The 60948-nt window shown below is 42.0% G+C and overlaps 1 protein-coding gene and 1 long non-coding RNA gene across 2 annotated transcripts; one reads left to right on the top strand and one right to left on the bottom strand.

Annotated features, from left to right (window-relative positions):
* Window positions 1-12795: 12795 nt before the first annotated feature.
* FZD8 (frizzled class receptor 8) lies at window positions 12796-16168 on the bottom strand. Its single transcript, XM_010121599.2, has one exon. It carries the CDS (start codon window positions 15462-15464, stop codon window positions 13440-13442), a length of 2025 nt encoding a protein of 674 aa, XP_010119901.2. The 5' UTR covers window positions 15465-16168; the 3' UTR covers window positions 12796-13439.
* A 2470-nt stretch (window positions 16169-18638) lies between these two features.
* Window positions 18639-26533, top strand: LOC147601588 (uncharacterized). Its single transcript, XR_015257906.1, has 3 exons — window positions 18639-20907; window positions 22454-22503; window positions 23807-26533. It is a non-coding gene; the product is annotated as an uncharacterized LOC147601588 (long non-coding RNA).
* The last annotated feature ends 34415 nt before the right edge of the window (window positions 26534-60948 follow it).

The raw sequence follows: 60948 nt of genomic DNA, 5'->3' as shown, positions 1-60948 counted from the left end.
CACGGGATTAGCTCTGAGCAGCTTTCACTGATGAACAATTCACTGAGTGAAGATTACTGCAGTTTCTGAGCTTTTCTTTAAAAACTGAAGTTTATATATGGTGCCCTCAAGAAAGATGGAGGATTTGGGGTCAGCAATCAGAAGTAAGCCCTTTAACTCCTGGCTTTCCTATGTGTGTGACATTTGTTCTGTTTGTGAGGCTTTAAGCACCACACACCAGGGTTCGTTTGGGGGATTTTTCTCTTCCTGAGAAATTTTGGCAAAGAAATAACAATAATGGAAGCAAACAGAAGATTTTTGCCTAGCAGAATGAATCTTTGCATTTTCCTTTGTGATTTGCTGCCTCTTCTTAGTACTGAAGGTGGGCAGTATTTTTTTTCTTAAAGAAAAACAGGTTAAGATGCTTTTAGAGCCCCATTAGGCTTGTTAAGCAATGCCTTCCTTGTCCTGACAAATTAGACACACACTACTTCTGCTCATTTCTCTGGAAGTCAGTGTGAGTGATTCTTACCTCCAACAGACCTTCTACTGTGCGATTAGCTCCTTGCTTAAGGCACCTGTGTTTTCCTAAAGCTCTGTGCTATCTTTGAAGGGCTACAGAAAATATTCAAAGGTAGGCAGATGGACAACTCGTATAATACTTTGGCTAACAAATATAAGCTTTTCTTCTGCTTCAGCAAGCTTCTTCATAAAGCATTTTTCTGAAACATAAACATCTGTAACACAGTTTACCAAATGTGACGCGTTGATAGATACCTGTTTGCACAGGTTCACCAGAGACTTTCATATATGTCTTGTCACACAGTCTGGAGAGGATCCTGACCTTTGAATGACTGGAGAAAACCACATAATTTGCATTGCAGTCCCACTCCTGTCTCCCACCAGTCACTCAGAATTGATCCCATGATGCACAAAATTGTATGAAATTCAAAGACAGCCCTAAACTAAGGAATGACCTAAACACAGATATTTCAGATTATTTTTTTTTTGTAATGAAGGTAGAGGTGGTAGCAATCATCCACCTCATGACCTGGAGTTACATGAAACACACAGCAACTTCAATTTAGAAGAAATCCATCAAAATTTTCAGAGTCTATAGCAACAGAGACCATGTAAACATGCAGATAAATAGGAAATAATTTATCCAAATTACCCATGTCTGAGAGATGTATTTCATGACTTCTGGACAGGAATATTGACAGCCCTTAGAACAGTCTCATGTTTCCTATTTAGTTAGCTTTTTGTACTTCAGCAAAAATCCTTAAGATGGTACCAGTGTGGTTTAAACTTGGCAGCTGACATTTCATTTCTCCTCAGGACAGTACTTCTCCCACACAAAAAAAAAAAAAAAAAAAAAAAAGGAGTTGAAAACATCCAAGCAGTAGTTTTATTCTTACGTGAAATTCCTAAAATATTCCTGAAAGGCTTGGTTCCAGAAACAGTTTGGCTCAGCACACTCAACCTTTTGAGAAGTTCTGCTAGTATTACTCAAAGATTCTACAAATCAAAGATAAAGAGTTTAGCAAAACATTTAGGCTGATCTCTTCTGTTGAAATGCTTGTTGATAACAGTGGGTATCAACAGCCTTCTTGTTGCCAGACCTGGAGTCCAGCCTACTAGTAGCTGGGCACCAGCTCAGTCCCACACTACTTCTGACACCAGATTAGATACAAATTTTGCCCTGTTTTTTTGAGTGTATGCACAGTCGTCATTAGAACAGCTCAGATGGGGCACCAAAAGACAAATTTCAGGATTTTTCCATTCCCTACAGAGCTGCCCACTGCATCCCTGTGGCCCCTGCCAATACAGACTGAAGAACTTAAACATGGAGTACTTCTTCTATTGATTCACAAGAAGTTAGTAGATTAGTTGAAAAGAATCCACGTTGAATGAATTAGTTTGTTGAAATGAATCCAGTGCCACGCAGTTACTGAAGAGGCAGGATCCTGGTATGAAAGATCACCCAGGAATAGGGAAAATGTAGTGATAAACCTGGTCTTTAGCTGCGTACAGAGCATTCCCCCTTTTTCTCCTCTTTGCCTGCCTTGACTCCTTTCCCCGGCATTGCGCTAGCATGCCAGGATGAGGTAAGCGTCTTTGAAGCAAGCAATGGAAGATGTATTCAGGCCCTAGTCACTTCCCAGCTCTTCCAGCCACCTCCAACTTTGTCATAGGCCAGCCTGTCTGTACCCTGGCCTAGCCCCTTGTACACCCAACCCACTGTGAGTCCGTTTCCTAGAAGGGATTTCAGCCCCTTACTTCAGTGTGGCCTTCTCAGTAGCTCCTACACTGGCGACGTTTTCTGTCCATCCAGAGCTGTATTTTAGTGCCCTTTGCATTCACCAGAGCTCAGGTGGTTATTTTGGGGAAGGCAGTTCTCATTCATATCTGGTAACTTGAAGTGAATGCCACCAGGAGGGATGGTAGTGGTGATGAAATGTAGTGTGGGTGACAAAACTGTGAGGACAAGCTGTTCTGCTGGCAGCCATAGGCCTTCTGCAGATCTGGGGTGACTTAAGTTGGCTTAATTGGCCAGGCTTATCTCTGAGAGAAAAACCTTTGCAAAAGGTCAATACAAACTCAAGCGTAGGCCAAAAAGCTTTACTGGCAGAAAATCTTACCGGAGCCAGACTTGCAAACATGAGCATGTTTTTGAAAGCCCTTTTTTACGGGTTTTCCCATTAGGAGTTTTGCTGTTAGGTCTGTGTCAGCTGTGTGAGTGCTTAGGCAGGCAGCTGTCAATCTTGCTTTAGAGACTGGTCTTGAAGCATAGAAGGAGCTTTGTGCTTCTTTTGAAGATTTGGGTATTATTTCGGTCCAAACACATGGTGGTGTTAGTTTGAAGGGGTCTACAGCTGGGAAGACTTCATTACTTTGACTATTTTTATTTTTAAAAGAAAAAAAAATGTGGCTCTCTGTCAGGTGCCAAGTTCCTTTAAACCCTAGTGTACACCAGGAGACAGAGCCCCATCTGCCAAATGCCTACTGATGGCCATGAGGAATGGAGAACTTGTGGGTGTTTTTCAGAAAGTGAGAGTTTCCTCTTGGCTGGCAGTCCTGTGTAAGTAAGGATGGGAAGCTTTACAGCCCACGGATCTGGTGGGCATCCAAGTCTGGTCTCTGGCCCAGGCTGCGACCCCGTTGCCTTCCTTCTCCTGTCTGCCATAAAATCTTGGTGACCTGGGGTTGGGCTCAAGCAGGGTTTTTAGAGAGAATAAGGGGCTGCATCCAAGTGCCAGGACTAGGGCAGTTCTCAGACAATGTTTGAAAATGCCAGACTTGGGTATAGGACCTCCGTTCCTTGCAGTTTTTTGCTCTTTATCAGTACTTAGCTAGCACAGTTAAGATTGCGAGTGTTTCAAGGAACACTGGGTTGAATCATATTACTATTTTATTTGAACATATTTGCTGCTCTCTAGAGGAACTGATGGAACTTGCACTGTTTCAAGATACTCTGTTATACACTTCAAGCCAACCTAAAGTCTGGATAAATTAAGAAAAGTGAAGAAAGGAAACAAACCAAAGTAAACAACAGCTTCCCTAAAAATGTTGCCAGGAAATGAGGCAGCAGCAAAACAAATTTTAAAGTAAAGAACAGAGAATTTAATACACTGCAAAGAGGCAGAAGAAAGTACACGGATATGATTATAGATGAGAGAGGGAATTGCAAAAGTTGTGATGCCAAAATAACACCTTTTTGATAAATCATGATTATACCAGATAAGTTGTGATTATACCAATCAAAGGTATCGCCAAGAATGACCCCTCCCAAATCTTTAGGAGACAATGTGCAGAGTGCTTTTAAGAGGGTCAAAGAGGCCAGACCGGTGGCTAAGAAACTACCTCTCTATTGAAACATCAAAACTATCAATTGTACCAGCTTGTACAAAGACATGATAGAGCCCAGCAAAAAGTGTAAAATTTGAGGAAGCAGCAATTAAAGAATCCACCACCGAGAAAATACTGAAATCTTGCAGAGATGTGACCGATGATAAAAAGAATCACCAGATTCTCTTGGCAGGGTTCAGGTCAAGATTAAGTTACCTACATTCTGCTGCATATCTGTGAGGTAGGTGTCTGAACTCCCATTACTCTCCAAGGAGGTCTGGTCAAATCCAGATCTGGGCTACAATGAGTTGCCCACAAAAGGTATGTTATTAGAGTTGCCAGAGGGTAACTGAGATACTCACCTGGGGCTTTCAGACATGACAAAAAAAAATTGGAGACCCATGGTCATTTGGAGAGGCTGGAAGAAACTGGATAGGAATCTCTAGGACCACCTGGAACCTATGTCTGAACAACTGAATTAAGGCCCACAAGTTTACTTTAGAGGGAACTGACTCATCTGCCAGGACTCACTGACTGTATTAACACTCTATTGACTGCAACAGGAGTTTATGTAATAGCTTACCTTTAAAAAAAACATATTTAGATACCTACCTGCATTTAGATGTCTTAGTCTTGAGCTGAACCTCAGCCTTCACCTAAACATCGCAGTTGCAAGGGGCGGGGGGGGCGGAGAGTGGGAGAAGAAAGAAAAAAATGGAAGTATGAAAATATTGAGACATATTTAAGCAATGAACACAGCTGGAGAAGTACTACTATAAAGGATATTACCTTTCACCAGATGTGGTGGGTTTTTTCCTCAACAAAAGAGACAGAGAAAACAAAGTCAGGAGAATAGTATTGCTGTTGACCTGGAATATCATACGACGTCAAACATTTTCACAGTATAATTATTTAAGAAGAGAGCAGGAAAAACAAAACCGCACCGGTCATACTTATCATAGATTTTAGAAAGACATCTTGCAAGTCACTGCTGCAACACTCTGAAATCTTCTAAAATGCCAAAATAAAAATTGACACTAAAGTCTAACTTTCAAAAGTACAGTCAATAAGGCCACAGCTGTAGACTGAGCTCTTTTAATTTTCGTGTGTATATTTGCTAATGACTTGAGAGAAGTGCATACAAAGAAGTGCTGTAGTTCCACAGGAATATGCTAGGAGATGTAAACACATGGCTAGACCAATGCTTCAGCAGAAACTAAAAGATTGTCCAGTGTTGACAGAGATGTATGATCTCTTATTATACGAAAGCACAGCACATCAGAACCTGCCAGCTCAGTCCTTGCTTCAAAAGACAAGATACTCAGAGGTGGACACACTGCATTTTAGGAGATGTTAAATAAAAGTATGTTCTGCCCAGTGTTCATGACAACTGACTGGAAAAGAAAAATGGCAGGAGCTTCTTAAAAGCAATTATCTTACTTTTCTCAAAGACAGAATATAATATCACTCAATGTAAAATGACATATCTCTTTTATTTGAAGAGGCTGCCATTGTCTCTATAATACCTTATATTCAAAATCTTTCATAATTTAGTTGGGATGAAATCAGCAAAGGGTCTGTGAAAGTTGCTCTATGAACATTACTCACTTTCAACTTCCAGATTTTTTGCTGTTGACTTTTGGACCTTACAGAAAATTTTACTCTGAATAATTCTACCCAGAATAATTTCCTACTACCTTATTTTAAGATATGCAGAAATGTATTTTTTTTTTATTCTCATCTATCTTATTTTCCCAGAATGAATTATGTTTGAAAGCACTGTGTAAATTCATGAATTAAACCCTAATTTAGAAAAGCACTCTTGTTCAGGAAACATTTACGCATATGCTTACTTTAGGCATCTTATAAAATCTCACTGAAATCAATAGGACTTTGGCATGCACTTAAATAGTCCTTACCACCCTACATGCTTATGATCCACCTCTATTCAAGAAAGCAATCAAGCACAAGTTTCTGAATCAGGATCTAAAGGTATTCTGTGAAAACCATTTCTATTCCAAGCTCTACTAATAAATTAGGGGTTTTTTTGTGATTTTGCTTTTTCTTCATTGAGAATGTATAACATGAATGTGCTTTGCTTCATTTTAAGCTGCAAAGGCCCATTTTATATACTGCTTGTTAAATCAGATTCTAATGATTCTTTCCCTCATGCAAATCTTTCCTCTCATTCATGGATTGTATTTAAATTCCGCTCAGCTTGCATTCATGATGCCTTGTCAGTGATTTGCATTGCTCTGATGCGTTTGCCCTGGTTGCACCCCTCACTCACTTTGGCTTGAGAACATAGAAGCCATAAATAACTCTTTAGCTGCTAAAAACAACACACACAATTCTCGTACACTAATGAGCTAGAGGAGGCAGCAATGAAGCTCCTTGTGGGTATCTGGTTTCCTGATCTGACTGTTCCTAATGCACTGCTCCACATTCTGGAAAACTGATTTTTCAAATTGTTACAGGCAAAATATCGCTTCCCTAGAGTTTTGGGGGGGAAAAAAAAAAAAAGTGACTTCAGCTTAAAGATCACAGCTGTAAATGTGCTTTCTGCCCAGCAGCTTTCGGGAGAGAGAGCAGCGCAGCAGCTCCCTGCCAAGGGGCTGCTCCCCACTCTGCAGCCCTGGGAGGCTGCAGCTCCAGATGGCGCTGAGGTACGGAGCACGCGCCGCCCCAAAGCTGCAGGTTCAGTAGCTGGATGGGACACATTTTCCCTTCCCTTCCAAAAAGTCAGATTTATCTTTATTCCCACCCTACATTTGGATAGAAAGCCAAAGTCAGTCAGTCATTTGTTTCATCAGCCAGATTGCTACGCTTTCTGATCTACACTGAAAGAGGCCATTTAGATTTCAACCACTGAGAAATGACGAGGGTGTCATGTCTAACACACATTTTGAATCAAGTCAGTTCGTAGCATGAAAAATGTTATTTCTAATTTCAGAAGATGTGAAAATGGAATATTCCAGTCGTTGGTTTATTTTCTGGAAAAAAAATCAAGTAGAAAAAATAATAGAGACTAACGCTGCTTGTGGAAAATGTTAGGTATCATTTAGCAATGATAAATGTTTGGAGGAAAGAATGTCTAGCTAATGCATTTAAAATATACATGAAAGCATCTAACAAGCTGCACATAAGGTAAAAATGATTGGAAAGGAACCATTACTTTTCTGCAACATAAAAAAAAAAAATCAGTACCTGAGAGAGAGAGTCCAGCTTTCTCCTTTACAGTACACTCGGTATGACCAGTAACTTGCCTACAAATTTCTGACTGAATTTCTATTTTCTTGGAAAGCTGTGTTTTAACAAAGGGCACCACAGCTCTGTGTTTTTCTGGGCTGGTTCCGGTGGCAGTCGCCTCTGCCCGCGGGGTCACAGCAACACCCGTCTGCACGGGCCCACGGCAACGGCGGCATCGCCCACGCCACGCGCGGAGAAGGAGGAGAGATCGCGAAACAGCTTGCCAACGGCAGGCACGGAGCCCTGCCAGAGCAGGGAGCGGTGGAAGGGCCTCGGGTGACATTCCCAGTCTCTCCCAGCTGAGGGCACTGCCGGATGGCCAGCAGACCGGAGGAACATCACCCACACGACTCGAGTCCCCGCCTCGCCGCCCCAGCGAGGCCTCTTCTGCACAGCAGTTCCTACCGAGTTCCACCGTTTGCCGGGCTTTCTTGCCCGGTGAAACTCCAAAACTGTTGCAAACCCTCTTTTCCACCCCTGCCTTACAGAACGGGAAGAATGAGTCACTTGGCTCCACTCCTTTAAAACCTGGTCTAACTTTAGCCCTTCAGCATACCCAGCCCAAATTTGGCCTGGTAAGCCTAACGTGATGGCCCACACCGGTCTGCTGCTTTTCACCCAAGTCCCTCAAATCTCTTTCACCTTCCTGATGAAGAGGATGGCATCCCTCACCCAGGCCCCACACAAGGGCACCTTCGAAGTTGTAAGGGCAGCAGCGGGATCAGTGTTCCAGCGCCAGCTTTACCGAAAACCAGTGACAGGTTTGGCGCTGTGCCTGGGAAACTGCATACACTCCAGGCGTGCGGGACTATGGCCTTTTGGGGTACGGTTACTGGGGGGAAAATGGTGGGGAGGGCATAGGTGCGAGGATGCGCTTGTAAAATGGAGCGTTAGCGAAAACATAGAGGAGTCAGGAAATCCAGGTGCTTCCCCTAGACTTGCACTTCAGTTTCGTTAGCCCAGGTATTGCTGCAATTTTTGTCTCCCAAGAAGAAATTTGACTATTAATTCACTAGTGAATGTGAAGTGTTCTGAGATCACAGATAAGAGACTTGTAGGAGCAAAAAAAAGTATTATCTCAGCCTTCAAAAAGCTTGGTTCAGCATTTGACCTTAGGTACGAGTTTCTGAAGTCATTTGACTCTCCTTAGTCACCTCAGATTATGGCTCCACATTTTAATACCAGACACTAGTTATTTCCATACCACCATAGCATTTATGGTGTGTGATCCTTTCTGCTGAACTCGTGAAATTCACATATCTGATTACAGTAAGGATGGGCATTTATAAAAGCTTAAATAGAGCTGTCTGAACATTTCTAATTGAGTTCTCATAAAGGCTGTCTAGAACTCATCATGACCACCTGCAGGGAGTCTGTCCTGTTTAATATTTCTACCTTACACGATCATCTGTAAATCACTTTCCTTATTCCTCTTAGGCTCAGCCTGTTTCTTTCAGGGCAGCCTTTGTGGCTCAGCCTCTTTAATTCTAGGAGGAGGTGTGCTATCTTTTCAGTATCACCCAGTTTTGCTACACAGGGCAAAAAGAGAGGGAACATGGCCAGGATGGGCGATGGAGAGAGATTGCTCCTCAGTTGCGTTCCTGTTGGGCCAGAAGCTGGGTAGGCTGCGGCGGGGCAGAATGGAAGAAGTGTGTGCCTGGGGAACGCAGGCTGTGTGGCTCTGGAAATGGGGTGCAGGAGCAGGACGTGCTACGGGCAGGTTGGAACAGGCACTTTGGAAAATGGTTGTGATTTTACAAGCAGGTTTGACTGGCCCACGTTGAGCTTTCCTCCAGCATGATCTTGACTATAGGTGAACTTTTACTCCAGGAGAATCTTTTGTTGTTTCTCAACATTCATTATCACCGGTTTGCTTTTTCCCCATATTAGGTGGCCTGTCTATCCCATATAAAATTCCATGTCTTTATTGGTTAAGAAGTTGCCTTACTGGGCGGGCTAGGCTTGGCTGTTGCACTGCTCGTAATACTTGTGAAAGAAGTATGTTGAGCACAGTCACTGGGATCAAACAGAGATCTTACTCGTATTAAGCTTTTATATTTCAAAGTGGACCTGGGTTTGTCCCAAGGACTCTCGTATTTCTTTCTCAGCTACTGGTTCCTTTTAAAATTTGGACATTCTGCTTTGGCTCCCAGTACTGGTTACCTCTTGTGAAAAACCGCCATTGATTTTTCCTACAAGCCACTTTCAGGTGTCCAGCGAGGTGTCTGCCCGCATGAATCTGGAAAGAGGCTGGGCTCCTAAGCTGGGCTGAAGCGCGCTGTGGGTAGTGTGCACCCAGATACGGCTCCACCTCCAGCTTCCCTACCCCACCTGGGAGACCTTTTAGAACTGATCAAGCACATTTGAAGAGTTCTTTAATGGGTAAGCACCCCAGTACTTTGATTTTAAAATATTGTGTAAGAAAGAAGGAAAAATGAATCCTTGTGTGCCAGTCTTAGCCTTCATAGCCTTCCCAGAAAGCCTGGCTGCGTTCGTATTATTTCACTATATGAGAATTTCCCCATTCCTCCCTGTCTGAAGTCCCTTTCCTTCCATGACTGATTATCAAAGCTCCAGGGAAGCTTCCCCTGCACCAGGGAAAACTTTGGAGCAGGTTGTGGGACACTTCCAGGCAGCCCCCAGTGAGGCAGCAGCAGGGCCCGGGGGGTGCGGTGTCCCTCCCGCGGGCTCTGCAGCACACCGGTGCGGCTCTGCCTTTTTCGAGAAGGCCCGCTGCCAGCTGGGCCAGCTCCTTCGGAGGCTGCGGGATTATTCAGTCATTACAGCAGGAGGAGAATAATCCACAGGATTTCCTTTTGAAACAGGAACACGTAAAGCAGGGAGGGGTCCTGGAAAGAAAAGGAACACTCTAAAGGTATGTTGCTTACTAGAGAAGAAAAAAAAAAATCCTGAACCATGTTTCTGTGCTAGTTTAGTCACTCTCCTGAATGGAGCAGGCAGTTAGACCTTTCTGTGAGCTGCAGGAGGCTGCCATCTATCCAGCTATACAAGTTGTGCGGTGGAGCCACACTGGTGGTAATAAAGCTTTCCCTTCGCCCTCATGAGCTGGTGCGGCTGCCGGGGTGCGTGGGTGCTGCCCCTGCCCGCAGGTGAACTGGGCCAGCTGGGATGCCGGGGGCACTCTTGCTCCGCGGGAAAGGGCTTGGGCCACCGGTCTGCTGAGACTATTTTTAGTAGCTCTCCAGCAAATTTAGGGAGAAAGCAGTTTATCATGAGATCTTGAAAGGTAACATGTAACTCCTACCACCTCACCAATATATTCTGGATCTTCATAGGAAATTTATCTTTAAAGTCTGATAAAGGGTATCATAATAATGGGAAGTTCTGTGTAGCTGGGGATTTTTATTTCATGTGTACCTAAGTGCTTTGCTGTTGGTTTTTCTGATTACTTTTTTTTTTCCCTAGACACAAATTTTATGTTTATTCACAAGAATCTGCACTTGTAAATTAACTTCTCTAGCACCATTTCCCCAGCTTTGTCTTCTAGCTATTTGAATTTTGCCTCATTTTTACTTGTTTAACCTTTGCATTATTACTCAGTCACTTCCAAATGCCAAAGCAGGTATCTTGTTAACCTGACCAGCTCCGAGACTGCTTCCCTGACTAAGTCAGCACCTCTCAGCTCATTCCAGGGTAGGTTAAGCCACAGAGCTACTTCCTATCTTTTGCTAGAAATGCTTTTATCTCAGCACTAGCAACCTGTACCAGCAGTCTGCGAGAGACCTATCTAAGCAAATTCTCACAGAATAGTTGTGGCTGCACCTTCCCTTGGTCTTTCTTGCTAGAACCCACCGGAGGGGAAGGAACACAGATTTTTATCTGAAAAAGGAATTTGGTACGCGGGGCTTCCCCAGCAGGAAGATGACATCTATCTTAGCCTCACTGACAGCAGGGAAAATTGCCACGTTGATTTAGATGTTCCAACAACCATTAAAAAGTGTTTCCAGCAATACAGGAAAATACTATGGCCTTTTCAACTTACAGGTATGTCAATATTCTGATCCTGGTCAATTGGTGTATAAATAGGCACCATGCATACTTCCCAGTGGAGCATCCTTTGCATTTAAGAAGTTAAAATTATTTTTCCCTCCAAGGAGTTAGAGATTGGCATTTTAAATTCCTCCTTTTCATGATCCCGGTAACTTTGTAGAAGTGGAGGAGTCTATTAAGTTACGGGATCTTTGAAAGGGACACCAATAAGCAAGGCAGTGCTCAATGGAACAAGGTTTTTCCCACAAATCATGATTGATATCTGTGTCATTAACAGGGTAGCTGCCCATCTCTTATCGTGATTGACAGGTTAATAAGGGACCTGGGGCTATCTTTTCACTACTAGCACACAACCTAACCAATTGCTTTTAAATGATTGCTAATTTGATAGAATATAAGCAGAAGGCATAAAAAATATCTGGAATGATGTCTAATTCAGCTTTTACTCCTGGTATTCTGAGCAATCCCACTTTGGAAAACTGATTAGAATGTAGTTAACAGATTTTTCAATTTTTTTTTAGACACTCAGTTTTTAAAGAAAATCTTGTAGTTGTTCTTTGGTTCAATTAGGAGCAAAAGAGAAGGGAGTTTTGTAATGCAATTGTCCTGTAAAGGAAAATGTTTTAAATTGGGGAGATTATGTGAGCAGACCACCTGTAGGGCATTCATAGCTCTTTTCTATAATGCTCCAAGCCATGCCTTGCTGCCTGCAGTCTGGCTAACAATGCAGGGAAAAGCTGTTTAAAAGGCTGTTCTCCCTTTTCCCTCTGGTGTTCACTAACTGTTACAAGTCTTCCTCTTAAAATAAAAAAAAAAAAAAAAAAAGTCCCACGTCCCTTTAATTGAAGAACTTTAAGGCTCCACGGTGGCCAATTGGTCTGCAACAAGAGGAACCAGGCAGCAGGGAAAGAAACTTCAGACTATACATCACGTTTGGCGAAGAGAAAAGATCAAAGTTTTCCCAAACTCAAAAGAAACCAAGTTCCCTACAGATTAACCCTATTCATTTAGCTCCTCTTAAAGGAATGATGTTCTGAGCCACTGGGCAGACAGGTAAAAAGTTCAACAATTGCCAAAGCATTCTTCTGTTAATTCAACAGCCTTCTGCTCAAATAAATTAGCTTAGTCCTGACAGAAGAACAATACCTTTTCTCTTGAAAAAGGACCATATTTGATATACAAAAGTTAAGTATGAAAGGTTAAGATGTTAGTTTAATCTGTTAAAGGAGAGACTGATCTAACAAATCTCAACTTGCTGTTCCAGTGCAGTACATGATCTATGAATCCAAAACATTAACCTTTTACACTTCAGTATGCATCCCCAGAAAGAAAGGTGCTTACAGAAGTGTAGGCAACAGATAGGAGAGGTGTGTGTGCACATTCCTAAAATAACACCCATTTTAAAAGGATACTTAACATACCCTGTGAGATGACTCTTTTGCACAGGCTCAGTTTAAAGACACTGTAATCTTTCAAAAAGCAGAGAACCATGGTAAGGCACCTCCCGGTTTTGGCAAACACTTTTTCAGAACAACTTGTTGAATGACTTGTTTTCCTTGTGTCTGCCTATCTCACTGCTTTAACAGAGGCAGCCACCTATTATCCAGTAATGACTCGAGCATGAATGCAGTTTGTAGTTTACGGAACCACCTAAAGACACGGCAGCTGGAATAACCAGGGCAGGAGTAGGGGAAAAGCTTGAAAAAGTCATTTATCAAAAGTCATTTTATTGACAAAATAGAATACTCATATTTGCTCTTACAGGGGTAGGCTCTACACTTTTTTACAAAAAAAAATTTACAGACTGTATAGCTTTGGATATATACATATTTTACACATCTGTACAAGGTAACAAATAATTATATAAATACATCCTTTAACGTAGGAAACCCGTATTTAGCTGGGGTGTATAATTAAGACATGTTTTGATTCAGTCTGTGTTGTAAGGCATTTGCCTGGTCATCAATATCCCAAAAACCTGCAGTCCTAGCAGACTCCCACCTCAGGATAGGGGGGAGGAAGACCCACCCTCCCATGGGGGAAGAGCTGCTGTTAGTCCAGAGCAAATCAGAAGCCGGTGTGCCTTGCCCTCTGCGAGACACGGGTGAGCCTCTACCCTCCTCTGCCAGCAAAATAATAAGCTGGTTCCTTGAAGTACATGCTCCCTGCATATGAATGGAGGGGAAGGAGGAGGGGGCTGGAGCCTGGGGCCTCTGCCAGCTGTATTGTTCTATACAAGCTGTGGCTAATAAGGACCATTAGGGGTTCATTAATGGCACCAAACAGTGAGGGGGCATTTTAGGCAGGCCAATGTCCCTCATTCCCTAACCTTTGGCCTCTTTCCCCCTTCCTCACACTTGAGACAGGGGCATCTGCTTGGGGTAGGAGACAGAGCTGGCGGTGCCTGATCTCCACGTCAGGCCGGTGCTGACATCGCTGTAGAGGGAGCCACCGCCTCCAGCACCAAGTCCTCCTGCCGCAGTGATTGCTGCCTGCCCACCTGCTCCGGCCCCGGTGCCCCCAGCCACAGCAGCACCTTTGCTGGCCCAGCAGCAGCGGGTGCAGAGGGCCCTCCAGGACTCGAGGGTCTTGCCAGACCAGACCCAGACACCAGAGGTGATGCCCACCACCAGGCACATGAAGTACTTGAGCATGAAGACGGCATAGTCAGGGCGACGGGCCTGATCTGGCTGCTGGTCGCGCAGGCAAGGGCAGTTGTGCGTGGCTTCCCAGCGGGGCCGGTTGTGCTGCTCGTAGAAGAGACAGGCAACCACACTGGCAGCTGGCACAGTGTAGAGGACAGTGAAAAGGCCCAGGCGTATCATCAGCTTCTCCAGCTTGTGGGTCTTGGTGGGGCCGCCCTGCTGCTTGATGACACTGCGGATGCGGAAGAGCGAGACGAAGCCGGCGAGCAGGAACATGGAGCCAATGGCCAAGTAGATGAGCAGCGGTGCCAGCACAAAGCCCCGCAAGTTCTCTAGGCTCTGGTTGCCCACGTAGCAGATGCCGGCCACAGGGTCTCCGTCCACAGAGCTGAGCGCCAACACGGCAATGGACTTGACACTGGGGAGTAGCCAGGCGGCCAGGTGGAAATACTGGGCATAGCCAGCGATGGCTTCATTGCCCCACTTCATGCCGGCGGCCAGGAACCAGGTGAGGGAGAGGATGACCCACCAGATGGAGCTGGCCATGCCGAAAAAGTAGACGAGCAGGAAGACCACGGTGCACAGCGCCGGGCCGGTGCTCTCGTACCGCACGTGCTCGGCCACCGCGAGCTCCGGCTGCAGCTCGGCCGCGCCCCCCGCCGCCCCGCGCCCCCCCGCAGCCGCCGCCGCCCCTGCCACTCCCGCCCCGCCGCCGGCCCCCGCCGCCGCCCCGGCCCCTGCGCCGCTCGCCCCCGCTCCGCCGCTGCAGGCCACCTTCTCGTGGCCGGCCACGAGGCGCACCAGGTAGCCGAGAGAGACGAAGAGGTAGCAGGCGGCCAGGAAGATGATGGGGCGCTCGGGGTACTTGAAGCGCTCCATGTCGATGAGGAAGGTGGAGACGGTGGCGAAGGTGGAGAGGAAGCAGAGCACGGACCAGAGCCCGATCCAGAAGGCGGTGAAGGCGCGCTCGTCGGGACTGAAGTAGGGGTTGTGGCAGGGCAGGGCGCAGTTGGCGATCTGCCCCGTCTTGACGCGGTTGTAGAGCGGGTGCCGCTCGCTGGACACCGACACCATGGGCGCCCGGCACTGGCACCCCGGCTCGCAGGGCGGCGGCGGTCGCGGCTTGCGCGGGGCCTCGGCCGGCGGCGGGGGAGCGGCGGCGGCGGGCGCCTTGGCGGGGCCGCCGGGCTTGGCGCCGCGGAGCGGGGGCTTGGCGGGCGGCGGGGCGGCGGTGGTGAGGTCCGTGCGGTTGTAGTCCATGCAGAGCGTGTCCGGGCTGCCCTGCTCGGGAAGGCGGTCGCAACGCATCCTGTCGGGCCAGGCGAAGCCGTACTGGCGCATGAGCGGGGCGCAGCCGGCCTTGGCCCGCTCGCAGACGCTGCGGCAGGGCGGCAGCGGCTTCTTGTAGTCCTCCAGGCAGATGGGGGTGTACATGCTGCAGAGGAAGAAGCGCAGGTCGCTGGAGCACTGGATCTCCACCAGCGGCCAGAACTGGTGCACCTCCAGCCCGGCCTCGTCCTGCGTGTCGTGGTTGAACTGGTTGGGCATGTAGGTGTAGTTGTAGCCGATGCCCTTGCAGAGGGGCACGGTGATCTCCTGGCACGACAGCTCCTTGGCCGAGGAAGAGGAGGAGGCGGCGGCGGCAGCCGAGGCGGCGGCGCAGCCGGCGCGCTGCAGCAGGGACAGGGCGGCGAGCAGCGAGGTGATTTCCAACAGGTAACTCCACTCCATGCTCGGCGGCGGGCGGCGGCGGCGGCCCCGGCTCCTCTCCCGTCCCGCTCGGCAGCCACGGGGAGCACGGCCCGGCAGCTCCCCCCGGCCCCGGCTACCCCTCTGGGGGGCGGAGGGCGGCCCCCTCCGTGCCGGCCGCAGGTGAGAGGGCTCGCAGCCCCCGCGGGGCGGCCCCGCGGGCACCTTGTGAGGGGGAGCCGCCGGAGGAGGAGGGGGTCCGCTCAAGGAAGGCCCCTCAGCCGCCGTCGCATCGCTCCTCGCAGGGCTGGCTGCGCAGGGGGCGGTCGCCGCTTCTCTCGCCGCTGCTCCAGCACCGGCGGGGCACGGAGCGGCGGCGGCACCGAAGTTTCGCCGTCAACCCCCGCGCCGCGCGGTCAAGATGGCTGAGGCGTCCCGGGGACCAGGCGGGGCGCCCCGCGGCGCCGGGCTCCCACCGCCCCGAGCGGGTAGGCAGCGGCGAGGTCGGTGCTGGGGCAGCCGGAGCGGCTCCTCCTGCCGCCCGCTCAAGCGCCCGGTTCTGCAGGCCACCGCCAGCCGGCCAGTCGCTGGCTCTTCGCCTCCTCTTCCTCCGCCGGGGCGAGCCAGGCGCCCCTGGCCGCGATCGCGCCACCTGAGCCGCGCAGCGTGTCCGCGCAACTTCTCGCTCTCCGGCCCCGGTAGCGCCACTCCGGCCGCCGCGCTCTCATGAATATTTATAGCGAGCGCCGCCGGGCCCCGCCTCCCCCACCTCGGCCGCCTATCAGTCGGGTCCGGGTGGGGGACGGGGGGGCGGCCCCCAGCCCTCCTTAAGGTGGAGCCCGCGGCGCGGCGGGCGCTGCTCGGATCCCTCAGCCGCGGGGGACGTGGCGGCGGTTTGTTTTTTTTTTTTTTTTCTGCACTGTGAAACGCTCCCTGCCGGGTGCGTGAGCAGCGGCACGGGTACCTCTGTCCCCTGCGAGGGTTCCTGGTCAAGTCAAGTTCGCTCCGGGAGCGACTGCCCCGGGTCTCCTCGGGAGCGGTTCTCTATAAAACCGCTGGTATCCCGGGAGTTTTCAATCGGTTTGAACATTGCGAACGCCGGTCATCTCCCGGCGAGTGCTGAGCGGCTCGCACCGCGATGCTGGGGCCGCGCTCGGGCCGGTTAGCGGAGGACGTGGTGGGAGCTCGGCGAAGCCCGGGACCTGGTGGCACCGAGTGGTGGCTCGGGGGGCACCTGGCCCGGCCTCCTCGGGATTCCCGCGTCTCCGGAGTCAGCCACCGCGCAACTGTCGGTACACGCGTGTACGACACACGGTGTGAAATACGGTGCTGGTGATCTAGCAGGGGTCACGGCTGAGGGGAGGGCGAGAGCAATGAAGTGGGGACTCCTGGAGCGCAGACAGCTGCGAGGACACGCGCGCCGGCCAGGCAGGGCCGGTCAGTGCGGTACGCACACGTGTACGCGGGGACCGAAGTTCCCCGTGGGACGGCGGGGAGCAGCCCCGCGCCCCGGCAGGTGAACCTTTCCCCGGCAGGGCAGCCCCTGCCGCAGGTGTGCGGGGCCGCTTGGCCCGGGCCGGTGCCCCTCCAGCCGGGGTGAGGGGCTGCGGCGGGCACACACGCAGCCCGCGCCGCCCCCGGCGAGTGACCTGCGGCCCAGCCGGAGCTGCGGGAGGCCGGTTCCAGCCGGGCCGCGGCTCCCCGAGTTTCCGCGTCAGCCCGGCGGCGGAGGCGGCGACCCGCTCAAGGACCGGCCGCGCCCGGTGCTGGGGCCGCGCCGCCGGCAGCCGCGAGGGCCTGCGGGGGCTGAGGCGCCACGCGCGCGCCTGGCTCCCCGCGCAGGCGCCGCCGCCCGACGCCGCGGGCCGCCCCCCTTGGCCCCGCCGCCCTCCGTGGGGCGGCCCTGAGGGGTCTTGCGGCGTTCCCCTGCCCGCTCCGGGGAAGGGCAGGTGGAGGAGGGGGTGGTGTTTCGGCGGCCGGACCACCTTAAGGGGAGCGGCGGCGGGCGCGGGTTCGGTGCGGCGCGGGGCCGTCCCGGGGGGTTGTCGTCCTCCCAGGACGGGGCGTTTGTTCGTTAATTGCCGCGCTGTTGCGCCTCGCGCGCGTGTGGGGCTCCCGCTGGGGCTGTGGTGACTGTCACCCGGGAACGCGCCGCGCGGGGGGGTGTGTGGGGGGCGGTGGCGTGAAACAGTGTGCTTCTCCGGGTTTCACATCGGGAGAAGCGGGACCGGGACCGGGGCTGGGGAGCGGGGACGGGGAACGGGGCCGCCCCGGGAGACGGTGCGGTAGCGGCGGAGGGAAATGAAACGCGTGGGGCAAAACAAACAAAAAAAAGCAATCGCGAGTGTGCTGGCTGTGCTAACAGGATCCGCTCCGCTCCTGTCTGTCGCTCCGGTTAACCGGACACAGGGATTACCCCGCGAGGAGGAAATGGGCGATAATGGGGCCATAAACACGCTCCCCGTGCAGTCACTGCGGGCGTTTGCAGAGCGCCCCCCCCCTTCCCCCGCGCCCACCTGCGGGGCGGTTCGGCGCTCAGGCGTGACACAGAAGTGCTTGCAGGACGTGGCCGTGCCCCTCCGTGTCCCACGTCCTGGGCTCTGGAATCCGTCCCGCTACTACACGTGTAGCGGCATTTCTGGGAAAAATCAGAACTTTTCCGAAAGTAGCAGCTGGTTCTTTTAGTGCTAATTTAATTAATGCCCTACTGAAAAGTGTTAGGAGATTGAACGATGCCCAGGGAAGAAAAGGGAATTAAAAATTTGTCATCTGGCTGACAGAGGTTTAAAAAGTCCCTCTCCAGTCCGGGATGTGATGCTCTATGATAAGAAGTGACTGTTCGGCTGTTGGCTGCTTGCGGAGTACCTTATTTAAAAATCTCTAGAGAATGCAAAATCGAGTGAGCCTGGCCGGGAGAGCGGGGCGAGTCCGTAAATTACGGCTCTGTCAGGATCCCTGTTGCCTGTTACAAAGTACCTTTTTACGCTGAACTTCAGCTCTGCACTACAGAGACAGCAGATGTGAGGTGATGGCTTCCAAAAGCAACACAGATGCTGTAAAATTTCCATTGCAATATTTCAGCAAGGAAACTCAGGAGACATGCTGAATGCTGCAGTTTAGAATTACACTATAACTCTTCTAGAAATAAGAGAATACCAAGTTTCTCAACAGTATGATTGCCTTCATTTTTACTGTCGTTCATACGCTCTTGTTTTCTTACAGCGTGGAAGGAGATGCAGCACAAAGATACTGTGTGTCTTGAAGCTGTTGAGTAATGACAAAATTGGTAATACGGAACTTTATGGCAATTTAGTAATGACTGCATATCCAAATTCCCTCATAAGACCATGGTAATTTTGGAAATTGTCTTTCAGGTATATAAAGCAGCACAGCTGTGGGGAGAATGCTGTACTTCACGTGACTGAAAAGCAGCCTGGATAGCTCAGGGCTGTGGAATCGCAACCCATTGTGTGTTCCTCATATACTGAGACTTCCCTAAAATCAGTGGAAGTACTGAGGTGAAGGAATCAAGGGTCAAGTCTTTAAAATGGTTTGTGTGTTTATTCCAGAAAATACAGCAGCTGCTTTTTCTGAAAAGCTGAGCTTTGCTATACTGATTACTTCACAGCACTTTTTGCAGGGGTTCCAGAACAGATGTCCAGTCATCAAATCATGCAGAAATATAAAGCTGGCAAGAATGTTGCGGATACTACAACCTTTTGCAAAGCTGTGGATTTGCCATCAAGTAGATCATGCTTCTCCAAGTCTTTCTTGATACAGATATTCATGCCTCTTTTATTCAAACAAACATTTAGGTTTGTCGCTGGCCTCTCTAACATAAGCTTAATTTTTGTGTCCATCTAAGACTTTGCTTTTGGATCACACCAAGCCAGGTAATGGTAACTACAGGGCATTTTAGTTCAAGGTTAGTAAATTGACTCTTGATTCTTTTTTTTTTTTTTTCAGTGGAAAGAAAAATACCACATAAAACCTAGGATTTAAAATGGTATTTTGTTTATTTAAAAGTACAGATGTTTAGTTTATAAGATTGAAAATTTGCTTTTTAATTGCCACCTAATGTTCTTCAGCAAATTTTAGTGGCATTTAGTGTGGCATTGTCTGCATTGGATAGGTCAATGAATGCTGCTTTTATAAAAATGTTTGAAAAGAAGAACTCAGTCCATGGAAATTGTTCAAATAATCTTGTTAGAATGAAGCTTTGACTGAAGGCACTAATTTCATGGATTAAACCCAGAAGGGGCTGTTTAGGCTGATCTCCTTCCTATCGCAGGCCACAGACCTTTATCTGGAGACTGTCTGTGCAAATACTGGTTAGCTGCAAGACACAGGGGATTTTGTGTGGCCGGTACATTGAACAGCAGCACGAAACTAGAAACTGGAACTTTTTGAGGACAGGGTAAATGGGAGCAGGAAGAAATAGTATTTTTACAGGCAAATTAGTAGACAGCGTAAGGTAGAGTTGTGGCATCCTACTATGTTCAGCTTTTCCCTAAAAAGTACCAATTAAGAGAAACTGTTTTTTCCAGTCTGTACTTTTCTCTCGCCTGCCACATGTAGTCCAGAACCGAGCAACGTGATGGGCAGTCCAAGTATGGGAAGGAACGCATAGATTTGTACTTCTGCAAGTCTGCAAAGCAGAAATTATGAGTGAAAATCCAGCACTGTGAAATCTGCAAAGAAAGAGGGATGGGAGAGTGCAGTGTGGATATATGACTTAGATTTTGATAGATATTTTTCCTTTCACAAAAAAAAATTAAATGGCATTGATGCATCTTCTGAGGCAGCCTGTATTTTACTGTGATTCATGAGAACTTTTTGTAGACAAGAAGAATAATGTTCTGCTTACATCTTTTCAGGGATGTCAGATCTGATTGTGGATGGGCACAGGACCATGATTCTCCTCTTGGTCAGTGAGAGACGTGAGAGCCTTTAGGCAAAAAGAAAATAGGCTGAATACAATCTGCTGCAGTAGCTACTGCAGGAGTGCAGTGAGCAGGTGGCAGAGAAGGAGGAGAAGCTGCTGGAAGACTACTTTGCTGTCCCTTTACCATCACAGAGGATGACAAAGTGATTGATTAGTTCTGTGTTCTGAGGATTGCTCCAGCAGTGAAGCTGCGGGTTGTGGTCCTGAATGCAGCTGGAGGATTTTCTGCTGAACGTAGAAGCAGGCCATGCTTGGACTCCTTCCTGAGGCTGCTGTGGATGTGTAGGCTTCGCTAGAGAAGCAGCACAAGCAGCAGAAAGAGCGTAAGAAGTCAGTGGGAACGGCAGCTTAGCATGAGGGCAATGTAATATCAATGTGTATCAAAGGTCTTACCTTTATTCTCCCACACTATGCAGCTGATGATCGGGCTGCAATGTTGGCTCACTCAGTGCAATCATATATTGCTTCATTTCTCATTAGTGCAACAATGCAGGAGGAAGGAATGCAAGAAAATACAGATTACAGGGATTATGAAAGAAAGTAAGTGTTCTTGAGGGCAATCTTTTTAATTTTTTTAATGTTGTTTTTTAATTTTTGCCCATACTTAGCGAGCTTTATTTATAATCTACCTGTGCTACAGATTGCAATACCTCATGGTTTGATATTTCACACGTGATAAACCGTGACTTGCAGACAAATTGTCCCAAGTTAAACAGTCCATTGATTCATTGTCACCGTATTTGGAGAATAAAACAACTGATGCAGTTAAATTGCTAACCGTATTAAGTATGTATGGATATAGTGGGAAGTGTTGTCTTCCTCTGATTGCCTGGGTAACCATGAATTTACTTGCTAGCAACTGCTGGAACATTAGTATGTGAATGCACTCTCCAGTCCCGGGAAGGTTATGAAGACTGGCAAGGAGAGGTTTGGTCTCGGGTTAATATGACAGTATATGCATGCACCACTTTCTCCTAAAAGTCAAAGCTTGTCCAGACCTCTGTCATGCCAGTGACTTCTGCGGTATTTGTGATTCTCTCTTCATGCTCCATCAAAATGTTGTTAATGCTCATGTATGCTCAAGTGGCACATGCACCATCGTTACTGCCCACATGGGTCAGGATGTCCATTTGGTCAGTCTTCAGTTTGGGAGACCTCAGTTTTAACAACAGTGACAGTGGACAGGGTACTAGCACAGGTAACTCTTACCAACTCTGAGTATCGATGCTGACGGGGTGTAACGAAGAACCACAAGAGAGGAGCCAAGGGAGTGCAGGGTTCTCTTTCATATACTGTGAATCAGAGTTGGAGCGGCTCAGTCGCCACACTGCGAGGAGCCGTGGGACTTCTGGCAAGAAATCCAGCCCAGCCGCTGCGCAGCTCTCTGCTAGCTGATCTAGCCTGGTGGAAGCAGACATGGAAGAAGAAGACATGAAAAGCTTTGAGCTAAGGATTCCCCATCCGCAGTAGGTTCGTCTGGGCTATCTGAGCTGATGCAGAGACACGATTGGGCAGTGTAGTCCACTTTGACTTGCTAGCTTTTGCATAAACTATAGGAAGACATTAGTTTACATGTATGCCCTCTCACATGCTGTAAATTAAATGAGAAATTAATGAGGTGAGGCACTTATGAGTAAGAAGTGAACTGAAGAAAAAGTGACACTTTGCGTTGAAAGGCGGGATAAGGATAAAACCCGGATATGAGAAAGCGAAACTTTGTATCACTGATTTGAAAAGGAATGTGTGTCCTTAAATCCTTGAGCAATACAAAGTTGTTCATAAATTCTGACACTACTTTTTGCACTCGTAAGTCACTAGTAGCATAATTTAAGGGAATAATATTTTGTGTACATGTTTGAAGTGGACATTTTTTAAGTTTCACTGTTTCCAATCCCAACTTTTGATGGAGGATGCACAGTAGTAGTTTTTTTAAATATTGAATGATAAAAATCTCACTGAGAAATTCTTACTGAAATTACTCACTGCCCTGGAGTTAAAATGGAAATAACAAACCTATCTTTCATCACTCATTTTGAATATTTGTTCTTTGTATTTCACTTACTCTAAACACATTTTTTATCTCTAGGGTTAGATCCTGACTAATCCTTCACTGTGCTCATTTTGCTGGGACAATACGTAAGTGGCTGGTGATTCCAAATATGAATAAGGACAGCAGGCTTGGGCTTGTGCTAATTGTGGTAAATAAATTGGCCTTGAGAATGACAAGTTGTGTTAGCACTTTTCACTTTATAACATTAGACAGTCAAAGATGTTGACTGTGTGCGGGGAATCGGTGTTAGGAACTGCTTACAGAGGGCACTCAGGTGCCCTCAGCTTTTCTGTCTCAGCAGAAACTCACTCTTAAAAACCTTTCTCTATTTTTATTCTAGTAAAAGAAGGGTATGATTGAAAAGCAAAGTGTTGAGAGGAATTCCTCTGAATAGCAAAATGTCCTTCCCTTTGTTTTACCCACTGAGTTTTTAATAAGAATATTCCTTTGCCAGTTCCTTTGAATTTTCTTGGTTCTTAGTTGGTGCTAATGATGGCGGTAATAGTTCTCTGTGTGTGTGGTGGGGGAAAAGAAAATAGTACCCCACTGGTATGAGATTTTTTTGCAGTTGTCTTTTGTTGGCTCACAACAGTGTTACGAAAAATACAGTCTTGACTGATTCCTTGTCTTTTATTTCTTTTATTTATACATTTATTTTGCCTTTAGGGTTGGGGGATGCAATTGTATGGCAGGAAATAGCCACAAGGGAAGAGATGAGTATTAGAAATGTAGTTCTAACATTGTCCCTGATGGTATTAGTTGGGTGCTTCTGTCTTGTCTGGTTAGGGCCTGTTTCTGGGTGGGAGGCTTTCAGTTCTTCCAGTGGATTGTGGGGTTCCAAGAAAAGGGGTGATGACAGCTGTAATGGGATAGCTGTTACTCTCACTTTTTATTGCATTAGCCTTATCAAATTTATTCCTTCTGGTTAATTCACTGAATTAGAGAGCCCTGAAAGGAAATAAAAAATGGAATATCTAATTTTCTTGCCACTTTGCTAATTTTGCTGTACAGATTTTTTATATTACAGATTTCTTACCTAGTAAGTGTAGCCATTGTTTGAATCTTACCTTCATCCTTTGCTTTTGTATGTTAGGCTGGTTGGTCTTTTATAACATTGGGCTCATACACTATCTAACAAGCCCTTATTGTTTTTGTTTGGTTTTAGCTCCTTGGCTTTTGAACAGTCCTGCTAACACGACTGCTGTGTAAAATTTGAAACATTTTACTGCTCTTGAAACTTTTTCTGACTTGTGTATGGATGGATCCAGATGCTAGGTTTGAATCTGCAGGTTAATGAGTGAGACCTTGCTTGACCCATGAAATTACCTGCATGAGTTTTTAATTAAAAATACAAAGCTTTTTTTTTCATTTTTTGTCTTAATTTTCCAGGAAAAACTACATGGTTTGACAGAATTCAGAGGACTGGAAGACTTTGTCGGAAAACTAACATTTCTTGATCTGAAAAATGTTACTGTAGTCCTCCTCTGACGTTATCACCTGGATGCCTACTGGTTCTATTCAGCAAGGCTGAGGCTGCCTACCACCTCTGACACTGTGCCATGATCTTTCCTCTTTGAAGGGAGTGCTGGAAGTAGGGAATCCCTCAAAGTGATCTATTATCGGGGTTGTCATTTAAGTGGTAAGTCTAGGTGATTGAGGAAATCTGCCACATAAAGCAGGTAAGCCACAGATTTAATGAGATGCTACACGAGCAGTTCTTAATAACATTTTTTGTTTTCAATCACAATATTTTGGTTTATAAGTTTGGCCTTTTGGTAAGAAAAGTATATTTGCAGAAGCACATACTTAGACATGCAAAAAAAAAAAATCCAACCAAAAAGTGTTTAGTTGAAAGCCTCGTTTCCCATTAAAAATAGATGCAGTGGAAAATTTTCAAGCAGCCCTATATTTAACCTCCTTGGATCAAAATTCGGTTGTTGGACTGATGGAGGCTCACTGAGGTTTGTTGCTGCTTTTGTTAGGGTGTCTGTTTTTTCACTCATGACATCTGCCTGATTTTCCAGCTATATTCAACCTTCTTATAATTCTTGCTATTGCAGCATTTTACTGTGCTCCCACTGGACTCAACTTGCTGGGATGTGTGCAAACTCAAAGTTTCTTTCAAGGGGTGTCAATCCTGCTTTTTTATTTTGGCTGGGTTTTAGTAAGCAAATATGAGTAGCTGTATCCACTGAACACTGAATACACACAAAACATAGCATCTCTGTGATGCAGTTCTTAGTTCTGTGCCCAAGGTAGCCTTGCTTTGGGATGCGTGGATGCAAACGGCATACGTGAGTTTAAGGGGTAATGGGGTAAGTGCTTTAAAGAGAAGACCCGTTTGGGCAAGCTAAACAGAGCAATCACATCAGTCTCAGGAATTCCTGAGTTATTCTGGGAAAATGCTGTGTGTGATTTCTTTGCTCATGCTCTCTTCTCTTGGCTCTGACTTGTGGCTGCTTTTGGAAGCGGGATACTGAGCTAAACGGACCTTTGATCTAAATTGGCATAGCCATCCTTGGGTAAGGAGAAGTACGCTGATAAATGACTAAGTGTGGGCTTTGGCAATCTGGAATTCAGCAAAATTTATCAGAAATGAAACTTCTTCCTCTAAGAAAAGTGTAAGCCAATCACAGAAGATATGAGCATGGGGATAGAGAATTTCATCTGAATAGGTTGTGATTCTTGAGTCTCAAACTTTCTGTTGATTTTTTTTTTCTTTTGCAGCTTCCATTTCTCTTTGATTTCTTCTCGTAGCAGTAAGAATTTTCTACAACTACGTCTTAAATACAGCTGTGAGCCTCTTTGGGTGTTCTTCCGAAGTTGGTGGGTGGAACATTGGTGTAAGACTCCTGCAGCGTTCACTGGACTTTATATTAAGACAAGAAGAGAAAACAAAGCGAATATTGAAATTCAGGGAGGAAAATTGTTAATGTGACCTACATTAGTTTTAGTATGTGTTATGTTCTGTCATTAGTTCAGTGTTAGAATGCAGTTTGTAGCCAGAATCTATCAGCAACTGGCGACATGTGGTGTTTCTTAAGCAAAAGTTGATTACTATTCTTTATTGCTTGTTTTGCATCTTAGCACTCTTACAGAAATATCATTCCAGATATTTTTAACTTTGTTTTCATGGCAATTTAATTTAGATCGCTTCGTGGCTGCTAAGCAATACTATGCTTTTTTAGCCTTCACAGGCATTAATGATCAAATCTGTAAATGAGCATATGCTTAGTTTTGTAGGGCAGCAGCTAATTTTTTTCTGTATTTTTAATAAACTCTTCAGAAGTTTTACAATTACCTGAAAGTACATGTATGTAGTTACACTCCTGTGTACTTAAGTTTACTTGTTAGTTACATTGACCAATATAGGTGGGATCTCTTTTATTTCATTTCCATCTTTATTTCTTTTTTCCTTCAAATTTCTGTCAGCAGAATTTTATTACAGTACATTGTCACTAGAGGACCAGTAATTTTCCTCTTCTCTGTTATTACTTTAGAATTATTTTAAATAAATGTTTGCAAGAAACGATAATAGCCAGACAATGTTTGAAAGGAAGAAATATTTTGATTATTGTTGAGAAAGAGATTCATCATTCTAGTACCAAAATTGGGGTGGGAAAGAGAACAGAGAAAGGAAAGCACAATATTAAAGTACAAGAGTGAACTCCTCTGGTACCACTTCCCAGCTGTTCATGTGTGGAATCCAAATACTTTTTGAAGCATAGCACTACACAGTCCATTAGCTTTATTTCAAGTAATCATTGTGTAAGGAAGAAATTTTAGTACATTAGAATTCATGAGTTGAAAAAAGTAGCAAAAAAAAATTATATCCATGTTTTCCTAAAAAAGCAGTGAAAGTATGTAAATTCTCTTTAAATGAACTCGGAAATTTTGTGATGTGAAAGGAGAGCTTGTAATCCTGTCTCTAAAGTGTGTCAAGAATAGCACGAATAGTATGACTGCTTGCACATAATTTGTATGCCTTAATCTGAATCGTAATTATAGTGCCAAGAAGTGAGAAGCAAGTAGAGTTGCCAAATCTGTCCACTGTTTTGAAACTGGAAGAATTGTGGGAAGTAACTGGGTGCAAAATAAACATATGTTCACAAGTAATTGGACTGAGACTATTAAATTTCTTTCATTTAAGTAGTAAGCAGTAACTACTTAAACTTCAAGCAAAAGCAAAGATTAGATCCTGCAAAACTTTCTCATGCAAAATAGTCTATCCTCATGTCAGTGATTGTGGACACTTTAACGTGTCTACTTGCTTGAGAGAAGATTTGTCAAATCGGGTCTTTAAATGGGAGAGAGGATTAGGAAACAACAAACAAAATTCAGCTTGCAGTGGGAGTTAACTTTGGGGGTGCGGGGCAGAGAATGAACAGTGAATATCACCATCTTTTCAATGTTCAGTACTATCAAAACTGTTCTTCTTACAGGTAACCCTTTATTAGCAGAAAATTTGTGAAAGAGTCAGTGAAGGAAAATGCTCTGGTAAAATACTTACGCAGACTCTCATGCCAAAACCCAGAGAGATAAGGGATATATTTTCTACAGATTTTCGAAATGATGAGGGTAAATCGAAAAAGTGTTTCTGTGTTTTAAAAGCCCAATTGCCATTGTGTATTTCAGTCTCTTGTTTGTTTTATGTAGCTGTTTGTGTTATCTCACTGGTGGTTTTGAAACAAACAATATTTTTACAAGGGTCACTAATTTGGATTGGGATATAAGAAATAGTTGTTAGTTTTATGGGTAGTAAAGCCGAATATCATAATTTGCACTTTTAAATAAGCTGGTTCATTCTGTATGTAAAACAAAATAACTTAAATATGCTTGGTTTTGTAATTAACAAATGTGAAGTTGATAAAAAATATCTTCCCTAGTATGATGCATGGAGATTAGGTTAGACTGTGTTACAGAATAATGTGATTATAATGATTTCATTAAGAGAGTACAAAAGCAGCATCTAAGTTTCAACTGACATTTATTGACACACAGCATCAGTTGGGAGCCCCATCAAGCTTACTATTTTTTTTTCTGTTTACCACCTCCTGCTTTTATTTACAGCCAGCATATCTGTTAATTAGCCTCAGGTAGAGCCAGTTCTTCTAAGAAGATCTCTTGTCTGCCTGGTGATGGCCCCATGAGGTGACCATGTACACACAGTCTGTGAGTGAATTAATCTTTAACTCATTAATTTCAGTGCCTAATTCTGAAATGTTTAACTGCTGACTTGGTTTCCTACTCAGCAATGTGTATTTGGGGAATTGTGGGCCTGACTCCCATTGACTTCAATGTCATTAACACATCCTGGTGAGCTCTCAGCATCTTGTGGTTACCTCACTGGAAATCGTTTTTTCTTGTAGTTTTTTTGTTTGCTATGGTTGAACAAGAATGCAGATAGCTTGCTGGTGACGTGCAGGTAAATGCTCTGTATCACTGAGGTTATTTACCTAGTTTTCATTGCACTTTTGCAGAATAAAATTGCTCCTCCACTTCCTCAGCTATGCACAATATCCGAGTGCAACACTTTGCAAAAAATCTAATGTAATGGTGCAACACCTGGATCTCACACGGGGGTACTCTGTAGGGAACCATACTATTTTATAGAGTCTCACCTACCACAGTTAGACCCTGTGATGATACAAAGCTGTTTGCAGCCACAGCCTGAATGCTAGAGGTGGTGGTTGCAGTGCATTTCTCTCACAGCATGGCTTGTTTGTTAGAAAAGAAAAAAAGTTGCAGTTATATTTGCAGAAAAAATTTGAGTGTGATCCAGAGATTTCCTGCCTAAGTCTACAAGGTACGCTAGAAGTGCTCTGAGAGGTGTGAGCTGATCTGTGCATCTCACTGGGATGTTAGAAATCTTGTTGTTTCAGTGTTAATGGTTGTGTTTGTTTCATCTGGAATCTAAGAAAAGAAAGACTGAGCCACTTACCTGCAGTCAACTATAGGTAATGTCTTAAAATGATGACCAAGTTCCTCATTTTTGCCAAAATGCCTTGTATTCCTTCTCCATCCTCCAGCTGAGGAATAGCCAAACTCTAAAGACCTAAGCATAGGTTACAGGTGCCATTGAAACCCTTGAAATCCTGCCCAGAGCAAGTGCAAGTATGGAGACCCATAAAGTAGACACTCTGGTACTGTGAGCATTTTCATGATTTAATGAGAGCTTTACTGATAAAAATTCACTGCTTCAGTTTAAAAAAAAAAAAGCAATAATAATAATGAAAAAAAAAACCCCACCCAACCATCAGTATAATCCCTGGAATACATCCAACTTTTATACTGGAAATGTACCTCAATGTAGTATGACTTTCTCTTTTCAGTGTGGAAGTATTTGTGCTGATCTAAAGCATTTTATGCTGGCACAACTGCATCTCAATGTCTAATTTTTGTGGATAAGCAGACCCAGGTGAAGAAACTTAGTTTTAAAGGAATTAGAAACCCTCATTTCTTTAAATCAAATTCCTAAGACAACCAAGTGTCCAGGATGCTGGGAAGAGAGACACAAAAAATAAAAAAAGAGATGGTGAATATTTGCTACTGATGGCTTGTGGCTTTGGAGGGTTAGTGGTGACGCAGTGATGTGACCAAAAAATCAATGAAAAGGTGTCAGTGAAAGTTTCTGCCATCCTTAATTGTACAAAGCCAGTGCTGACTGATCTGTTAATGTTTCATGGGGAAAGTCAACACTGAGGGGAAAAGGTGGATGATATTTCTTCAGAACATGTTAACTGCTTCTATGTATTTTGTGGTTGAAGGACAGAGAGACAAGAGATACTGGAAATGTTTTCTAGAATTCAGTGGCCCTTCATCAGTATTTTATAGGTACTGTTTAAGCCATCTTTGTTAAGGAGGAGCTGCTTTACTATTAGTATGCTTTTGTCTTTCAAATCTCATCAAGGAAGCACCAGGATTTTTTTTTGCACAATTTTCTTTGACATACGGCCTCCGTAAGTATGGAAATTACAACTTAAATCTATTTTTTTTTCTTGCAAAGCAGTGCAGTGCCCAAATTAATTGAATTTCAACTTTTATTTTTTCTTAATGTTGAGAGACAGATATGCAAATTTTACTAACAATATGCGTGGTTAAATTTAGCTGTAAATTCCAGTCAGAGATTTCTGCTTTGTTTATTGTCCAAGACAATATGTCTGTGGAGAAAACCTCCTGCTGTGCAGGAATACATAGTCAGCTACTTGGAAAAGTGGAAAGTTTAATTATGAGAGTTTATTCTGGAAAAAGGTAAAGCAAGTTTTTGGTTTTTTTGTTTTTGTTTTTTTTTTCTTGTGACTTCAGCTAATTTGTTTTGACACTAACTGTTATCAGACAAACCACTTGATTTTTCTTTAGTCTGGTCATCTTTGTAAATGAGGGGTTCTGAAAGAAAGCAGAGGTCATGAATAAATGATGCATTTCTTAAACTTACAAGGTAGATTGTGACATAAATGAAATAAAATCCAAGAGTGAAGAAAAAAAGAGTATAAAAACATGTATTGCTAAGGACATCTTCATTAAAATATAATTTACCCTATGAAGCTACTTGTATCAGGTTACCTTTGTTGATTTCTCATAAGTTATTTTGATTTTTGTGCATGGTAACAATGAGGCATCTTTACATAAGGTTTCTGAGTGGAAGGGTAAATTATTGCTGGAGAATATGTGTTACAAACTATAAACAAACATACTCTCATGTTTATAACAGAAAGCTCTCCAAGATTTTAGTTACTGGAATGGTTCCCATTTCTTCAGTTTTTATGTCATTTACGTGGAATACATTTTATCTAGCTAGCTACATAAAAAAACACACTGTAGGCAAAGAAGGCGTTTCTCCTGCCTAGAGAAACATACCTAGAGTATATGTAATACTGCAACAATCTGTATTCCTCCTTGTCGTTCAATGCGTATTTCTTCTTTCAAAGCCTGTTCAACTGTACTATGAAGAATGTTTTTATGATAATTCTACAATGGATGATAGTAATTAGATTTTCTTTGAGCAAATAACATTTAAAAAATTGTGTTACGGCTAATATTTGGGTTGCGTGACTTTCATCAGATGTGTAGGCATATTCTATTTTTCTTTGCATCTGTGTAGGACTGATCCATGACCTGAGCTTGTAGGTTCTACAGTAATACAAATGGTACATGATAATAGTTTGTGAAGAAAGGCTGGCAGCTCTACAGAGAAAATTTCTGAACCTGTAGGTATGTTCAGGATAAGCAATTGCCTGTAACTTCTCTCCCCCCATACTCTGCATTTTGACAATACAGCTACTCTTCTAATGCTTTTACTGAGTCTCATTGAATGGTCCTACATGTAGGACATTACATGTATTTATGGTAGGGTGGGAGTTTTATTCTGAATCACTGGTGCATCAAGAGTTTCTTCGTAATATTCTTCTGATTGCCTAATACAGTGAGACAGGCCCCAGAGAGTCGTGTACACTGGTGCCTTACAGTAGCGATCCTTGACCCTGAATCCTAAGAGATCTGGAGGTGGCTAATTTCCTGTAGAACTGAGTGCAGTTTAAGTTCCTAAGTAGGATTTAGGAGCCTAAATATCTTGGAATTCTCCATGAATAATGCTTAGTTGCAGTATAGCCCCTTAATTCTCCACACATCCCTGCATTCTTCCATACATGTTCCTTGTTGGCTATTTACTATTAATTGGCAATTTGGATGCTTAATTGTGCTTCTGTTTTGGGATATGTTTCTTCCTAGTCTTATCCTGTATTTCTTTGGACTATCTGTTCCTTTTCAGCTCTTTCCACTCTTACACTTTGAGTACCTACCAAAGGCACTTGTACTCTTGATTTCCAGTGACTAGCTTCCCTCTCACTTTAGCATGTATGAAACATAAGACCTTTGGTATTAATAGAGCTAGCTATCTTGTAAAGATGCTATAAAAGAAATGATTAATGCTCAAAATTGACAGGGATTTGACTATTTTGTCCACTCAGTCTGTTTTTTGACCAATGTATGCCCAATATCCAAGTTGTGTATTAGCCATATTACTTCATTTGACTGACAAAAAGGGTAGGGCTAGGTGTATGTGCCCCAGGTAGTTAAATAATGCAAAACCTTATGTCAGTCTAATGCTTTTGTCACTGAAATGACTCTGCCAGTTGCTCTTCTGAAACTAGTAATAGTAAATCAGGGCATAAATCGGTCTTTCCCCTGGCTGTGTATGATCTGACTTCTCCGTTCTTTAATTCACTACACAGGTTATCTCTAACTGAAGTGCACATGAACCAAGTTTTCCTCAGAACCACAGTGGTTGTTGGCAAGAAGGATCCCTTGCACTGCATCCTGGTAGATGAAACTGACTGGAAGAAAGCAAATAACCTACAGATACTGGCTTCTGCTGCTGCCCAAATGGTGAGCTGGAGAAGCGTCAGTAGCTGCTCTAGGGGATGGTGAGGGAAAGATAAAGCTTCTAGGCCTAGGAGGAACGGGGCAAAGGCCGACGAGTGGAGCTGGGGGGTCCTGATCCTTTCAACAGCTGGTATGATACCACATTTCTTTTTTAAAGGTGAGTAAAATTATACTGGGGGGCAGGAGACGGCAGGGAGTGGTTTCCAGCCCCTGAGTGGGATGACAGCATTGTCTTACCTGTGTGGCTTATGGACTTTGACAGCGAAAGCCTCAGAGCACACGATGCTGAGGGTACACAGGCCACCAACCACACAGGAAAGAGGAAATCGCCCTGTGAAGGACTGGTGTCCAGGGTGACAGGATTTTTGGATGGTGCCGCTAAATGGATGGAAGGAGGTGTTGGAAGGGCAGTGAATAAGGTGAGGATGGGAGGGAGCCTGTGCTCTGTGTGGCTGTTGCTTCACTGCAAAATGTTGCCCTTCAGTGTTGTTTGCAAGAATAAAGCTGATTTATGAGAGTAAATTGGTCTCTGGGCTAATACCAGTGTTATTCTCAGCTAGTGGTATGCAAACAGTTTTCATATAATTGCAGTTTTGCCAGAGCTTTGGCTATGAGTAATCTTAGTGGATTATAAAAAATGCTAAAATAGTAAAAAGTTTTAGGACTAGGATGCAGTTTGCAGTAGTGATTTGAGTGCTTAGATACCACAGACTGCTTTTTGCTTGTGAAACTTATTTTCATTCCGAATATTCAATAAAGGAACATTAATTAAATAAATTAATGTGATTGACTGTTTTTTGTAGCTCAAAGATTCATGCTGCTTGGCTAATCAATGGCCATGAGTGTTGCACGTGTAAGTAGTTAGAAACACTTTGTTTTATTCATGCTGATTTTTATCACAGGGCATCATCTCTTGTACTAAGGAACACCCCAGGTGTACCATGGCCCTTGCACTCTACCTCAGTGAGGAGTGCTTTCAAAAGGCACATTTGTTGCCACATCAGTGCCAGGCCTAAATATATGCCATAAATAATCTCATAGGATCAGAGAGCAACTGAACTGGAGACGATGAGAATATGGTAAACTAGGTTAGGAACAGGTACAGTGTTGGTGATCCTTGAGAGCCACTGCAACTCTGCCTGTGACAGCATGGCTTCTTCCAATCTTCTCTTCAGCTGGGGGGCTGTTGCCTAATGCCATATGCTAGATCTATGTGTTTAATTATGAACCTTGCATTTAAAAGCTATCTAGCTGTTTTCAAACCAGTATTGTTAACTTTCTGCCTAACGATGCTGATTAAAATTAAAGAGGTTTGTACTTGGTACTCTTGTTTCATGATCAGATGCATCTGGGAACCCAACATATATAATCTCTTCTTAGAATCATCTAAATCTTTCTTAATGCCAAATGCAGCCAACTGAAATGTCCAGAGATTAATAGATTTAAAATTATGTGTTTTCTAATCTGAAAATCACAGCACGTTTTCACATGGAAGTGTTGGTGCCTCCCACGCACTGGAATTTTTATGGCTTTGATGTAGTGTAAATAAACATTTTTTAGATGGGAATGCAGAATATAAGTGGCTTGTTGACTGATATGATATTTTCACCTACTCTATATGTGTTAATACAGTACCATATTAGTACTGTATTAATCAGTGCTCATGAGAGATTATGCTGGTGGAAAACATGGTCATGGGCTTTGACCTCCTTGGACGCAAGGGCTTTTCCAGGTCATGAAAGGCCACATATTCAGCTCATGACTAGTGCAGAACTCTTTTTTTCAGTCGTAACTGAAATACTGACACCTGGTTTGCACTTAAAAGTGTTATCAAGGAGGCCTGTCAGAGAGGGATATGAATTTTTTGCTGACATAGCTATGCCAGCAAAAACCCTAGTGCAGAAGCTGTGTAAGAAGTTCTTTTAATGTACATTTTACGTCTCTTGAGGGATAGGTATAAGTTGGTTGGGAAGAGGAGTCTTGTTAGTATAATTTCTATATTAACCTTTCTAGTGTAAATCAACTGTGGTCCTCATGCTGTAGGCATTCATATACAAGTTTATCACTGCACACAGAGATGATATATCATAGCCTATGCTTACATCGCTCTGAAGAACAACCTTTACAGCAACTCTAAGAATGGTATGTGATCTCTGTCTCCTGTTCATCATCTGTCTACAGGCTTGTCTTACAATTGCAAGTTGCATGAATAATGCCTGGCGATACATGAATTTTCATGTTTAGCACCTGTCCTGTTTGTCTTGGAGACAGTTTTGAGGCCACACTTAGGAGACAGTATAGGCATAACCGTTGTTAACTGAACTACCTGCAGGAACAAAGAAGGCTGGATGCAGATACAACAATGAAAAGGAAGGAAGGAGACTCTAGCAGTGAATCTTGTGATGTTCAACGCACAAACTAAAGGATGAGAAGTACAAAAGTGGAAGCTTCCTTGGGTGAATCAGTTCCAGAAAAAAAAATAACCATGTGGTTATTATGGATCAGGATTGTCCTTTGCTGATCCTATATAACGGCACCATAAATCACAAATAGTTTTAAAGAAATTGATAGTGGAACAGGAGAGTAGAAATGGTGTGAGTGAACTCAGATTATAATTTGAAACCTTCCTTTGTCTCTTAAGATGCGGTTCCTGTGTGCCTCTAATTATCTTTCATTTGGATGTTCTACTTTAGTTGGAACTGATGACCTAAAGAGTGGGCTCTTAGTATTTGTCTGCAGGAAGGATTTCCTTTTCTCTTACATAGAGAGATACCCTAACTAGAAATTACAGCTAGCCTCAAGCATATGCGTATTTTGTATTTGTTCAAGTTATTTCATAACATCAGAAATAAAGACTGGACTAGATACTAGAATACATTATTTGCCCTAGCAGAAATAATTTCACATCACACTCTGCAGGAGTTTGGAGTTGTTCTATTTCGGGCCTTGAAACAGAAATAGCTTGAATGAGCTAGGTGATGTTTTATTTGAGACAAAGGTTTCGTTTTTCCTCAAAGGTTTTTTCAAGGGATGCAGAAAGCCCATTTCAAATAATACTGCCAGAGCCAAAGCTGCATATGTAAGCTCTGTGGTCCTGCTCTGAGGTTGATTAATCAGCCAAGGTTAATAGAAATCGGTATTTTCACTTCAAGTCCTAGAGACTTACTTTGGAAATGCATGAAATTGTAGGTTTGCAGTCTCCCTGACAGATTAATCTAGTCCTGAAGATGGTAAGCAGAGATATAACTATGGCATTGGATGCGATCATAATCATAAAAGGGAGATATTTTGAGATACAGAAATTACAAATTCAGTCCCTGCTGTTACCAGTCCAGTCGCAGGGGCCGTTTAACAAAAGATCCCCGACTTAATGATTGCTGTTCTATGACAGGGATATTGGACTTATTATACACTGAACACAAAGGTCTCTGATCCATCTTCGTGCCTTGTTTCCTGCTTGGGATTCAGCACCACATGGTGGTAACTGTCTGCCTCATGCAGGAAAGCATTCTGCTGTGATATCAGTGAGCGATAATATCAGAAGAACATCCATTTTCCATGAATTTAAACTATTACCGCAGTTAGGTGCAATTATTGAGAATCCCTGTAGAGTTGTACAAAAAATGTTGTCTCTGTCCAAAGATGTTGATTCTGGAATGGAGCAGTGCCAGTCTATGACATTCTTAGTTTGGGGTCTCAGTGGCTGCTATAAATTGTACCCTGGAAAATGGTTACCAGGACTATAAAGTGTAGTGCTGCATTTCAAACTCTGTTTTAAGTACCAGTGGTTTTGTCAAACTATATATATGTAATTTAAATCAAATTAATATGGTGAAAATATGTTGAAGAAGAACCAATGGAAGAAGATGACTTCATAACAAAGAATATTGACTTTGCATATTAACTTCATTAACTTAATGCTGTCTCTTGTGTATTGGAAAATTGTTCAAGTGAGAATAATAGCTTTTGAACTACTTACAGGCTAATAGGTAGTGATTGTAGTCACTAAGACTTTGAATAGCTGTGGCTGTTGATTACACAGATTAAATGTGAGTGCAGTTTTCAATATGGCTGATTTTCAAAAAACTCATTTTCTGTCCTTCCTTTTGACTTTCATGGCTAATGACACTGACTTCTAATGCATGTTAAATTCTGGGAGTGGGAAATTAAATTCCTCTTCCTCCATTTCATAGTAGAGACATGAGTGCAGAAGTATGCCACATGCTTATTTTAAATTGTTCAAGGTTGAAGCTATATTAGTCAAAGATAAGATTGCATTAGTGGTAATTCCCGTACAGTGAGACATGCTCTCTTTAAATAGCTGGTTGGTTATAGATGTTTGTAGTATTCATAGCACTAATTTTTCATGCACTCCGTCCCTTATGCTTTTCCTCTCATATCTGAACTGTCTGCCCATCTCTCTGCATCCACTGTGATTTCTCAGTGAATGCTGGTTCCCAAGTTCTTTCTCTATTCTCTCCCTTTTTTTTTTTTTTTTTTTTTTTCTCTCTCCAGGGCCTAATTATGAAACAGCTTCAAATAAATACAATTTTTTAACAAAAAACATTCTGCTTCCTATGAACAATGGGCTGAATTTTTCTCTTTATTCTTGGGGAGTTCTTATTCAGTTGGAGTGCTTTGCAGTTGGCTAGGCCTGAGATTTCTGGGAGCTGTAATTGTGTCTCATTAATTCTTACAGTAATGTAGGGTAACTATAAGGAGCATGCAATTAGTGGTCTGGTCAATGAATAGAGCAGTTAATCAGCAGACAAAGGATGGGGCTCAGGACCTATTAGGCTGAAAGGAAGTGTTACTATTGTCACAGGCAGGAGGAATGCATGCAGACATGCCTTAAAGTTGAACCGTTTAAAGGAACTGTGTATGTCTTTTTGCTAAACCAGTTTTCCTGCCTATTCCACTACTTGAGAGAGATTCATTTAAGGTTGCCTGTAAGAAGTCACAGACCATATCGGAGGTTTCCACAGACTGAACAGACTGCTTAGGGTATCCCCTCATCTCCACAGAGGCAGCCCCAGGGTTTATCAAAAATAAAAAGTGGCCAAAGAGATGTAAGGCATCCTTAGCTGTTCCTCCTCGTCAGAAAAATGGCTGGTGAATGGAGGAGACCGAGAAAGTTTAAATCAGCCGTTGTGTGCATTGTCACTCAGTCATACTCTGCATGTTTGTCTTCATAATGAACCTTGTTTGTTCTGAATGGCTGTGCTTTCAGTGCATGTAAATGTATGCAAATACTCATAACAGTCTAAAAATGGTACCTCTTACTGTAACAAATAACCTTTCCTACTTTTATGAAGCCCTGTCTTTTACTGTATCTAGGGTTTAAAATGCAAAAATTACTCCAGCTCTAGACAGTGTTTTGGGTTTTTTTTATTAGCTCCAGATCAGAACTTCCAGTGCTTTCTGCCTTTGAAAAAAAATGAACCTCATGAATCCTGTGAAATGTTATGACATATGATGATTATAAAGAAAAAGGCTTTATCAATAAAACACTGCCCTTGAGTAACTCTTATTTCTAGTAGGCACTGCTTCAAATAGAAAGTAATTTCTTCTCTTAAGTAAAACAGACACTTGGCATAAAAAAGCAGTAATTAAAATAACTTTTTTTTTTTAGGGGGGAAAAGAAGGGAATTTAACTTTAATAATTAACTTATATCCAGAGCCTAATGTTTTTCTCAAAACTGAAAGTAATTTTTTACTGTAGTCTTTGTATTAACAGGTCTGTAGCTTTATCTCTTCTCATGGTATTCGCATCAGCAGCGAGTAACGTCAGCAGAATAAAGTCTCTCAGGCTTTATATTAAGGATTCAATTATTCTATATAATTAGCCCTGATTTGTTAAATATTTGAAACATTTTCTACTCTTAGGTATGGAACAGCGTACTGGAGTGATCAGAACCACAAATGACTCGTACCTTTACTTAGGAAATGCTTCTTATCAAATAATAAGGAAGATTAAGCCTAAGTCTGTCTCTCTCACTCTCTCTCTCTCTCTTTTTCTGTTTGGATTTTATTCCCACAAGAAATATCAGTTTTGTCCACAATATCTCATGTATTTCTATTCCCTTGAAATACAAAGAGGCAGTGGATTCTGGTATAAATTAGGTACATTTAATGAAATATATGAGTTTTAACTTGTGCCTTGAATATAAAATACTTGAATGAGGCAGAAAGTATTTTGCTGATGCCATCATTGCCACTCATCTGGTTTTTCATTCTTCTGTGCCGGTTTTTGAAGCACTTAGGGGCTGTGGAGTCTTGGAAATAACAGTTTTTGTATGCCATACATAGCAGATCTTTCCAAGGTCACATTTTCCTTTACTGTGTCTTCTTTTGAGGAAGCAGGGCAGACTTAACCTGCAAAATGAGAAAATGGTACTACTTCCACACAGGAGCTGGCTCCTACCTCATATATATGCTACTTTTCTGTTTAATTAGAAAGTGATTGCTCATCTGGTGTCAGACAGCATCAAAAAAGTTGATGCTCAGTATCACTGATAATCGTTACAAGTTTAACAGAAATTACCTCCCCCCACCACCCCCAGTAAAGTTTCTCCTTTTGAAACACAGGTTCAGTTATGGGGGTCTATTAATCTGGAAGGGGTCTTAAATAACTCTAAAGTCACTGAAATATTAGTTGGGGAGGTAGCAAATTAATTGTGGTCTTCCATAAGAGCACAATGTTATGACTGGAATGGCTGTTATGATAATGATAAACACTCCTTAATATGTAAAGATTGATTAAAGGTCTTTAACCTTCTTTTAAATAAACAGAATATCCATCTCTGTATCTCTCTTCACATAGACACACATAGATTTTTACTTAGCAATAAGAACTAGTGTTACTCTGATGTACAGTGTAGGATAAGGTAGATTACACAACTCTATTGCTGTTTTGAGAACTTCTCTTTTCTCTTTCCAGGCATAGTGTGAATCTTACCTGGTGTACCTGGCCTGTTGCACAAGTCTCAACTCTGCAAGAATCCCAGAGCAGAAAAAGTTTATAGATACTAATGAAAAATGTAATGTCATTGTATTTTAAAGTGCATTAGCTTTAAATCCTTCTGCATGTGTCCTGTTTCTTCTAGTGCGAGATGACATTGACTATCATAACATAAACACATGGAGGTTACTCTCTAATTTAAGGTGGTTGTCTGTGAGTCTTATCTGTTGTCGGAACAGAGAGAAAGTATTGCTCTTTGGCCAGTTGTCCCATCTGTTTTAAACTTTGTTAATGAGTATTTTTACTCTTTAAGTGGCAGGTCTGAACTTGTTGAGGTTGCTGCTTAAGCTAGTACTGTCACCAAATCACCCTCCCATTATGAAAGAGTCCCTAGATAATTAATTAAGAAAATACTGGTTTTTAAAAGATGACTGAAATGAAATGAGGTGAATAACTCTATAGAGAAAATCATTCCATTATAACTATTTCATTCATTATTTATAAAGCATTTCTATTCTGAAGACTCATCTTAGGAATTAGACTGTGGTGCACACAACCAGTTAAGTAATTTCCCAATCAGTTGAGGAATACATTTGTAGAGCGTACAATACTGCTGGGAGAAATATCACTAATGTCCCCTCTTTTTTTTTACCTAAAATGAAATTTGGAAGAGTAAGCTATTTAAATCCAAAACTAAGACTGTAAGAGTGGCTCCTTAACTGCAGTCTAGACCTGGAGCACCTAAGCTGCGTGATCAGCTTCACTGCTCCGCAGTGTTTGGCGTGCTGCTGCAGCTGAGGTCCAGAACAGCCCTGTTTCGGCAGAGCTCATTGCCCTGCTCCTTAAGCTTGGCCTGGGTCCAGAGAGCAGATGTTCTGGGATCAGAATTACCTGGGAGAGTTGATCCAGTAAATGTGCCCAGAGCGCACAGTATCCGTGGGCAGCTTCATCTCCTTGTGAAATGCAGTGACAGCTGCTACCGCCGGGAGAAAGCCGGTGCAGCTCCCTTTTACATAACGTCACAGTGGCTAGATAGTAACCCAGGAAATGTCTGAGTGGGCTTGCGCCCATGTTGCGTATTGCCTTCCAGACTTCTCTAGCTCCTAGAGTACAGGCTAGACTGAGCTAGCAAAAGATAATAGTTCTAGTCTTTTAATGGCTTTGCATATGAAGTGGTTTGTCTGGAATTTGAACCAGGATCAATCCAGTGACCCAGAAGAGAATATGGCGTATGGGTGCGTGGCACGCTCTGTGCGATTTGTCACAGCAAACAAGCTGCTGTATAGGCTACTTGCTGCAAGTGTTGTATAACATTTTCTATATACAGTTTCTTTAGGAAGCCTGCCTGACTGTAACAAGAACATGAATGGCTAGGAACAAGAAAAGATAGTCTTTCTGATGGCTGTGCTGAAAGAAAATTTCTTGTGACCGTTGCTCCTCATTTCACTGTAGTCTATACCAAAGTAGGAAATAAAGCCCTTCCTGAGCCATTGTTCCAGCTGTGTTTGAACTGTGATGATTTGGGGCATCTATGTACAACTTAGACATTATGGTTGACATTGTGACATTGTTATTATATTGCAAAATATCTTTGCATATCAGCCTTTGCTCGCAAATGTCTGCTGGAGGGGTAATGGGCATTGTGCTTAGTGAATGTGTTTTGACTTGCATATGAGAAGGACTGATGGCACTGGAAAGATTTGTTTTCTTGCAAGGACCTAGAAAATGCAGTGCAGAAATTGTCCACGTTGGCAATAACATGATGGCAGATACTAATTCACAGAGGAAACAAACTTTTTTTTTCTTTCTTGAAAGAATGAAATACTGAACTGAAGGAGCAGAGGAGGGCAGGGGAAGTGGTTTGACTACAAAGGTGCCCCTTGTCCTAAAGACAAGTCCTGAAATGTAGGAGAACGGTTTTGGACAGTATGAACTTTTACCAGGGCTGAAGTCCATAGTGATTGGAATTTGCCCAGAGCTGACACCCCTCTGTTTGAATCCCCTCACTGTCAGCTGCGATGCCTGCATCAACTTCAAGTTTCATGTGATCCCCCTGAGTTGCACATAACTTTCTTCCTATCCACATTTATGTCTTACTATCACAAAGTAAGAACAGTCATACAGGATCAGACTAAACATCTGTCTAGCCGGGTATCCTGTTTCTGACAGCAGCCTGGGGGAGCGTATAAGAAAATGTCAAGCATGTAATGATCCTTTCTTGGTGTACTTTCCTACCTTCTACTGAATCATGGCTTTGGGACTTCCTGAGCCAGAGATAATACTAACATTTTTCATCCCTCCTCTCAATTCCATTAGTGGTGCAAGCCTTGGAGACTTACTTTCTGTTTTGTTTAAAACCATTTTCTTATTTTCTTACATGCAGTATTTTATGCAAGTGCTCTTTCTTACGCCAAACTGTGAATCTCATACATCTTTCTCCCTGTTTAAATTCCTCTTTGGGATTCACTTCATCCTTGACATCTAAAGGATAAGTTAGTTGCTAACTCATTCCTATTTACTCTGTTAGTCACTCACTCATTAATGTGAGGGGAAGGGTGTGAGGGTCCCTAGGGAAGCTGCTGGCTGTACAGGCCCCAGCAGGATGGCTCCATTTTAGCTGCTGTGCTAGAGAACAGGGAGGAGTTAAGGTGCTCAGTCCAAGACAAAATAATTGAAAACTAACGCTTCCAGGAGCTTTTCAACCTAGCATTTCTGTGCAAGACAAACTTGTTGTGCAGTCCAGATGCCAGTATGACAGGAAGCAAGCCAACTGCCAGTTTTGAATGATGTGGCTAATCAAACAATAAAATCATTTATTTGGCTCCTGATACCCAGCAAGTTGTGGCTGGTTCTTTTCTAAATCAAACCTTGTCTGAAAAGGATAAATGGTGCTACATTACACACTGCCTCCCTCCCCCAGTGTTGCAGCAGGAAGTGAATGCCTGTCTGGAAGAGCTGTGGTGTGAGCAAACAGAGGATTGAGCCAGGAAATGGCTATGCAGGAGCATGTGAAAACCTGACGGAAAATGTAGATCTAAAAAAACACCCATACCCAACAACTATTTCCCCCTCCCCGCCAAATGTAAAGGAGTTTAAAATTATTTGGTATTTTAGTGCACATAGATTTTAATAAAATAAATTCTAGTAGTACTGTAATTCTGAGTTAGATCAGTTCTTTCCAACTTCAGTATTTGCTTATTCTCTTGGAGAACTCGATAGGCCAGTGTTGGTATCGGCAGGAAGAGTGGGTCCATATCCTTTGTAGCTGTAGATGTGTAAGTCTTTAAGCTCCTACATTTGAAAAAAATTGTCCTTATTACTAAACTGTCCAGGACAAATTGTAAAAATTCTGACTACTGAAATTCTTACCTTAATGTTAAATGGAAAGGAATAAGAAGAGAGGAAGTCATCTCTAAAAACTTCATACATAGGAAAGAAGCAAGAAATATTACTGGTCATTCTTTGTCACATAGTTGTGGTCTCCAGCTATGACAAAGAGTTTATAATGTTTTTTCTATTGCTACTTTTACATGCTGATAGGTTTAAGTGAAGTGATTAAGCCAATGGAACACAAGATGCAGCCTGTGTGTCAGCTAATCCAGTGCTGACCCCTGCTTTCTAGTCTCTGCGGGAAAGTTCTCTTCTGCTTCAGCATCTTCAGTTACTTTGAACGCTCTTAATCCTACTCATATTTTGTGGTATAGGCCAGGCCAAAAATATGTCCTCATAATTCAGTCCAGGCAAATTAGAAGATATTAAGGCCTGTGTTGAAAGGGTTTGCCTTCTAGGCAAACTCATGATTTTATTGCTCAGATGTTTCACTGTGAAAGCAATGTCTTGTTCCTCCTCTATATCACAGTGAAAATAGGCTGAAATCACCTGCTTTTCCATTTTCCTCTTCAAGTCCAGCTCTCAATAATTTTTGATGCCATGCAGCTCTCTTTACACACCTCTGTTTTTCAGATCAACCCGCCTCCTCCATCACTTTCCCCTCAGATTTAGAATCCTCCTATTCTCCTTGCCACAGGGCCTCCCTGTTGCCAGCCATCTCTCCAGGTCGGTCAAATGTTGCTGTTCTTATTGACAGACAGATAAAAGAATCTAGTGAGCAACTTGGCTATAATAAATGGAAAAAAAGATCTTTCTATTATAATTATGTTATGCCTTGCTTTTGCATTCTGCTGCTAAACTCTTGCTTATTGAGACCAATTTTCAATGGATTGATCATGGGTTAATTTTACATTTTCTGGATCTGAAATGCTTTGGGGTACAATAGGTTGGAGGCCACTTGTTAGAGGCCTAGCAGCAATGCTAATTATTCTGTTATCTTTTCAGGTTTTTAGTTGTACAGGGTGAAAATACTGGTTAAAAACATATGTTCTAAATTTCAGGGATGAGATTATTTGCTTATGCCTAGGAAAGCTTCCTGTGCTTTAGAACAGAAAACCTGGTAATAAGGGATCTGATTTAGCTGAGAAGTATTGGTGATGGTTGGACTGGATGATCTTTCAGGTTTTTTCCAATCTTGATAATAATTCTGTGAAATTCTGTGAAGCTAGGATTTGGAGGTGATAATTTTTCATATGTAAAATGTTTGTTTTATTATCTTCATGGACTGGACTAATATCCTGTCAACAAAGCAGATGCTATGCTAGTGGCAGGGTCTGAGTTTTAGGCATAATTTTATGAGTTACTATTTTTGGGAAATAAAACCATACACATTCCAGCTTTTGTATGAATGTCTCTGACTTAAACAAACAAACAAACCTACTGCACTCAGATGCAGTACAGTACTCCTTTTAGGCCACTTGTTTTAATTTTGATTTATTTGAATGAAGGTGGGTATTGAGCTAGAGGACACAAACATAGACAATGCACATATGCCAGAACCTGAGTTAGGATTAGAAACTAAAGTTAAAATAAAAATTATAAGTGCATGCAGCTGTGGTTACATGCCAGTTGGCATGTTTTCTCTGCTGCTCTGCCATTAACCGTTAAAAATATTTTTTGTAATAATGACAAAAGTCATATTGGCCTCTAAACGTTGAATCTTTCCCTACATTTCTGGTTTGGAGAACTTGCACTGTGCTTCCTCCTCCTCCTCCTCTTACTACTACTACTTCTACTACTTCTACTTCTGTAATTATTAGTTATAGTCAAGGAGTGTTTAAGACATGCTAACTACTGCAAGAATACACCAACGAGATGGCTCTTGCTTTGGAGAACTTATCCTCTGACACAAGAGACAAACCAAGATACACAGATGGAAACTGCAGTGAAACTCTGTATTTAGTAGCACAGTCTATGGAAGCTGAGCGTATCATTAGTATTATTGTTACTGAGATTTTGAAGGCCTCTACTGAAAGGAGAGGATGAAGGTAGACTTGAAGAATAATGAAGTTACCATGTTGTTATTTATGGGGGTTTTCTGCCTCTGAGGGAGAACATTGCAGAAAGCACCAACACAGTTACTTAAAACCAGAAACAAGTAGGCATGGTAGGTATCATGGGTGAATCACGGCTTAAGTCAGTCTCTTGATACACAAAATAGATATGAGGGTCTACAAGGGAATGGGCTACAAATGCAAAATGAAGATAAGTATCTTATGTTTCATGCAGTAGAGAGGGCTTTGTGACAAGTGATGCCCTGATTGAAGTGAAGGAAGGGCATAGGTCTGGTGAGTCATGGATGAACTAGTCTCTAAGGCTAGGTTCAGTGCTCTTGGGTATTGACTTTCCATGCTGATGGTCTGGAGAGGTGGGGCTGGGTCTTGTAGACATCTAGATTTTGAATCCACTCCTCCACTCCTGCTTTATCTTCTTAAGGTGGAGTGGCTGTTGAAATATGACTTTGTGTGGGTGCTATTCATCATCTGATTCACTATGAAACTGTATCTCTAGCCTTTCAGTAGTGCTATCTGAGCTCATCCCATCCCTGCCATATTGCCAAGACTGCAAAATTTGTATCCAGCCACGGATTAGCTGTTGCTTTGTACAATGTAGTGTTGCTAATGCTGCTAAAGTTGTGGTTGAAGTCCACGTTTTGGAACTGTACAATGATGTTCATGTGTCCATTAGTGGATGCTGCTGATACTCTGGATTGTTGAGGTATTGATGTTCTGCTGTGCCAAACACAGAAATTGAGGAGGCCTCGAGTAGTATAAGCAGGATGGACAGTTGGTACTATACTCCAGAGCACCTTTTAATAGATGCAGAGGCAGGCTGTTGGCAAGGTGTCGTATAGGAATGGCTGAAACTTACCTAATGGGTTCTAAGCAAAATTTAAGAAATTTAAAAACATTTTTAAAAAATAGTCAATTTATCTGCCTGTGTGTTGAGAATTCACTACAGCCTCTCTGTTCATCCCTCTATCAGATTCATTGTGCTGTAACTGCTTCACTCACCATGTTTCCTGCCTTCCAAAGCCAGACTTTGATCCTGTGTACCTCCTCTTCGTCATCCTTCTGCATGAAACTTCCCCTGCCCCTGACATGCATTGCAAGGACTTGGTGATAAGTGTCCTATGTGTTGAATTACAATGGTGATAATGAAAGACTGGGTAATTCAGCCACTTTGCTGTCCTTTTCACTTCAATTATTATGAATTTTAAATCATTTATTCACTGAAATTATATCTATGTTGTAGTTACTGTGTAGTTTGCCATTATTTTCTATATTTTAAAAACTTAATGCCTGCTGTCTTATCCACTATTTTATAGATGTGTAAAGGGCTCTGAAAGCAGTTACATAGTGGAATTCAGCAGTGTATGGTGTATTTTATTATGATTAAGAGCTTGTAAATTAATATAGCAGTTCTGAGAGCTTCAGGATATACCTGCCTGAAAAAATAGCAATAGTAACTTGATATGATATTTGTATGTTTGCTTTTAGTTTGCAGAATGTCTCTGAGAGACAAGCTTCCTGCTAGCCAATTTATTTTTTAGATAACAGGGACTGTCTAGAAGTACATTCAGAAGGAAAACACAGTAATTAATTTGTCACTGAAACCTGAGAGGTCCTCTTCCTCATATAGGTGATAATGAAGGTTTTGCATGTAATTAGCAGGAATAATTAGCACATTTCTGGTAACAAATAGACTGAGTGGTTCTCTGCAAATAAATTAATTGTTGTGCTAACACAGGCAATTGTCTCTTTATTGTCTGACAATGCCCCTTGTTTGCAGTAAAGCCTATTTCAGACCTTAGCAGCTTTACACAAATAGGAAGGAGAATCTAGAAAATTGTACCTCATCTATCTGCTTCTGAGAAACTTCAAGACCACCAAGGGACTTGTTTGTCAAGACTTGTTAAACAATTTGTAATCTTGAACGTGTATTAACACTGTATTAACAAATGAATTGTTCAAATCAATTTAGTGAGTAAGCCAGAGAAACCACAATAATCAATCAAATGCTGACTCTGGGCATCTATGAAAAGAAATATCTCTGAAAAATAATATAGCAGTAAATTCATAGCAAAGCTGAACAAATTGCAGAATTCCACATAGAATCACACAACCAAGCATAACTGTTTTTATGTGGTAGATGTTCCTCATAATGCAAAATCACACTGTGATGTGCGTGCCCTTTGTCTCACTGCTGTAAAAAGCTGAGGCTTCACAGATCTGCTACCACATATCCTCTGAGCAGCCTTTGCTTGGAGAAGGCTTATTGACCCCATATTCTGTCTTCATTTGCTCTTTCTGGAACATCTAAAAAGCTGCTATTGAGCTAGTCTTTCTACTTCAGGTCTTTTGTTTCATCTCTTTTCTCTCTTTTTTTTTTTTTCCTGTGTTTCCTCTGCTTAGACATGACTGTCATCTCAGCAATAAGCTTACCTTAGCTTCTGGGTCTTCATAAATATGGAAGCTCTTGGTTATGGTGAAGTCTGCAGATAGGTTTTGTCCCTCCCATGTGTCTATGGACAGGAGAGGAGAGGAAAGGGAGAAAATGTAGTTGAAGATGAGATGCTGCAGGTATAGGGTTGGGTAAAATGATACATTTTATTTGTGGGATATATTGGCTCTTCTTTTTCTTGTTACAGTAAAAAATCTCCAGTCTTCCTCTGGAATGGAAACAATGAGAATATAATTGATGGATGTCTCTCTTTGAGGGTAGAGTTACTGTATTTTTCCAAAAAAACCCAATTCATAATTTAATTTCCAAATGAGTATTTATATTGATGTGTATTTTGATTTTATTTTTTCATTATTTCCTCACTTTTCTCTATTAGCCATGCCATTGTGCAGTACTTTTATGAATCAATGTTAGAATAATAATAACAGTATAAAAATTAAAGTAAATCTCAGAACATAATGCCAGCAATTTTTGGAACGAATGTCTAAAACTGCAGCAGAAGAACCAGTCTTGCATTTTTTAGTGAGCAATGTCATTTAATAGAGATGGTTTCCTGGAGAAAAAAAAAAAAAGGGGCAAAAAAAAGCACAGCAGTTTCCTAAAGTGATTTTTCTGGCATGAAGTGCTTCAGTGAAAATTTAACCATTGGACTTACACATCCATTTTCCTGCCTTACTGGAGAAATGCTATTCATTGTACCATTTCCATGTTCTTGTTGTAGTTGACTAATAATGTGTACAAGAATATGAAAATCAACAACAACAAAACCCCAACAGCCAAACAATGCTTTTGCAAGAGTCTGTACAATTGTGAAATTTAAGGCTTGTCCATACTTGTAGCTGGTTGATTTCAGTCCCTTTACACTAGTGCAGTGCATGTCAGCCAGCTAGCTTTTGTTGTGAATCATGTCAAGTGGCATACAGCTTTGGAAATGCTGAGAGGTTAGCTGAGTTAAGTGAAACTGTCTGAGCATAAAGGTATTCCCTACTAAAGGCAGTGTTTGTGCATCTATCCAGTCTTCCCAGGAATATGCTGCAAAAATTTGTCGGGCTTCCTCTCCTGTTTGCTTGTGTGACCACCTAATGTCCAATGGTCATCAAAAAAAAAACCTAGCTGACCAAGATGTTGTCAGTGCATGAGTTAAATAATAGAAGGCTTGAAGGAAAAACAGTTTTATTTTAGCAGCAGAGGCAGAAAAGCATTTGAATTTTTCTGCCTCTTAGTTTCATTAGTACCCTCAATTTGAGCCAACATGGGGCTTCATGAGGTAATTTGACTAAGTCATACTACACAAGACTTTTCAAAGAAGAAAGATATTTGATATTTTGTGGTACTAAAAATTTTTGATCCTTTTTGATTACTGCAAAATTCTGTTTATCTTGTACTATGCTGATTGTTGACAGCTAGAAAAGAGAATTTAAGCTAAAGGATTATTCATATCATGTGGAGATGGCAATAGCAGTCCTGGTATATAGCCCAGCAGAATAGCTGACACAGTCTGTGATTCCCTCTGCACTCCCTTTGCTCTCAGAGGGCCCTTCAGCTGTACTGGGTGCCAATGTGTAATCTGTCCTGAGTGCCTGCAGTCCCCTCCTTGCTGCACACCTTAGTCTAGCTCTGTTAGTTTGTGGGGTGTACATTAACTCTTAAGATGTGTTTGGTAAACCCAGCTATGTAAGAGGGATATGTTCAGTAATGTGATGAGATATATATTTCTGTGGGGGTCTCACCGTAGGATGAGCATACCTTGGCAATACACTTGGTTCCAAAGAGGGGCCAAGGCTGTGGCAGATGGCCTTGATGTGTATTGCCGCCACAGGATTTGGCATAATGAGACAATGGGTTGAGTGACTCCATGATTTGTGCTAGTGACAAATGTTGACTGAAGAAAGATAAAATCTAGGATTAATATTGTTCTCATTAAAATGTTTCCTTCGGTGATAATTTTGCCTGCTGAGATATGCTATTTGTATTTGAACTCTTGCCGTACGCAGAATTTGGTAGGATGAACCAAGTGTAATTCCTCAGCTTTTAAAAAAAGCACAGATTCTTAAAAATAAAGATTTTTTACTTCTGTGGCTTTAGAGGCTCCTATATGTGATGACAGCATTGTGTGTGAAGCAGATGTCTTTTCCCTTTACTTGTGTTCTGTTTGTAACAATGAGCTAAATTAATGTTTTTGTATTTTGCTTTCTGAAACCACTTGCAGAACTATTATCCAATATTGTCCAACTATTATTCAATACAAATTAAAGTATCAGTTGCTGATCCTGCATCTCAGTGCTTTATCAATATGTCACAAAACTGAAATAATTCAAAGTATGATAGACAGATCTTAGCAATGTTCTGCAGTGACTTTATAACAATTGAATAACATCAGAACTTCTTGGAATCACACACTGCATGGCTGTACACTATAGTGAGTAATGCAGATACAAGGATTTGCCCCAGTCATGTTCTAGAAAGGTCTCTAATAGAATCATAGAATCGTTTGCGTTGGAAGGGACCTTACAGATCATCTAGTTCAACCCCCCTGCCCATGGCAGGGACACTTTCCACCAGAGCAGGTTGCTCAAAGCCCCATCCAACCTGGACTTCAACACTTCCAGGGATGGGGCATTCACAACTTCTCTGAGCAACCTGTTCCAGTGCCTCACCACCATCACAGTGAAGAACTTCTTCCTTAAATCTACTCTATTTCAGTTCAAGGCCACTACCCCTTGTCCTATCACTACATGCCCTTGTCCAAAGTCCCTCTCCAGCTTTCTTGTAGGCCCCCTTTAGGTACTGGAAGGCTGCTATAAGGTCTCCCCAGAGCCTTTTCTTCTCTAGGCTGAACAACCCCAACTCTCTCAGCCTGTCTTCATAGGAGAGGTGCTCCAGACCCCAGTCATCTTCATGGCCCTCCTCTGGACTTGCTGCAACAGGTCCATGTCCTTCTTATGTTGGAGTCTTCAGAGCTGGCCACAGTACTCCAGGTAGGGTCTCGCTAGAGCAGAATAGAGGGGCAGAATCCACTCCCTCAACCTGCTGGCCATGCTTCTTTTGAGGCAGCCTCGAATGCAGCCGGTGGAGAGCTTGCTGTACACCCATCTCATTGCTGTAAGGATCTTGTACTCCACCATTTCATGGTCACTGCAGCCAAAGCTGCTCTTGAGCTCCATATTCCTCACCAGCCCCTCCTTGTTGGTGAGAACAAGGTCCAGCATAGCATCTCTCCTCCTTGGCTCCTCTTTCACTTGGAGAAGGAAGTTATCAGCACATTCCAGGAACCTCCTGAATTGCTTATGCCCTGCTGTGTTTTTCCTCCAACAGATACTGGGGTGGCTGAAGTCACCCATGAAAACCAGGCTGCTCATGCCTGTCTATAGAGGACCTCATCCGTTCAGTCCTCCTGGTTGAGTGGCCTGTAGCAGACTCCCACCATAATGTCACCTGTCCCTGCCCTCCCGTTAATCCTGACCCATAAGCTCTTGGTCGGCTCCTCATCGCTCCCTAGGCAGAGTTTCATCACTCCAGCTGGTCATTGACATAGAGGGCAACACCCTCTCCTCATCTTCCCTGCCTGTCCTTCCTAAAGAGGCTGTATCCTTCCATTCCAGCACTCCAGTCATAGGAGCCATCCCACCACATCTCCGTGATGCCAGCAAGGTCATAGCCCTGCAGACGTGCACATGTCTCTAACTCCTCTTGTTTATTCCCCGTGCTATGCACATTTGCATTTAAGTTGGGCCCCCAATGATGCTGAATTAATATAGTTCAAAATCCAGTATAGAGGGGGTCAACTTTAGCAAACAGGTAGTTTAACTTTTCTTACTGGTTTTCTCTGAAGGCTCAATAGTACTGAGAACTGTCAAAAGCCTTCTGGAGTTTGCTTTTAGCTGTTGCTGGTAGCCTGACTTTACATGATAGGATTAACTAAGGATACTTACAAGAGCTGGAAAAGGTTTTCTTTGGCTGTTGTTTGGGTTTTTTTTCCTCTTGATTTAGTTTTAATCTAATCTCTTCTGGGCACCAAGCAGAGCTGAAAAGTGAGTGACTTTTTATCTAAATTGAAGTGATAGCAATTGATCAGGTTTTCATCATCTGTCTTTGCTGTCTTTGGAGCTTCCTCTGTGGTCTGCAGTTGACTCAGAGAAATGAAAACTTAATTGAATTCTTTAGCTTACTAGATGTTTATTTATAGATAGGTATATTGAAGCATGGTGATGTAGGGCAGAGTTCTGTTTCTTGCCATGAATATAAAAACTTTGTTGATTTCATCGAGAACAGGAATGTATTTGACTTCCGTGAAAAAGCAGGATGAAACTTAGCTTTTTATTACCATGACTTGGGAGTTGGTCGTGGTGACTGACAACAGAACAGAGAACTGGGTCATCCTTGTAAGGTTTCAGGTAATGCTTATCTCCCACCTTTTAATTTTGTTACTGAGTAGGTTTTTAAAGGATGCATTTTGCAAAAATATGCTGGTCCCATTGCCTCTGTGGAACTTGATAAATACCTTGTAGAGTCCTCAAAAAGCGTTCCAACATTTTGTTTTTACATTGGCTTCAGTTTCCCTCACATGTAATTGTCATTGATACGGACATCTTACTATACAGGTTTTGCAGCTTTAGAACTACAGCATCACTGTGCATTAAGTAGACATGCAGCAGAGAGAAATTCAGCCTTGTCTTCTTAAAAGTTTGTGAGTAATAAAAAGCATTTAAAAGGCATTTACCAGAAATACTTCATTTTTGTCAGCTGCCAGAAGTATTAGCTTAAACAGGAAAAGTAGAGATTTTAATTGCAATATGCTGCCTGGTCACTACAACAAAGTTTTTTGAGGTCTTATTGCAGGTAGATATATGGTCAGTACCAGCTCTTCTAGTCACTGTGCATTGATTCCACCAACACATGATGAATTCTTCTAGTCCAAGTTAAATATTAACATAGTTTTCTGCTTGCAAGCTCTGTGCTGCTTTTTAACTTAGAAAGTAAGATCCTTTACCAAGGATTTGGTCAAATGAGGGAGGAAAAAACCCAGAACACCAAAATAATACCTTAAACTTTAATTCAAGTTTGATTTTCTTTAGGATGGAGCAGGGCATAATTTCAGCTTTTTTTTTTTTCATAGAATAATTACATTTCCAAATGTCATGGCATTGAAACAGATTCAGGAGTTTAGGGATATATATGGTATTTATTGTGATAAATGCCCTTGAATTCTTCTTGCTAATTCACCATCTATTTGCAGAGCTGATCTAAGCATTAGAGCAAACATTGACAGTTCATGTCAATAGGAAGCATAGGAGAAAGATCTAAGAATCAGCGAAGGTTGTTGTGTACCGTGAAGGTAACAGCTTTTCTGAGGTGGTTTTTTTTTTTGTTCCCCCCGCCATATGTTGGTGGCTTTTTCCCTGTATTCAAGGGCAGGAGAAAATGTTGGCTTAGAGCAACAGCCTTTTTTTGTTTCGATCTTTACCTGTTGCTCGTTCTTAATGATACTCACTGAAGTTCACCAACAAAACAATTTGAAACTGAGCCTTCATTGGGCGTTTTTAATATTCCAGAGAGCTGAAAATAATTTCTATGAGCATTGGAATTTAAATGTTCCTAACAGTAAACTAAGGCAAGCAAAATACTCTTATTAAAGTTATGGGTAAACCTGGAATATATCTCATAGTAGGAAGACAGGTTCTAGAGCACAGTAGCTTCTTCTGCCCCCTGAGATTGTTATTAATTCAAATCACTCGTCAGTTGTACCCTGTCATTTCATCTGAATGAGTGCGTGTAGTATGAAGGTTGCTATGGATGGCACTGTCCTTTTCTAGTCTGAGGAGTGTTTATTTCTTTGATGGTAGAACATGAAGTCATAGGCACTGAGCTAATAAAATGTTACAGGTGCTGTCTCTGCATGCTGAAATCTAAAGATATGTAATGAAATAGACCTGATTGTAAGCATTCAAAAGGATATCTGTGGATTGCTCTCATCAATTATTCCTACTGCTTAATAAGAAAACAACAAGAATGAATAGCCTGAAACTTGAGCAGGAGGGAGAAATGCCTTATTTTAAGAACGATCAGAAAGCTTTGCACTCTGGTGGTGAGAAGTATGAATAGACAAATTTGTCCCTTCTAATTTTGAATTCATTGTCAGGTTGAGGGTTCAACCACTGAGTCTGCTTTTTGTATGGAGGAGCTATGAAGGCAGGACTGGAGTAGAAAGGAGCAAAGAATGGCCTGCTTTCAGAAATAAAGGTATAGCGAAAGAAAAGAGCAACATCACAGCAAAAATCTTCCATGTGTTCAAAATATTAAGTACCAACCTAAGGTAGCCTGACTTTTTTCAAGGCTGTTGAGAATTAGTTTGAGTTATAAGAAAAATGGATCCCAAATTTAGATTTTATTTTTGTGACTCCTCAAAAAAGAGGATGAGATATGTGCCAAGTTTCAAACCCTACAAAGTCAACTCAGCCCTCCTAGGAGCAATTATGCAATAGCAAAGGCTGCCAACGGCTGTTTTGTAACCAGTATCACTGGAATATGCAAGACTCAACAAGATGCTTATCTGTCAGGGGTAGTGTAGGATTAGTGAAATTATGCTGCAGGAAGCTTGGATTTAGATAACTTTTGAAATCCTACAGACTGAAATTCTTCCTAGCCCAGATGATTCTAGGAATACATTGTAAGAGGTGTTACATAATAGGATCAGCATTAAGAATAAAAATAATTAAAAAATATATTTTTTAATATTTCTGTTAATCTTTTACTCTTTCTTGCAAAATAGGTTAATTTTTTGCCAGCATGAATACATTTTACATAAAGTGTCTGATATAAAAAGTGAAAAAGAGCAGAAAAATTACACACATACAGAGTTTAGTTATGATTAACCTTTAATAATGATCATTGTCTGTTTTCAGGTAACAGCAACTATTCATAACCATTTTTCCATGAGAAGAATAGGTGATCTGGAATTGATTACTTGAGGCCTTTTTGCTCCAAAACAGAGTAATGCAGTATCACGTAAGAGATTATCTTGCATTTACTGACAAAGTGTTTACAAAAACTTCTGTCCCTGAGACAGAGCCTTTAGGTAGGAAGTTTCATCCTGTATAGGTCTCCATGTGTACTGAAGGCTTTTTCCTTTCACAGCCATGATTAGCATTCTTATGGGTCTGGTTGTAGCTTCTGGGCAACGGAGGCATGAGGACCATTGTCCTTTATTGAAAAAATTGGCTTCAGGGGGCCAGTGCATATATTAATCCAATATAGAATATAGAATGTGGTCCAAGGAGCTTTTAATTTCTGGGGAGGTAAGATAAACTTCTTAACCTGATCAATTTGTGAAGTTGTGAGTCTTAAAAACATTCTAGAATCATAGAATAATTTAGGTTAGAAGGCACCTTTGGCATTCATCTAGTCCAAACCCCTGATCAAAGCAAGGTGAACATCACTGTCCGATCTTGGGTGAAGAATGAAAGAGCACCAGAGCAGTTCATAGCCAGTATTGCAGAGGAAATACATGAACAATCCAAAATCCCTAGTGGGTCTCAGAAAGACGAAATGGCTTTTGTGGATGCTCCTCAAATGTACTGAACACTGCTTACATTATCCACTTACGTGCTTACATACACCAGTAACATTTAGTTTTGCCACTTCTTCCTGGAAATTCATTGTTCCTCTGTTCACAATGCTATCTTATCCTTGCTCTTCCAATTTATTTTGATTAATTTTTGTATGATTTTCTTTGCTCATAATCTATGAATAGATCACCTGTGACAATACTTTCAGTTTTGTCTTATTTTCAGAGGCCTCTTTAGATTTTGGCAGTGTCTCCTCCCATGACAGCATATTTTTTCTCTTTGAATGAGCCAGCTCAGTGTCCTGTCTGTACTAGTTTTGGGCTGGACTGTCAAGCATAGGTTGTATTATATGTGGAGCACCTGCTGTTTCTGTTGAAGTAAGAAAATCCCATGAAAGATAAATTAACTTTGAGATTCTCTCAAATGATTAAAAATACCAATTCATAAATTTTTCTCTTCCCAATTGCTCCAGACTTTCGTGAGTCTGATATGACCACAATTTATTTCATATAACTTTATATAATTTGCTGAAGCATACAAGATGAGAGTGTAGATAACTCCTAATGATAGATGAGCAGTTCCGGAGGGCAAGTCAGCTGCCAAGGCTGATAGTTTGCAATACAGGATTTCTCTGTTAAGAACCATGTCCATTTTCATGTCCCCCTGAACTAGCAAATCATTTTGACTGAGGGCTTGACTATATATTGAGCTAGTCAAGAATAGCTGCTCTAGAATTCTTTCTGAATAATTGTGTGTGCCTATATATTTATTCCAACTGAATCTGCCCACACTCTTGCTTTTTCCTAGTTGTTCATAATAGCCACTTAAAATTCATGTGCTCTTTTAATCCAAGGTGTAGCATAAGCAAGCTCTAAGGGAGTCAATAATGTTAACATTAATCTTGCCCTGAAGTTGCAATTCTTCCTAGTAGGTGTTTTAAGTAAAATGCTATATCCTGGATTTATCACAATTAATTCTAGCGCTAGACTGAGGCATCACTGCTAAGGATAATCTGTTTTGTCCTCTCTCTGCACTTAGATGCCTCAGGATTATCCAGAAAGCCAATCAGCATGTCTAATGTATGTCTGTGTCTCTCTGTGATAGCAGAAGGCTCCTGAGATGGGAGGCTAGTTATTTAAATACCTAAGGTAAATGCTGACGTTCAGCGAGATGAATCAAGACCAGGGTCACCAAGATCTCCATCTGCACAGAAAAAAGGCATTCGGACTTATGTTCTGATTGACATACTTATGTAGCCTCTAGGACACCGTAAAATTTTCCACGTCTTCTACTGTGGTTTTATTTTCTACAGTTCTCTTCTTAATTTTAAAGAAAAAAATTACTATGTGGTTTGAATATCACTGAAACAGTGATTTCTGGTTTCAATTTCATTGAGTGTGGACTCCAAAATTCCATGATTTTTCATTTCCAGTTAAATTTGTAGTTAGTATATGACATCTCAAATGGGGCAAGTGAGTGTGTGTAAGGAGAATGAAGGTACATGCAAAAGAAAATTCTTGTAGATAAAGAAATGTAGAGGAAAGAGACTAAGACACAGACAGGCAAGAGGAAACCCAAAGAGTTGGTTCAGGAGAGTTCAGAAGGAAAAGACAAAGGCAGTGCCCTGAAGTTGATTGAAGTTTACATAAATATGCTGAACAGTGAGTTGTGGCAGCTGAGTGACCTCATGAAACTTCTGTTCCTACTGTAATTGGGAAGGAAGTTGAAGCAGCAATTTTTCTTGATTCCATTCCTAAATCTGACTGAATTTGCAAGATGGAAACCTAAATAAAACAAAAAGTTCTAACCTGCCATGAAGAAGGAATGATAGTCATCTGTTTGGGGTCAGCAGTTCCTAAGCTAGCTCTGGAACACAATGGTATAAGGTAGCAGTGAACAGTATCTTCTGAAGGAAATCTGTTGTTTCTTTGTATGAAATAATTTTTTTTTTTTGTCTGTGAGGATGTATCTCAAGGTGATATCCTTCATAAACAACTGTCCCCTTGGTCCAAGCTCCCCACCTCCTGAATAAATAGGGATATGGCTTTCAGCAGCAGCTCCAGTGCAATTAAAGAACCCAGTCATACTTATATTTTGGTGACCTTCTGTGTATTTTTTTTTCTTTGAGGTGCAAGGAGAGAGCATCTTCATTACAAAAACTGTGAGACTCATCTGAATTATCTCTTGACCTTCTGGAAACAATGATAGCCATTCATTTCTACACACAAAGGGAAGATCTGAGGTGGATGTGAGCCAGAAGCATATCATCAGGAAAGTGAACTTTCCTAGACTGTAATGTGTATTTACAGGAACCACTTGTTAAGTAATTTCAGACAGGCCTATTTGCATCTGATGCATCTGACTGTGGTTGATTTACAGAAAGTAAGTCCTTAAGTTAGTCAGGTAAATTAATCGGGGTAAATTTACCCACCTCAATCTGCACTTGTTCCAATTTTCTCTCAGGCGGAAAAGCTTTCCTGTTGCACCTAACCTCACCACATACTCAAATAACATTTTGCTTCTTTATTTATGTAGAGCCAACAGTGGTAGACACTTCTACTAAATCCCTGACCCATTGAAATTAATGGGGAAACTCCCATGGATTTCCATGAGTGTTTCTCTTACAAAAGAACCTTTCTGAGCAAAGCAAAATACATTTAAATTTCTGCTTTGTGGTAGACAGTGAATGTAAAAACTGTGACTGTACCTAATTAGATCACATTCTCCATTACACTGTTTTCCTGTTATTCGACCTGTACTTAATTAAGGAATTACCATTTCTGGGTGCATCATTCTACATATGGAACTTAAAATTCCCATATCACCTTAAGCATGTATTTTAATCAAAATGTAAATATTTCTTTGCATTTTAACCAGTTCCTAACCTCTGATGCTGATGGCAATAGACGAATTTCATCTTTTAATTATTTTCTGTAAATTGTTACTCAAAATATGAAGAATATCTATCTGATATAAATCCCATGCAAAACAATTCTTGCCATGTTATAGTGAATGGATACTTTAAATTCTGATCTGCTTTCTGTCTATAAACCAATTATTTAGTCTTTATTTTCCTTATCCAGTCTCAAAATTTTCCTTAGGGCAGCTTATATTTAATACCATATGCACTAATCCATCAAGTGAAAAATTGTCATAGGCTTTCTGAGAGTCTAGATATCTGGTGCTGCTATAGTTTGTGTCAATGGCTATTTCTGCTAGAATATTGAAGTTAATAAGATGTTTTGATGTAATTTGGTTCATAAATACAATATGATCTGGTTTTGTACATCTTTATGCAATTAATACATGTTTTATATCTTTAACACTTCTGCTACTGGCTTTTTTAGCCATTTCAAGTGGTGCTGAGGCCAATTTAAAGTCACTAGAATGGAAGCATTCACCTATTTGAATCTCAGTGAGTTCTGGAGAACAATATTTTTTCACTATTTAGTTTTAGAGCACAAGTATATAACACATTCTGTGAAGCAGTGTACTTGGTAACATGTTAGCTTAGACCAAGTTAAATTAAACTAAATTTCTTTTTCTTATTTTTTGTTAAAAATTTTAGATGCGTGGATGGGGTTTTTTTTAAATTTTCTTTTTTTTTTTTTGGATAAGTTTTCTATAATCCAGCCATTCAACAGCCTCAAGAGTCAAGACATCTGCCTTGGAGATGTACTCATGTTTTGATGAGCCTTAAAGCATCGTGATTTTTGACATAATGTTGAAATGAAATCTTTGATGGTTGACAGCTGCTGGCTGCATGGAATGCTTGTTTTTGCTTTTCTCTCCCCTCTTTCAGCATGATGTTTACTACACATAATAGGAATGTGCATCATTTTAAAGAACAGTTTTAATTCCCTTTATTCAAAAAGCTTTCTGTAAAAGTGATAAATTCATAGGAGTTAACATCCTTTTGGAGAAGAATGCTGGCAATTTTAATAGCTGTATATGTATGTGTGTAAGAGCGCAGGCTAGGGATAAAAGGCTGTGTGAAGTTTTGCACATGGTAGCAGAAAGATGCCATCAGATGTAATGCTGGAACTGACATTATCATCTTGGCAGCCCTGACCAATGCTCACTGTACATTAGAGAAGAGCTGGAGTTGAGAAGCTGTCAGGCTTCACAGAAACAAAAGCAAATGTCCTACAGAAGCAGTTGCAAATGCTGTTACAGTGCTACTAATGTAAGCTGTAAAGCCAGATGGTGTGGCTCATATGGCTCATGTGGCTCATGCATATGGTGCATACTACTGGAGTAGTCTCATTGTCACAGAATTACCGTGGCCATGTAGCATAGGAGTGGACAACTCGTGTTGGCAGTAATGGCTGCCATCTCTAATCTGCAGAGTGATCACAGATCCAGTTATGACTGATAGTTTACATTGATGCTATGACAGCCCTTAGGGCAATTTCTGTGCAGCATTTTATTTTGTGTTTATTAAAGGTGGCATCTGCCCAGCTGCTCTACACCAGCGATAATCACTTTTCACTTGAGCTAAAGGGAAAGAACTGTGACCTCTGCCTTCGATGGTAGAAACAATAAGAAGTCAATGCCCAAGACTGTGGAAAAGCCAAACACGAACTAAAACCAATGGGTTAAGAAATTTCAGAGGGAATGCTTGCCAGTTCGGCTGATATGCAGGTGTCTGTGGATGAGGAACATCAGTGAACGGAAAGTTAAATGAATAAAGAGAAGCAGAGATGGCAACAGAGAAAGTGGAGGTGTTTGCAGAGCTTAGATGTACAGTACTTAATGGAAGGGCAAGCTTAGATTTCAAAATAATTATATTCACCTTTGGTATTGTTTTTTTTTCCTTTTTTGTTCAATAAAAGAGGACTTTATGTACATTCTTTCCTCCTCCAAATAGAAGCAAGTGAGTAAGGCCCCAACTACTGGCAAACTCTCAGACAAATGGGAAACAAGCCTTTTCCTTAGTTTAATCAAGCCTCGGTACCTGTGGCAGATTTTTGAATGTGCCCAGGCCTCATCCCTGCTTTCGGGGTCACTCCTATGAGGTGCTGAAAACTCTTGCCCTGAGCCAGCAGCAGGATAGATTGTGTGAGGGTTTTTAAGAGTGCAAATAGCCCCATGACTTCAGTGGGACTGTTTGCATGCTTAAATTAAACGTGCTGAAGTGCTGCACTGCTGCAGAGCCAGAAGACCTGATGCCTTGTAGGCCCGAGTCCTTGGAAATCCAATTAATACGTTTCAGTGCCAAAATGGGGACAAAGTTCTTTTGAAAGTCTGTCTGCTGAGCTAGGTGTCTAATTGTTGAATGCTGAGTTTTCCTGAAAATCTAGCCTTTTAATATCAACTCTGGTAGTTTGTACTGATAACCAGTTTAGCAGAAACATGTGGTAAGTATTTTTATTCCAATCCTACACATCATTTACACATCCTAAGATGGGGGATTTAATACAAACTAAATAACACATGGGCTACTGTAGTTGTTTATTTATTTTGTGGCTCTAGACACACAAATGTAGGTCTGTTCCAAACAATGTAAGATCCAATGTTTAATTAAATTAAAACACCACACATTTCTGAAAATGAAGTTGCCTTTGATTTTTAAAATTAGTCTTTCCAGAATGTCTCAAAATCAATTTGCAGAGTAGTCATTGTGATAGGGATTACATCAGGATTGTTTTCATGAACGCAGGGCCTCAGATCTGGTGCTAAACCACTGTTAGCCTTTGCTCTGCCAGGATTTAGGAAACACTATACTGGTGACTGCTGTTGTGTGGATGTGGCTGAGGGTGTGTTTATCTATGCAAGGTTTACTGATTGTGTTATGCTTACAAATTTCCAGAATTAAGACTGCAAATTACATAATTACGGCTGCAAATGAGAACCATTTTGCCAGAGCTTATTTTGACTGTTGAATTCATGAAAAAGGGATTTTTTTGGGGGGGAGGGGTGATACTGCTCCAGGTACGCCAGGCTTTCTATTGGTCTACTGTAATTCTTTCCTACTTTTAACAAAGTTATAGTAGTGAAAGTTTTAGTTGTAGGCAAGTCTTCTGTTTCATCTACTTTTTTTTTCTTTGACATTCTAGTTGCTATTCTGTAAAATAACTAGCCATTGAGGACTTTCTTGGAAGTTGAATATGAAGCTGCATTTAACTTGAATATCTTTACATATGTACTCAAAATATGAGCCTGCTGGAATAACTTTATAGCTGTTTTATATAAAATATGAGGAAATCTTAGTATTTTGCAGTAAAATAATGATTACAAGTAAGTAATTTAAACAATCTTTGTTTTTTCTACGTACAAAAATATTTCCCCATAGTATGAAACATGTTTATGAAATTTATTCATTAGCAAGCTATGATTCATGGTTTGTGACAATCTTATACTCACAGAGGTTTACTCAATGGCATAGGAATGTCTCTAAAGCATCAGAAGCAGTTCAGGCTTTCAATTTTGCCACTAAGAAGTACCATCTTTGGTATTTTCTAGAAAGTTTTCCTCTATTAGTAACGAGTCAGAAATAAAAAAAAAAGAGAAGTAATGTCTGAATAAACCCTCAATAGGGCACACAGTGTAGTTCAAGATGTTACTACTTGTCAGGCTGAAGAGATCAGGACAAATTCAAAGTTTGCGTCCCATGAAAGTAAAAAAATCCTCACTGTAGTAATATTTAACTTCAAAAAGGGAAAACACATAAAAATGAGAAAGCTTGTTGAAAAGAAATTTAAAAGAGCAGCCAACAGGGTAAAATGATTAAAGACCCTACATTAGAGGCTCAGAGTAGAAGTGTATCA

The sequence above is a fragment of the Chlamydotis macqueenii genome, chromosome 2, assembly GCF_036417535.1.
Source record: "Chlamydotis macqueenii isolate bChlMac1 chromosome 2, bChlMac1.mat, whole genome shotgun sequence".
Taxonomy (NCBI): Eukaryota; Metazoa; Chordata; class Aves; order Otidiformes; family Otididae; genus Chlamydotis; species Chlamydotis macqueenii.
The sequence above is the reverse complement of the archived record's forward strand: the minus strand, read 5'-3'. Positions and strand labels throughout refer to the sequence as shown.

Coding starts and splice junctions, on each gene's coding strand:
- FZD8 (XM_010121599.2), bottom strand. CDS start 15,464: ATGGAGTGGAGTTACCTGTTGGAAATCACCTCGCTGCTCGCCGCCCTG.